A 72,089-nucleotide genomic window follows, 5' to 3' on the forward strand; every position below is an offset into this window, starting at 1 on the left:
ATGAAACTATGCCAAAGAACTTGGGCAAACTAAGAGAAATACAAGAGAATTATGTATCCTTGGAGGAACTCCAAGACGGAACTTACGACAAAATGGCAAAAGGAACTAATAGAGGAGCAAATGTGGTAAAGCCACAGAACCCACAGGCACCAGCCCAAGGAGCGGGGCGATCCAACAACCAATCCACCCAGTTCGACAAGCATCGGAATGGAGGGTGGAAAGGGAGAGACCAGGCCCAACAAAAGAAGAGAAAGTTTGTAGACCCAGTCTACACGAAGCTAAACACCCCCATATCCGAGATCCTCAAAAAGATTGATGGACAACATAAAATAACTTACCCATAGAACATAGGTCAGTAGACAAAGCGAACTAAACATAAAACTGACTTCTGCGAGTTCCATCAATTCCACAGCCACACGACAGACTCGTGCAGATACCTGAAGAAAATGGTGCAAAAAATGATCAATGAAGGGAAACTCCAAGAATACATCGTGCAACCAAAAACTCCACCTACCACTGGGGCACCCATACATCGTGTAGACATCCCCCGCGAGGCACAATACTTAGGGTGTAATACTATATCGCACTCGGCGATTACCACACCTACACGAGAAGGAAACATTACTGGACGAATTCACAAACGAAACTTCCAAGGCGACGAAGTTTTCAGTGTTTCCAGAGAACCCCGTATTGAGGGATGGATGAAATTACCCATTAGCTTTTCAGCCTCGGAGGCCCCTGATGGAGGACGAAGCCATAAAGATCCACTGGTGGTCACAATGGCCATTGCACTCCCCGAGCACGAAGGCGAAGGAGGAAAACCTAAAGTGCTACCATGGGAAATGCCCAAAATCTTAATTGTTGGAGGTAGTCCGATTGAGATTTTATTCTATGACACATTCAAACAAATGGGTCTTAGGGACGAGTGCCTCATACCCTCCACTTATAACATATTTGGCTTCAACGGGTCATCAACCCGCCTAAGGGGCGAGGTGACATTAGAAATACGGGTGGGAGAAATCCTCACCCTAACCACTTTCTGTGTGGTAGATGTACTATCACCATTCACATCCATTTTCGGGCGATCCTGGGTCCACGGGATCAAAGGGGTGGCCTCGACTAACCATCAAAGGCTCAGATTCCCTACGTATGATGGAGTGGCAAAGATCGTTGGAGACTCGGGCGAGGCGAAATATTTTTTACAAAATGGAGGTTGAGAATGGTGAGAGCAAAGTAAACTCCACCAGAGCAAAAACAAAGAGAGCTAAGAATGCCAAGAACCAGGCAGAGATCGATGCCTATATAGCTAGCACCAACGAGGCAAGACGCTCAATCGATGAACCCATAATGGAGGAAAATCCCCATCGGACTCGCCCAGGGGACCCATACAGAATCTTTTCGACATAGGAGAACTCAAATCGAACTTCTCAACCTCAGAGCCGACCAAAGAGGTAAATATCCGAACACCCGAAAATCCGGGTATGGTAAAAGTAGGAACACTCCTCAGCAATGAAGAGAAAGAGAAGCTAATACAAGTGCTGAAGGAATATTCCGATGTCTTTGCATGGCACATGGAAGACATGCGAGGAATAGACCCAGAAGTATGCTGTCATCACCTCAAAATTGACCCAAAGCACAAGCCCATGTGGTAAAAGATGCGCAAGGTGGCATCAAAATACCACGAAGCTATCCAAATGGAGCTAAAGAAGATGGAAGCCTCAGGGGTAATACGTGAAGTACAATATCCGGCATGGATATCTAACACGGTAATAGTACCCAAAAAGAATGGGGGAGTAAGAATTTGTATCGACTTTAGCGATCTTAATAAGGCCTGTCCCAAGGACAGCTTCCCACTCCCTAACATTGACCAACTCGTAGAGGCAACCTCTGGATACAGATTGCTATCTCTCATGGACGGATACTCTAGCTATAACCAGATCCCCCTCGCCGAGAAAGATCAAGAGCATACTTCCTTTTTCACTCCTCGTGGTTTATACTGCTACACTAAAATGTCGTACGGGTTAAAAAAACGCAGGTGCCACGTATCAAAGAATGGTGGAAAAAATGTTTGACGGCTGGATACATAAAACCCTGGAGGTATATGCAGACGACATGCTTGTCAAAAGTAAGCTCCCACAAGATCATGCAAGCAATCTTAAGGAAATCTTTGCACAAATGAGGAAATTTAACATGGAAATCAATCCTGCAAAATGTGCTTTCGGAGTAACCTAAGGAAAATTCTTGGGATATTTGGTCACCAAAGAGGAATCGAGGTTGACCCCGAGAAGGTGTGAGCCATACTAGAGATGCCCTCCCCAGCAATGGTCAAAGACGTGCAAAGACTAAATGGTCGACTAGCAGCCTTGGGAAGGTTCATCGCTAGATCGTCCGACAAATGTAGGGACTTCTTTAATACCTTAAGAAAGGGTGAGAAATTTTCATGGACCAGTGACTGTGAAGACGCTTTTCAAAAAATCAAAGAACATTTGGCAACCTTGCCAATCCTTCAGAAGCAAGACCCAGGAGAAAATCCCTATATCCATCTATCCGCGACCAATACTTCAATCAGTGCAGTACTCACTCGCATAGACAAAGAAGTAGAAAAACCAATTTACTTCATCAGTAAAACTCTGACGTCAGCAGAAAGGAACTATTATAAAATCGAAAAGATCGTGTTGTCTCTGGTCTACGCGACACAGAAGTTGCGCACTTATTTCTATGCGCACACTGTGACAGTCATCACGAAGGCCCCAATAGAATTTGTACTCGATCATGCCGACAGAGCAGGAAATATCTCTAAATGGGGAGCCCAAATCAAGCAATTTGGTGTGAAGTATCAAGCTCAAACGGCATAAAACACAAGCAGTCACGGATTTCCTGGCCGATTTCCCATTAGATAACACCGACGAGATCGAGGAAATCCCCGTAATGGAGGACGAGCTTGAAGACCCACCCGAGATGCTTCGCTCAGAAGATCCAAGCCTATGGGAAGTCTTTGTAAACGGGTCATGTAATTCGGAAGGATCTGGCATTGGAATGGTTTTTACAACCCCAACCGGCCGAAGAATCGTCTACAGCTTGAGCCTCGAATTCCCCACTACAAATAATATAACCGAGTACGAGGCGGTGATACACGCCCTCCGAGTCATCATCGCATTAGGGATCAGTGACGTTCGACTCAAAAGTGACTCGCAACTCATCATCTTCCAGATAGATGGAGCGTACCAAGCCCCAGACCCATGTTTGCAGCGATACCTCAAACTATCCAGACATTACATCCAGCAAATACCGAACATCACGTTGTACCATCTAAACAGAACCAGTAACATATATGATGATGCCTTAGCATTCATATCCTCCATGGCAAGAGATCCCGAGGACACAAATGTCAGAATCGAAAAGGTTCTCCTTCCTTCTATCCCCATAGAAGGAAACATGGACATCCTCGTTGTCGACTCAGTAGCACAAGAAGAGAGTCTACCCGAGGATGACTGGAGGACACCAATCATCAAATACCTAACTAATGGGCATCTCCCCAGCGACCAACTCGTTGCACATAAGATAATAGCAAGGTCAGTGAATTACCAGCTCCGAGATGGTGTTATACAAACAATCCTACTTAGGACCCCTTATTCGGTGTCTCTCATTCACAGAAGGCCACATCATACTGAAAGAAATACACTATGGATACGTAGGCAACCATAGTGGAGGACGATATCTCGCTCACAAAGCAAGACTCCAAGGATACTTCTGGCCTCGTATGAACGAAGATTCAAAATAAATGGCAAAAACATGCATCGAATGCCAAAAAATTGGCAAGAGAAGGCATGTACCTTCAATGGACTTAAAGTCTGTCTTAATCCCTTGGCCATTCGCCAAGTGGGGGGTCGACATTGTTGGACCCTTGAGAGACGGTACCAGACAAAGAAAATATTTAATTGTGGCCCCGAATTACTTCACCAAGTGGGTAGAATCATCCGTTTTAAGACACATCAGAGATCACTATGTCTTTAAATTCCTATTTGAGCATATAATATGCCGCTTCGGTATCCCAGCCGCCATTGTATCAGACAATGAGGCCCAACTCCGCTGGAAAAACATTGATCTTCTCTTCAATTGTTTCAAAATTAGAAAAAATAAATCTACACCCATCTATCTTGAAAGCAATGGCCAGGCAGAGGCCACAAATAAGACCATTGCCGACATACTCAGAAAGAAACTGGATGGATATGGAGCAAGCTGGTGTGAAAAATTACACAATGTCCTCTGGGCCTATCGGATCACCAGGAGGGAAGCGACAGGGATGTCTCCCTTCGCCCCCACATACGGCACGGAGGCGATCATACAAACAGAAGCCATGATCCCCACCACCAATACTGAGGCATGTGAGAAAAATATGACCTCGGACATGATACTCGCTAAGTTGGACGATTTGGAAGAAAATTGAGAAATCGCTCTCCAAACAATAGAAAACTACCACAGAAGGTTGGCTCAGGAATACAAAAAGCGTGTTCACCAAAGACGATTCAGGCCAGGCGATAAATTCTGGCGCGAGATCCCTCCCTACCAATGCGAGTCAGGAAAATTTGCACCCGTGTGGGAAGGCCCACTAACCGTCCTAGCTAAGGAAGGAGATGGATCATACAAATTGCTCAAAGCCGATGGCGAAGAACTTGAACGTCCACGGAACATCAAATACCTAAAATCTTACAATGCTTAACAGGAATACTAAGTCCTAGAATAGGGCGCGACCCCTGATTGCACGCAGGTCATAGAACCTTGCTAGACTGTACCAAGAGTTTATCAAACTCTCTTTTGAAGATAATAAAATTCCTCTTTTTTTGTTATTTTTTCTTTCTTCCGTTTCTTTTATTGTTATATCGTATTTCTTTGGTTTTCTATTATTTTGGCTTCACTATAGTTTCTTTTTGTATGTTTTTATTTTTCTTTGTATGCGCATATAGATTAAACATATCATAAAAGTCTGTAAACAACTGTGGCACGGTGCTAGCCACACCTTCCATTCTCTCTAAGAATGATGCCGGTCATCTACCTAAGCTACCTGACACGGACAAAGACCTAAGGTAATGCCATCACGATCATGAAATCGGGTGATGTCCTATACAGTAAGAGATGCCCAGAATCGGGATACTCGCCTATGGCCGGGGAAAAGTATCACTCGACCGAGGTATCACCCCTTACACACACATAAAATATACTCAGGAAGTATAGCCCACGAGTTACCAGAACTCAGACACAACAATATCATAAAAACAAACACACAATTATTTATTATAGCAAAGCAATCACAGCTACATAGCAATATAACACCATCCTTCGGACAGGAGAATCGCACCCACACCTCGCTGGGAACGGCGGAAGCGCCAACCATCAGTTCCTCGCTCGAAGAAAAACCGTCAGCTGGGGCACGCACGAACCCCACTAAACACACACCTTGTACCGGAGCAAACCACCGGATTGTTTCGTTCAACTAAATCACCATCCCTCGCTTAACCCTCGCTTACATCACCAGCCTCCAGTGCTAAACCACTGGAGAATCGCTTACATCACCAGCCTCCAGTTCAACTAAACCAGCCTCAACTAAATCACCATCATTCGGACAAGAGAATCGCACCCACACCTCGCTGGGAACGGCGGAAGCACCAACCATCAGTTCCCCGCTCGAAGAAAAAACCATCAACTGGGGCACGAACGAACCCCTCTAAACACACACCTTGGACCGGAGCAAACCACCGGATTGTTCCGTTCAACTAAATCACCATCCCTCGCTTACATCACCAGCCTCCAGTGCTACGGCATAAAACAGGGGCAAGGTATATATATATATATATATATATATATATATATATATATATATATATATATATATACGTTTGAATACAACAACAGTATTTTAAACGTGTACAACATAAAGTGTTCCCAAGGCCAATCGTCAGAAGGGACACAATACATAAAGTGTTTCCAAGCTTGCCGATAAAAGGAAAAACAGTGATAAATACGAGATCCTATAACATGAAGTTCAGTCACTAGACGAACAGACGAGGCTAAATACGTTACGCGAAAAGATAGATCTTTCCAAGAAGACGTTGGTGATGATCTAGAATCAGGAGAAAGAAAACCAGAAGCAACACATAAATGAGAGGACATACCATCATTATGAAGAAAACATGAACAAACACCTCGCCACCACGGGGGACGAGGAGGAAAAGGGCCCACGAACATAGGATCCTTCTATAAAAACGACCTGAAGGAAAAAAAGGGAGCAAAATGAAAGCTCATACCCATATCATAAAAGAACTCTTCTTAAATAGAGGAGGATATCCTTGAAAAACTAACGGTTTCTTTGAACCGAAGAAGGTCAAAGGCACGACAAACTAGACGATAAGAATCCTAGAGGACGAGTACAAAAGGGAAGATATTCTGCCCCCGGAGAAACTAAGAAAAACACAACAGGAATCTTAGAGCTATATAACAAATATACACGTGGAAAGAAATGTGGGACAAATACATAGTTTTCTTCCCATCATGCCCTCGAAAAGTTGCAAATAAAAGGGGAAAAATGTGTGGGTAAAATACCCAACAGCCACGTGTCATCATCTCAAGGGATGAATACGTGACAGGATGATAAGGTAGGAGAATCAAATCATCCTCTAAAAAGGAGAAATTGTCTCAGTCGAGGCAATTACACGAGCGTCACATGAATGACGCGTGTAAGTAAAGGTCTAATCTTCTCAGACGGTCAAGTCCAAAAAGCAGGACCACATTTAATGAAGGGCAAGAACAAGACGTGGGGATACATGCATCGTGACGGAAGACTCGGACGATGTATACTACTACCCAGAGGTGATAGAGCACGAGGTTCTCCATACAAGAGCAGCACGAGGCGAAGGAGAACGAGACTACTCGGAGGAAGAACCGAACTAGCCATCACGAGGGATAGTAAAGAGCCATTCCGAGGAAGCCAGGACGATGGAAGATAGCTCATCGAACTCGGACGATCATACCAACACAAGTTTATTTTGCCTATAAATACCGATCCATGTAGAAGGAGATGGACAACTTATGTAATCCTAAATGGTCTTTCTACAGAAAATTCCTGAGAGAGATTTAGATGGAGATAAAGTGAAAAATCTAGAAGAGATTTGTAACCCTTTCAAGGGTAAGACCTTATAATCAATAAGAAAACATCTTCTTTCCCGTGGACGTAGGTCTTCATGGACGAACCACGTTATATGCTTGTGTCAATTTTTACATTTCATGCTCTTTACATCTTGTTCATAGTTGAATCTTGTATGTTTTAGTAGTTTTTAGTATTTCATTTCACTTGGATGTAGTCATCAGAAAAGATGCAACTACAGTATGCTTTAAAAAAATCAAACATGGAAATATCTTTGATGGTCTGGGTCAAAGATTTGATTCTCTTACAAGGATTTTCTATGCCGATATTCATGATGTTGATTACAACAAGATGGAATTCAAATCCATGATTGGTATATAAAGGTTTCTTGTTGATAGAAAATTAATTTCAAGGATTACCAAAATCCCGTTGGGAACGTACGGCTTCCTAGACCAAGTGATGAACGTCCATCATGTGATGATATCTCGGTTGGGCTTTGTGACAAGAAGGTCATTTGGAGTCAAGGAAAGTTCCCTACTAATGATCTTAGTATTGCTTTGATGGATTTTGGAAAAATTGGTATCCCCAATCTTTGTCCCTCCACAATTGAAAATTCTTGGTGGAGTCACGAGTTTGCGGAATTGGTCTATTTCCTTGATTCGGGAATTTATAGTCTCGATATTTGTGGGTTCATTATCTCTCAAATAATTTTGATGACTTCACCCGTCAAGATGTTGGGTTACCCATGATTGAATAGTCAAATTTTCCGTGATCATGGGTGTGATTCAATTGACAACTCTCTCGGGATCCCCAAACCGGTTCGTCCGTGTACCTTTAGGCGCATAAGGTAAAATGCTTGCAAACGACAAAGAATCGCTTCTCTTGATTTTAGTGACCCTACTACCATGAGCCTTCTTCAAAAAATTCATAAAGGTGTGTGTAAGGTTGATTCAAGAGTGAAATGTGTTCAAGAACAATTGTCTTTGGTTGCAACGAAGTTTTCTGAGATCGAGGAAGAATTGAACAAAATTAAAGCATCTTGGAGCATCTCCGATGAGGAAGAAGATGAGTAACATGTGTTTTTGTTGCCTAGTATGTCTTCCTTTTGGCTTAGTTAAAAGAATAACTAGTGCTTTGAATAGCGATGATTGTGGCTACACATAGCTATTATTTTCATCTTCATGTTTTTAGGTTTTTTGGTTTAAAATTCTAAAACTTTTTGGAGGATGATGCTTTGCAGTATTTAATCTTTATGATTTGTTATATTGCAACTTGTTATGGGATATTGGTGTTTACGTCCGTGAACTATGTTGTTCCATATTTTGTCAAAAGTAAAGTCGTTCATGATCGATATTCATGTATTGATTTAAGGATGAATAGACTTTTGACAATTACAAAAGTTAAGCCTATATTGTCAAGTTTTGATGGAAGATAGGTTAAAATCTTTTGTATACAAGGATTATTGTTATTGTATATCCTTGTGCAACTGAATGAATCCTTGTGCTTTCCACAATATTGATCTTCATTGATCCATATTTTATGTAATATTGTGAGGCTCCGTAATGTGTCTTATGTTGAGCACGATACAACTAAGTTGATTAATTTTTGATTAGCTTGGTTGGTTGTTCCGTAAGGTACTTTATGTTGAGAATTTAGAACTAAATTAATCATCTTGTTTGGTTATTTAGTTATTACTCCATAAGTTCTCTTGTGTTGAGTATATGAACTATTAAGCCAATCACTCTCTTGTATGGTTAACTTAGTCGTTGCTCCGTAAGTTTAATTATGTTGATCACAATCAATTAAATTGATCACTTTTTGTGTTTAATTTGATTGCGTATTCCAATTCATGGGTTTACTTGTGATTAATTTGATTGAGTTTTTGGATATAAAAATCATTCATATGGTTTTGGTGTCCAATAAAAATCCTTCTTTTCTCTTGAAATTAAGGTCGCTCGTTGTTGTTCTTTCGGGAATGACATCAAATGGGGGAGAGTTCTTTTGAATTTGTGCTTAATGGTCATATTTTGAGGGGTGTGCGGCTGTGGAATTTTAGAGGGGTTATCTTGTATCTTTAAACTCCTTGATGAATGTTGTTAGCTTCGGCTATATGATTGCATATAAATAAGATGATGTGCGTCTCTTTTTCTTAAGTCATGAAATGTCTCTTACGGAAATTTCATTATGACCCCGTTCTTGTACCTTTGCCAAAACTATAAGTCTTGATTTCTAGTATAGTATAGCTAAGTCTCGGACTAGGATAGTAAGTGTAGTTGAGCTCAAGGACTCCATGGAGATTCATCATACAACACGAAGATCTACTCAAGGAACCGGTGGAACTTCTCGACAAAAAGGTATGTGGAGACTTGAACTTATATATCACTCAAAAGTCTATCTATTCTATCTCCTACTCTTTGAGACAAAAAGTCGTATGCTATATATATAGACTATGATTATACACATTTGGTATTTCGAGCTGAGTATACCTCGCCTATCTATATCTCGAAATATGTGTTGGTAAGATTTTCGCTTCGACCAAGTTTATCTTTACCTAGTGACGAAAGTCACGATATGTTTCAATAACTTTGAAAATTGCTTTGACGAAAAATGGTGTAAAAACTGTATAACGTCCTCTAAGAATGTTTTAATGATTGGAATGAGAGTTTAGATTACATAAACAATGGTGGACATAAACATTATTGTGGAAAAACATTTATGTATAATTCTTATTTCTTGAACCAAAGTTTGCGAATTTTGTTGATCAAGAGAAACCGGAAGAATGGCTTGTTGCCAAGTCTGCGAACCCAGTCCGCGAACTGCCGAACTTCTCATCCCGAGAAATTCTGCTGGGGTTGACAAACTAGTTGCATGTGTACTAGTCCGCGAACCCATTCCGCGAACTGGCGGAAAGTCTTTGCCGAGATTTTCTGCTGAAGTTTGTAAACTCTGCCTGGTTGCTTAAGTCCGCGAACCTAGTGTGCGAACTTGAGAAGTTTATATATCTAAAGATGATTTATGAACTTAAACTTAAAAATACTAAGGAATTCTATTTGCAAACCGTGGCTATAAAAGTTCATGAACCGATTCAAGTGAATCAAATCATCTTTGCTTTAATTGTGTCTTGTGTAGTTACATAAGATTTCCTTGCAATTGAAAAACTCTCTAACTAGTTCAATTGAGTCATTTGAACTAATTATGGTGAAGAAGAACATGGTTGATATGAAATGCTCATATGGATAATCTTTTGGTTAACTATTGTTGAACCAACAATGTACATGTTTGAGTACGGTTAAAAAACCTAGAAGCGCGCATTTCATTTGTGTATAACAAGCTAAGTTTTCGATCTAACGGTTGAGAAATATTATCTTGAATCTAAATCAGGTTTTCATCTAACGATGGATATTGATTGCTTTGTTACCAACGAAAAACCCTGATTTGAAAGACTATATAAGGGGTGAAAAACGTGGGTCTAACAACACCACCCAATATTTCACTTAGCAATCTGTATGGACTAAATCCGAAATACTTTGCTAGAGAATCAACTAGACAGTCAGACTCAATCTAGATTAAAGTATCTCAAGGAGTTAATATCTCTCTCTTGATTTGATTTTTACTCAAGCTAAAAATAATAGCGAGTCTTTATCAAATACAAGGAATAACTTGGATGGTACCAAAGACCAATATCCAAGGATCAATCAAAATCAATCAACAACCAAAGGTTGGATTTCCAATTGATGATCTTAACGCACAATATGTATTAATTCAATTATACAAAAAATATAATGCGGAAAAGAAATAACACAGATACCAGAAGTTTTGTTAACGAGGAAACCGCAAATGCAGAAAAAACCCGGGACCTAGTTCAGATTGAATACACACTGTATTAAGCCGCTACAGACACTAGCCTACTACAAGCTAACTTCGTACTGGACTATAGTTGAACCCCAATCAGTCTCCCACTGATTCAAGGTACAGTTGTACTCCTACGCCTCTGATCCCAGCAGGATACTGCGCACTTGTTTCCCTTAGATGATCTCACACACAACTAAGAAAAGACTTGATAATAAACAAATCTGTCTCACACAGAAAAGTCTATCAAAGGATAAATCTGTCTCCCACAGAAAAACCCTAGGTTTTTGTTCCGTCTTAAGATATAAAATCAAGGTGAACAGGAACCAATTGATAATCCGGTCTTATACTCCCGAAGAACATCCTAGATTAATCAATCACCTCTCAACAATCCTTCTTGACTACACAAGCGGTTTGTCGATGAATCACAAACAGTGAGACGAAGAGGTTTGTGACTTCTTTATCTTGCCTATCGGGGAACTCTCACGATCTCAAGTCAATCAATAGATTGTACTCGTACGATAGTAGATGCAAGATCAAATCACAAAACTACGATAAAAGTAGTATCGGTATGGCTTCACAATCCGAATGAAGTCTTTAAGTCGTTAACCTGGTTTTAGAGAAGAAAACCAAAGGTTAAAGGAGAATCGAATCTAGCGAGCGCACTAGTATCACACAAACGTGTGGGTATTAGTTTTGCACAATGCTAGATGTATCCTTTATATAGCCTTCAAATCAGGGTTTTGCCTTAGTTACAAAGCAATCCATATTCACCGTTAGATGAAAAACTGATTTAGATTCAAGCTAATATTTCTCAACCATTAGATCGAAAACTTAGCTTGTCACACACACTTGGATATACGTTTACTGGGTTTGTGAAAACCATGCCCAAACGTGTACGTGTATGTTGGTTCAACATAGTAACCCAGAAGGTTAACCATGTGAGCAATTTATATTAACCTAGTTCTTCTTCACCATAACTAGTTCAATCGACTCAAATGAACTAGTTAGAGAGTTGTTCAATTGCTATGAGATCTTATGTAACTACACAAGACACAATTGAAACAAAGATGATTCGATTCGATTGAATCGTCTTATGAACTTTATAGCCACGGTTTGCATAAAGCATTCCTTAGTAATTTAAGTTTCATGTTCAGAGCACATCTTTAGATCATAACCACTTAAGCTCACAAACAAGTTCGCGGACTTAAGGCAACTGGCAGAGTTTTCCAAACTCAGCATAAGATCTCGGCAAAGAGACTTCCGCCAGTTCGCGGACTGAGTTCGCAGACTTGAACTTCACGAACGAATTTGGAATCCCAGCAGAAATTCTCGTTACAAGAACTTCCGACAGTTCGCGGACTGAGTTCGCAAACTAGGTTCGCGGACTTGGAAAAGCTAATTCCTCCGGTTTCTCTCAATCAACATAGTTCGAAAACTTAGGATTAAGGAATACATGGTTATGTAATATAAACTCCCATTCCAATCATTGAGACATTCTCAGAGGACATTATATAGTCGTTATTCATATACCGTTTCACGTCAGAGCAATTCTCAAAGTAATTGAAACTTTTCATGACCTTCGTCACTAGGTGAAGATAAACTTGATCAAAGCGAAACGCTTTACCAACACACGATTTCGAGAAAAAGATAAGTAGTGAATACTCAGCTCGAAATGTCAAATGCGTATGATCCAGTCTATATAGCATACGACTTTTGTCTCATAAAAAGTAGGAGATAGAATAGATAGACTTTTGAGTGATAGATAAGTTCAAGTCTCCACATACCTTTTTGTTGATGAAGTTCCACGGTTCCTTGAGTATATCTTTGTCGTTGTATGATGAATCGCCATGCAGTCCTTGAGCTCAATTATACTTTTCTATCCTAGTCCGAGACTTAGGTATAATAGACTAGAAATCAAGACTCATAGTTTTGATCACTAACATCGAAAAACATGCTTGATATAGCAACACATGCGAGATCGACCGAGCTATGCTCTAACAAGGTAACATCTAGAAACTCTGCAAAACTAATCCCCACAACTTATGTGTGCTACTAGTTTGCGTGCTAGAGCCGGTTCTCCTTTAACCTTTGGTTTTCTTCTTCTAAAACCAGGTTAAATGACTTAAAGACTTCATTGGGATTGTGAAGCCAGACTGATACTACTTTTATCGTAGTTGTGTGATCTGATCTTGCATCTTCTATCGTACGAGTACAATCATATTGATTGGCTTGAGATTGTTTGATTTCTCCGATAGGCAAGATATAAAAAGTAATCACAAACATATTCGTCTCATTGTTTGTGATTCCGCAACATCTTGTTTCGCTACCATACGATTAAGATTGTTGTGAGGTGATTGATTAATCTAGGCTGTTCTTTGGGAATATAAGACCGGATTATCAATTGGTTCCTGTTCTCCTTGATCATTATCAAAAGACGGAACAAAAACTTTAGGGTTTTTCTTTGGGAGACAGATTGGTCCTTTGATAGACTTGTCTGTGTGAGACATATTTGTTTGTTGTCAAAGCCTGCGGTTTTGGGTCGTAACAACTCTTAGTTGTGGGTGAGATCAGCTAAGGGAATCAAGTGCGCAGTATCCTGCTGGGATCAGAGGCGTAGCGAGTATAACTGTACCTTGGATCAGTGGAGACTGATTGGGGTGCAACTATAGTCCAGTCCGAAGTTATGTTGGAGTAGGCTAGTGTCTGTAGCGGCTTAATACAGTGTGTATTTAATCTGGACTAGGTCCCTGGGTTTTTATGCATTTGCGGTTTCCTCGTTAACAAAGTTTCTGGTGTTTGTGTTATTTCAGTTTCCGCATTATATTGTTTTATCTTTATAATTGAAATGATACAGGTTGTGCGTTTAGATCATCAATTAGCATAATCCAACCTTTGGTTGTTGATTGTCATTGATTGATCCTTGGACATTGGTCTTTGATACCGTCCAAGTTATTCCTTGTGTTTGATTAAATAATCATTGATTTCTATTAGCTTGAGTAAATCAAAACAAGAGAGAGATATTAACTCCTTGAGATACTTTTACCTAGATTGAGTCTGAATGTTTAGTTGATTCTCTAGAAAGTGTTTCTGAGTTAGTCCATACAGATTGATAAGCGAAATATTGGGTGGTGTTGTTAGACCCCCGCTTTTTCAAGAAGAATAAGATTGGTTTATTAGCTGAGTTGCTGTTGGATCTGCAGTTTGTGAATTGAGTTTTTTGATTAAATAATGATGACTGAATTCCGGTAGGATCATGAAATTGGGATAAGCCATAATCGAGTATTAAGGAGTAAGGGTTTGTTAGTGGTATCTTTGAAGATGAGAAAAGACAAGAACGTGTTAACGTTTATCAATGGAGGAAGAGGAATAATAAATGAGAAAAGACAAGGACGTGCTGACGTCGATCAATGGAAGAAGTTCAGGAGTAGAAGAGGGTTACAAAATTCTCGTTGAATGATATCTTGGTTTAAGGGAGGATGTTGGAAGTTAAACCAAGATATGGTGATTTGGTTCGTGGATCAACATACGTTGTTGACACACTGTGCGATATTTGGAAGTTGGAGTTTACTTGAGAAGCAAGGTGTTTGAGAACTAGAGAGTTCTGGAAGAGTTCTATTAAGAGTTTGCTTTATGTTAGGAAAGTGTCTTTGTATAGAGTTTTATCTTTGTTAGGAAGGTTTGCTTTGAGTGATCGTCAAGTTTGTGAGATTATAAGTAGGATATTGAGCCATAAGAATTGTACACCAAATTTGATTATCAATGTAGTCGTTTATTGCTTCCGCGTTGTGCTATCCTCTCTCTAGCTCAATCCTACACGTCGCTTTAGACGTTAGGCTCGACATTGTGTTGCATTCTAAGCTTGGGTCAGAAGAAGCCCGATTTGAGATGCTGATTTGAGTTTTTAAACTTTATTTTCTACTCGAAACCAAGATTGGTTCGGAGGAGGATGGTTTCTTGATGACAAATTTCAAGTCTTCCACGACTAATTCTGAAGTAGCAACCTCCGCTGCCTCCTCTTGAAACACATGGAATCTATTACAAGTTTCAAAACTAGATGGAACGGATGGATCATAGGAAGTGGAACTTGCTCCTCTGGAATGATCAACATTCTCAACCACGGGAGCTTCTTCTATTCTCCTCGAATGCTTCCTTTTTCTCAAAGAAGCTACCCAATCCTATTCTGCTGGTTGAGTGATCCCTTCAAGAACTGCAACTTCTTCTCCCACAATATGTGCTTTTCCTTGCTTGTTTGATAACGAACTCAAAATCTCAATATTTACAGCTTCTTGCAAGCCAAAGTGGAACCTGGACAGGTTTTATGTTACATGCCATTCACAAATCACGTCTTTTCTTGTCCTATCTATAATACAAAACAGAATGGGTTTTTGAGCTTGGACGGACGAATAACATTTTGAGAGACAAACGTTGCATCCGACCATCCCAGTCTCATCCCAGCGAAAGACATCCGACGGTCGTCGTTTCTGTAACCCCTCTCATTATGAATCAAAATTTATTAATCTTTAATTATTGCATAAACTCTTAACTCAAGATATTCAAAGAAACATTAAATGAAATCATAATATATCAAACATGCAGTAATTAGATTTAGTGGTGACATGATGAATCTAATGGGAAATGAGATTTATTTGTTCATCTCTATTCATAACTCATAAGTGAGATATGCATACACACTATTACTTAAATGATTTTGTGTTCGTTTTTGGATAATGTGTATGAATAATTTTACAATGTATTTATAGACATTATTTTCGCTTAAAAAAATAGAAAACCATATTGCAAAAGGAACACGATTTAAAGTCCGGAAAAAAATAAAAATTACACCAGTCAAATATCATATTAAAGCAGTGTCGTTACGGCACAAGCTATCTCTAGATATTTATTAAAACTCTCTGTTAACCTCATGTCGTGCCATTACGGCACGGGTTATTTCTAGTGAACTTAACAAAAAGAAAACAAAATGGTGAGCGACTGGCTAAAATTCAATGTAGTAGATAAACTATTCGGTACATCTACTACCTGGGGCTGGGGTTGCAGTGCGCCCTCTTTGAATTGTTGGATTACTTTGATCCATGACATCAAAGTAATCGACCACTCGCAAGGATATACACATCGACTCAGTTTGTGTTTCCGAACACAGTCGTATAAAAATTTTGGGTCAAAACTCATGAAATTTTTTTGGCATCGTAGAGCTTGGCTGTCAAACCGTCCTTTTCCCAAACCGTGCCACATTATTCTGGATATTTCTACGGGATAATTGTGCCAGATGGTAAAATCGTAGTTTATTCTACGCATTAGTCACCCCATAGCCACATCATAGAATGTTGTTTAACGGGCTGTTGGGCTAGGTAATTTAGGCATACCAAGTCCACACAACCACATGTCTGTCTTTCTTTTTTTCGAAAACGTAACTTTCCGGGGCTTTTCCGTTTTTCCCAACGAAAACAACTACCAAAAACACCGATCCTTCCAAATTCTAACTGGCTTTGGGTTTCTCATAGCTTATATATATATACTTATATTTCTTTCAGCTTTGTTAATTCGACTGATCATCATGTCTACTTCAGAGACCATAACCTTAAGGAGTAGTGATGGAGAAGATTTTGTGGTCGAAGAAGATATTGCTCTTCAATATGAATATGTTAAGAAATATATGCGAGACAAATGTGTTATCGACAACACAATACCAATACCCCTCACATCAAGCAAGGTTTTGGCTAAAGTTGTCGAATACTGCAAGAAACATGCTGAAAGTCCTCGAGGGGACGATGGTAAAACTGAGGAAGAGCTACTGAAGACTTGGGATGCTGAATTTGTTAACGTCGACTTGTATACATTCTTAGAAATTATGTTTGCTGCAAAATTGTTGGGTATTAAAAACTTAGAGGATTTTGTTGATCAGAAAGCTGCCACAATGATCATGACAATGTTGGATAAAGTTAAAAAGATATTCGGGGTGATCGGGGAAATTTTCCAGATGTTCGGTAAAGTTTATAATTTTTTGAAAGCGAGACCTTCTGGTAGTATATTATGGGACAACGTCTGGTTTCTTTTCAAGTGTTCAGCAGGGTTTATTATTTTGTTACTTTTGATAGAGATGTTTAAGGGTTTCTTTTATATCTCCTTCGTCTGCTTTATTTTCTTTTATTATTTTGGTAGAATGTTTTTTAAAAGGGAAACCGCAATGGTAGAACAGGGCATTGGGGCATTTCCACAATCTGATTCTTAGCAGTACATTGTATTTCTTGTTTTACTTCAGAGATTATTGTGTGACTACTGATTAATAGTATGATTTGTTGATTTCTTAATTTGCAATAACTTGGAGTGGAAATTAAAAACTAAAAAAGCTAAACCAGAAGACTTATGTTTTGTATTGGAAAACAAATTCACTACTATCATACGTCATTGCAAGGAATTGCAGTTCCAGACGCACTACATGCATTAAGATCTTTTTCTCTTAACGTGTGAATGTGCTTGGATTACCCCGATACATACTGCGATTTTTTGTTTTCCATTAAAAAAAAAAAAAAAACCTTTGAAAATCAGATTTTTTTTGGCAGATAAAAGTGCGGAACTGCGTTTAGCGAAAAAGGGGATATGTAGCTAAATGAGCCGATTTTTCCAGACATGTTCTCCCACGAAAAGTGCACAAGTCTAGCTTAAATTTAAAATCTCTTTCGAAGGCACAACTCCATGCCAAACACTTACTTGGAAGTGAGAGAGAGATTTTTGCTGAAAAAATCTTCTATTTCGCTCGGTCCAAATCGGCCATAGAACTGCAGCCCGAACCATATCCCAGATTTTCTTAGCCAGTCTTTTAATGCCATTGGTAAGATGAAGGACCATACTTGTCTAGAGAACTTGCAACTCAGAAGCTAAGTGTTGTCACGATTCGCATTCGGACAAGCAGAATAGGAAACGACTTGCAAGATTGAAACTTCTTTGTTGTAGAGAATCTTGAGTGGATATCTTATCAAATGCAGCAGTCCAGAAGAAGAAACAGACCTTTGGGGTAACATGAGGATTCCATATGTTCTTGTGTGGGAGGGGCTGGTGGTGTTGACGGATCGAGAGGAATATCTGTGAGTAACTTGTAGGTAGATTTGACTCAGAATGTACCTGAGCTTGAGGGAGGCCAAGTTCTGGAATCAGTAAGGTTTAACAAAGTTGGCGCAGTGTGACCATTGAGCAACAATAAAGGCATCAGTTGGAGTGTTGGACAATCAGCATCTTTGAGAACTCTTTTAAAGGACATGTTTCCTGCTCTCTTCAAAGTAGCAGGCCTCAAACAAGGCTCAATCAGCAAGCACAAATCAAGCGACAATTGTGGTTGTTTCACAGAAAGGAAAAACAAAAAAAAACATAACTCGAAATTTGCTGTTGGAAACCCACGACTATGTTGCACTTCTGTCGTTCAAGCGTGAATTTTTCTTTACATTTTTTTCTCTTTTGACTATGACTGTTCACAAACACAAATTATGTTCTAAACCGAGCAGCAGATGCTTCAGCCTCTTTTTTTAAGTTAGACGCACCAGAAAAATTCAGTTGCACTATATACACTGATATATTTTTTCTGTATTCTTGAAATATAATTTGCACTAGGTTGCTTGTTAAAGGTGTAAATAGTATTCCCTCATTTCCATTTTACTTGATGTTTTAGGGTTTTTTTTATGTTCCAAAATAGATGATAGTTTTAGTATTTTTCTCATATTCTCACTGATTTGCCCTTACTTTGGAATCATACAATATCATTAGTTTTTATTGTAATCAATACTCTAATTTTAAATATACTCTAGTTTGGTAGTATATCTCAAGTAAATTACTAGGAAATTGATAACTTTCTCTAAAATCTAGAAACTAAAAACAAGTGATTTAAAATTTTAAGAAGAATTAATATGGATAGAATTGGAAATATTTTATTCTCTATGGTATTTCTTAATCTCCGTGAAAAATTCTACAACGTCTAGTAAATCGGAACGGAGGGAGTATAAAGTAGTTAATCTCAATTCAACGTAATAAAATCTCTAATCTTTAACGGGACAAGATTAAAATTTGTAATTAAACTTAAAACACTGGTTTCTCTGCCAATCATTAAAAACAAAACCGTCTGGATTACTCAAAAACATAAATTAAACCATAAACTAACTCACATAATAAAAAGAAAAGTAAATCCCAGATAGATGATAATCTGGTTTGTTTAGCTTTCAAATCATTCAAAAGCCCACTGGTTCTCCCTTCGGACCTCCTCTTCTTCCTCTGGGGTGAAGTCATTCTTGATGTTGAATGTCTTGCGGATCTCCTCTGGTGTCTTGCCCTTGATCATATCAGCATCTGTTTGGCAAGTCAAATCCAACAACTCTTTGATATTCAGATAATTTGCAGCCAAAATAAGATCGAACAGCGTAGCTTGGTCGACCTTAACAAACTCAGCATCCCAGTTTTTAACCTCATCTTTCTGATCTTTCTCATCAGCAACACCGTCATGTTTCCTGCAATATTCAATAACTTTCGCCAAAATCTGGCTTGTTACATTGGGTAAAGGTATTCCGTTATCAGCACAATCATCTTCGATCATATGCTTAATGGTTTGTGATTGAAGAGCGACAGATTCTTCAACATAAAAAGTTTCTCCATCAGAACTCTTCAACGTTACCATCTTTGAAGTCGACATATCTTATCAATCAAAGGTTGCAAAGAAAAAACTAATTGAGAAAAAGGTCTGATGAGCAGAGAAAGAAAAGCGAAGAGATTGTACGTGAGAACCAACACCTTCGTTCACAGATATATATAGACTTTATGAGAAGACTCTAGAATCATGAAGGATCGCGATTTGGAAGTTGTCTTCGTTTGGGAAACGGAATATTATGGTAAGAGTGAAAAGACGCGTCTTTAGTGTAGTTGTGAGTTGTGACTCGTTGGATATTGGGACTTGGACTAGAAGCCTGATTTGCCGAACACCCAAACCATGTTACGTGAAACCAACTAGTTCGAAACAATGTACTGGATGGTAAAGTAAACCTTTCGTGTCTCTTACGAGATATTACACCCCATAGCCACAACACAGAATGTCGTTTAGCAGGGTGTTGGGCGCGCGACTTGCTCCTAAAGACCGTCGTCTCCCTCTTTCTTTCCGAACATAACCGTGTTTCCCAAACGAAGACAAACTACCAGAAATATATAGTAAATCCGCCTCCGTCTACTTTTATTTTTGTGCAAATCAAATTTTCTTTAGTTTTTCTTCAACCTTTGTTCAATGGGGTTGAACTTGTCAAAGACAGTAACCTTGAGGAGTTCTGATGGGAAAGATTTTAAAGTTAAAAAAGCTGTTGCTCTTCAATCACTAACCCTTAAGCGTATGATCGAAGACGACGATTGTGGAGATGACGACGTAATACATTTACCCAAGGTAACAAGCAGGATTTTGGCTAAAGTTATTGAATACTGCAAGAAACATGTTGAAACTACTATTCCTAGAGGGCAGGACGGTAAAATTTAGGGGACGATGGTAGAAAGAACGAAGTATTACTTCTGATGTGGGATGGCGATTTTATTAACGTCGATCGAGCCACGTTGTTCGAACTTATCTTAGCGGCAAACTACTTGAATATTGACGACTTATTGGATTTGAGTCCCGGCGCAGTTGGGGTTACTTTCAAGGGAAAGAGAGCGAAGGATATTCGCAAGAAGTTCAATAGTTTAAAGATTGCAGGGTTTCTTTTGAATTGTTTTGCAGGTTTGCTGTTATAATCCTTATGATAGGTATTGAAAATTTGTGTTATTTTATTGCGTTTTGACTTTTGGGTGTTTTTCTCCTTGTGGACGGAGAATCAAAAAAATTCTTTTTCTCTTTTTTGATGGAATATTAAATATATAGGATTTCCAATGATAGAACAGGCGTTGATTGGTCTCCATAACATGCCGCTAGGCCTGTTAGCTAGTTATTGTTTTCTTCTTTACGTCGAGATTATTATATGTGGCTACTGATTTTAACATAATACAATTTGCTTTCTTAATTAACTCAGCGTTTTGGAATTCATTGCATGTTCTTTCTCTTGTTTGGTAACCAACTCAGAATCCCAATATTTACAGCTTCTTGCAATTGACCATGCACCTATATTTAAAAGATGACCATTAGTAATATGCTGGATTACTTGAGTCCATGACTGTCAAGACGTCATAGTCATATCATGAATTATCTACACTTAAAAGATGATGAATGAAGCCGAGTAAAATGAAAGTGAATATGCTTGTATGAACCCAAATCTAAATATTCTCTAGTTAAACGTCAAAAGAAATATAACTGCGTAGTTATAAATAGTTAGAAAATGTAACCCAAGATTTGTTTTGTTATTTATCAAATAAAAACATCCAGATTCGAAAGGTCCTTGCACCTGCCCCTTTGAACTCGAGTGACTCCAAATTAGGTGCTGTTTTGAGGAAAGCAATCAGTGGTTGTTTTCTGAGTCAGGTTCAACCTTGAACAAATAATGGTATGTCTGCAAATTCCTTAAGAAACCGTCAGCGACGCAGAAAGTCTATTCAAAGCAAGTAGCAAGCAGGCATGCCTGTAGGGTTCAATCAGAAGACGGTAGATACTTTACAAGTGAAAGCATCAGAGGAACTTACGCACAGCTGCAACTTGACAGCACAATCTCTAAAACTATTTTCATTTTATTGCCGATATGAATTTTCAAGACTTTTCAATGTGCGATTTGGAATACAGAAACTCCTCTCATTAATCCAATTGCAGAATCCAATCCGCAGATCTTCAAGGACATCGAAATTGGAAAAGTTGCTCCAGCTACGATTGGTAAATTTAAATCCATAAAGATGAAGGCGCTCGAGTAGCAGACTTTAGGGGTTATTTCTACTGTCAACAACATGAATGATGCACAATTATAAAGAGACAATGGAATAGAGAATGGCTTTTCTTGATCTAAGAATAGACTAGCTCTTGAACCTTAAGTCTATTCCAGAGTAAAGACAATTACTGTTTGTTCGACATATCATGACGACGCAGTGCTCCATCCAGAAATTCAATGAAAGAATATAATGGTTTTCAAAGAAGAGGGAAACCAGTGTTTAAAATCAAGAGTGGGGATATAGGTCCAAATGTAATTCCATTCGTTTAGATTAGGCGTTATTAAACGCGACATACTTGATTTCATGGAAGGAAAGGATGTGGTGAAGAAGTGAGTCAGGTTAGTCGTTGATGAAATCTTTTGCCCGCAGTCATGCTGTCCTGTCCCTTCAACAGCTTATGTTTACTAAAATCCAAGATTACAACGTTTCTGCTAAAGAAGAAGATAAACAAATGGGAATTCGAGATAAGCACAGTGAAAAGCTTATCAATATATCTCCAAAATTTATTTCACTGCCATCAGCATGGACATATAATGCTTCAAAATAAAAAATAAAATAAAAACATGGACATATACTGCGAATATAGTCGTGTTTTAAGGGTGATAACTCGCCCAACCACATATAAAAGATCATGCACAGAACATAATTTGGCTGATCGATAGAACATAATTTAGACGGTGAAGTATTCAGCTCAAAATAAGGCATCAAGAGAGAAAATAAATCGTTTTGATGATACATCAAAAAGAACAGTGTGAGTTTTAGGTGTATTAGCATCAAGTTATCACTTAAAGAGCCTTTTACAAAATAGCTCTACTTTAAGCTAGCAGACCCTACAAATCGGCATTGACTTGGATGTGCGCACTTCTTGTGTTCTTGATTCTTAACCCAACTACAATTACACCATTCTTGATGATCCCTCAAACTTTCAGTATTGGTGAATCAGATTCTTCGTTTATAGGATTAAAGGAGATGTATCATCGTGTGCGATCGGTAACGCTAAACATGTGAAAAAGAAAAACTTGACTAATACTACATCCAATATTCCCCTGCAAACTGAAGCTTGGAGAATACAGTAAAGTTTGAAAAAGAAAAACTTGACACAACAAGAACTACAAAAAATACTATGAAGAAGAAGCAGAAACTTCAGAAGTAGTATCAGTTGGTGAAGATCCTAACAGCTGCAACATCAATCTTGAGAAAGTTGGATGACAGAATCCCTTTGTGAATAAATTTTCCAACTGATCTTTAGAAGCAACATGATGTAACTGAATAAAACCATCCTGAACAAGCTCTCTGACAGAGTGATACTGTAGTTTTATATGTTTTTTCCTGGCATGGAAAATTGGATTAGAAGCTAGAGCAAGAGCACTGGTGTTATCACAAAAAAGTTTAGCAGAACACTGTAAAGGAAAATGTAACTCAATCAATAGAGAAGAAAGACACTTAAGCTCAGGTGAAGCAACAGACAAACACTTATACTCAGCTTCAGCTGAGGATTTTGAAACAGTTGGCTGTTTCTTAGAAGACCAAGATATCAAACTAGAACCAAGAAAAACTGCATATCCTGATGTAGATCTCCTTGTATCCGGACAACCTTCCCAATCTGAGTATGTATAATACCTTTTCTCAATATAATACCTTTTCTCAATGTAATACCTAAACCAATGGTTCCCTTTAAGTATCTCAAAATTCTTTTATCCAGCTGTAAATGTACATGCATAAACTGGGATACATAGTTAACAGCAAAGCAGATAACATGCATAAATACTGTAATGCACCTACAATATACCTATACTCAGAGAAATCTACTAGTAATGCACCATCATGAATAGATGCTCTTGAAGCTTTAACAACTGGGGTATCACATGGCTTACAATCCAACATTTTAGCTTTATCCAATAACTCCAATGTATATTTCTTTTGTGTAAGAACAATTGTATCAGAATTTCTAACAACTTCAATTCCTAGAAAAATCCGAAGTTACTCTAGTCTTTCATAACAAATTCAGTCTTCAAAGAAGTAATAAAAGAATCTATCAAAGATGGAGAACTACCAGTCAAAAGGGTATCATCAACATAGAGCAATAATATAACTATATCCTTGGCATTATGAAAGACAAACATTGAATTGTCAAAAATTGATTTTTGAAATCCAGAATTCAGTAGAAACGAACTAAATCTATGAAACCAAGCTCTGGGTGCTTGTTTCAGTCCATACAAACTTTTCTTAAGGTGATAAACATACTCAGGATGATCTGGATCAACAAATCCAGGTGGCTGGATCATATAAACATCTTGATTAATAAGTCCATGTAAAAAAAACGTTACTAACATCCAATTGTCTAACCTGCTAGTTGAAATTCAAAGCCAAACAAAGAACAACACCGACAGTGGTACACTTGACAACTGGACTAAAAGTCTCACTAAAATCAACTCCATCTTGCTGATTTAAACCCTTTGCAACTAATCTAGACTTGAGTCTGTCTATAGTACCATCATCTTTTTTTTTAACCTTATAAACCCATTTACAACCTAATATATTCATATGAGGTTCTGGTGGCACTTGTGTCCAAGTTCCATTCAATTCTAAAGCATCATGTTCTTCCTTCATGGACACTTGCCATTTAGGATCCTTAATTGCTTCCTTAAAAGTCTTAGGCTCAGAAATAGTAGTTAACAATGTAGTATGAGAATGAGACAAAGGATGCTTGACAGTAGAAACCAAAACATGATCTGGAAATTGCTTTGCCTTGACAATCCCAGTTTTTGACCTAGTAATAACAGAACTAGTAGCATCAGACTCAGAAATAGAAGGAATTTCAGAAACAACACAAGAATCATAAAGAGATGAAGTAGAAAATTCAGAAGAAGAAGAACCAAAATAAAACTGAGTTTCATCAAAAACGACATTTCGTGAAATATGTAACTTCTTGGTGAGAGGATTGTAGCACTTAAAACCTTTATGAAAAATGGTATAACCAATGAAAATGCATTTAACAGATTTGGGAGATAATTTGTCATCTCTTGAATGAGCTAAACAAGGATAGCAAACAACTCTAAAAGTCTTAAGAAAACTATAATCAGGAGAAAAACCAAATAAAACTTCAAAAGGAGACTTATAATTAAAAAAAATTGTAGGAGTTCTGTTTATTAGATAAGAAGGAGTGGGAAAGGCATCATACCAGTATTCTTTAGGACACAAAGCATGAAACAAAAGAGAATTACACATTTCAGTAATGTGCCTATGCTTTCTCTCAGCAAGGTCATTCTTCTCTGGAGTATGAGGGCAAGAAATACGAATTTGAATACCACTAGACTCAAGTAAAACCTTAAAGGCCCTTTAACTAACTCAGAAGCTCCATCAACTTGAAAAACTTTGATTTTGATGGAAAATTGATTCTCAGTTAAAGTTTTAAAATGTGAAAAACATTGAACAACATCAGACTTTAATTCCATTGGATAAATCCAATTAAAACGATTAAAATCATCAATAAAAACTACCTAGTATTTGAAACCATTTAAAGAAGTGATTGTAGGACCCCACACATCACAATGAATGAGTGACAATGGTGAATCAGCATGTGATGGGGACAATTTAAAGGTAAATTTATTGCTCTTAGCAAGTTGACAAGGATGACATAAAGAGAAAGAAGAATTTGAAGTTAAATCAATCTTATTTTGAGAAGACAATTTATGAAGAATATGCTGAGAAGGATGACCTAGTCTATTATGCCATGTAGAAGAAGAAGCAGTTACATTAGAAACAAAGGAAAAATTGGTAGGCCATAACATAACTAATAAGATAAAGATTGTTAACCATCTTTCCCTGAGCCAGTAAACTATCTGTTGCTAAATCTCTTATCTCATAACAAAAAGGATAAAACTTGAAATAACAAGAATTATCATGTGTGAACTTAGCAACAGAAATTAAATTATGCTTCATTGTTGGAACTAATAAGACATTGTTGATCTTAAAAGTATTGTTTGAAGATTGAATAACAGAACTGGCAGTAGAAACTATGGGAAGAGACTTACCATTGCCAATTTGCACCTGATCCTTGCCTTTGTAATTAGAAGAATGTTTAAGTAAAGTATCATCCCCAGTCATGTGAGTTGTTGCTCCTGAATCAGAAATCCACTTTGGAGTAGAAGTGCTAGCAGAAAAACCAGCAAATTCCTGTAACCCAAAAGAACTAGAAGCCACTTGTTGTTCTGCATTTCCCACAGTAGATATATGACCAGAAGTAGAAAAAGTAGGAGTTGGAGTTGGAGGATGATACCTAAAGTGACATATACTTGCATAATGACCCTTTTTCCTACAAATATGACTCAACTTGAGAATAATATCTTTTGACATAACCATTAGCTCCACCAGAAGACCCATCTTGACTTGTACCACCTTTTGCATTCGTAGAATTCTTGAAATTTCTTGAACCTTTGAACTTATTCTTATTATTCCCAGAAAAATTACCACCACCATTATTATTCTTGCTATAGAAAGCAGATGAGGTTTGACTATCAAATATACTCTGAGTGTCATGACGTTGAGCAATAAGCCATTGCTCATGATTCAGTAACCTTGGCTTTAGTTCAGCAAAAGTAAAAAGATTTTCTCTATTTTGAACAACAATTACAAAACTATCAAATTCCCTGCCTAAACCATTCAAAACATGCATCACCAAATCTGATTCAGGAACCTTTTCACCTATAGCATCTAGGTTATCAACTATAGTCTTGATATTTTGTAGATAAACTTGAATAGTAAGATTCCATTTCTTGAAATTATGTAACTGATTCCTAAACAAAGTTTTTCTAGCCATGAACTGATGTCTAAAGATGGTTTCAAGAAATACCCCAATTTCCCTTGCAGAAGAAAGACCCAAAACATCTCTAGATATAGAAGGAGTAAAGGTTGCTTTTAAACAACTAACAACAAAACAATCTAGCTTTCTGCATAAAACCCACTCAGGATTAATTGTATTCACACCATTAACAAAAATTTCGCTAAGTGGCTCTTGGTCATCATCAGTAACATGACTATATAAATTAGTTGTAATCAAGATTGACTCAAACTGATCCTTCCAGACAAGATAATTTGAAGAATCCAATTTGGATGAAACAAAATTTGCTATATTTGAAAAAGGTAATGAAAAAGGTAAAGAATTACCAGTCTGAGCAGCGGAAGACATCTTGTTTCTTCTTGTGTAAACAATTACGGACATGAATAGCCGTCAATTAAGAAAATTTTGTGAACTAAAGTTCAAGAAAATATCTTGAACAAATATGAATCGAAAAAGTATTGAACCTAAAATAGGTTTTCGAAAAGATAATGATTCACAGACAAATTCATCCTGAAAAAGATGATGAAAAATAGTTGCAGGTAAGAGTGTATTGATTGATTTAAAAAGTTGATGAAAAATTTCTCCTAAGATCGAACTTTAAGCTGATACCATGAGAAATAGTTCAGATGAATATTATTGAAAAAGATAATAGACTTAGAGAGAGGGCTCTGCTATAAGTACAAAGGAGTGTGTTGTACAGACAGCCAGATAACAGACACAGCTGTAATAACAACAATTACAAAATAACAGAAAACTAATACTGAGGTCAAGTCAACTTGACTAATATTACATCCAATACTAACTAATGGAGACTGTTGGATTTACGCTAGAAGAAATTAAAAAAAAATATTCTTGGAAAAGTGGTTCCTTGTGAGTTTTAGGATTTCAAGTGCAGTTATCTTAACTGAAACTCCTGAAAGTATATCCACAGAATTGAAGGAATCATAGTTCAAGACAAAGGAGTAGATAATGCAGAATTTGAATTGGACAACAGAAATGATGCAGGAAAAGTTGCTAATAATGAGAATAAGGACACAACTGAATTAATATGTCTTGTTTGCCACTGAGGAACATGCAAATTTTGAGGAACAAAGGTGAGAAATTGAAGTTTCTAGTTTCCTCACATGTGCTTTTGGGCCATTTAGTTTGTTTATAAGGGAAATTAGGGGGAGACCCAAAAAATATAATATTCTCGTTCTCAGGCCCACAATTAATTTTGTATACCGTGACACCCATAATTATATGAAATTATTATATGAATCAATACATAACTGGTTATGCATACTATCTTTTCAGGCATAACTCGTTATGCATACTATCTTTTTCAGGGATATAATTGGCAGCGAACTTGGACATAACATATCTAAAAATCCGCGCCTTAGAATTTCACACAAATTTTATATCGTTGGAAATCTTTTTAAAAGAGCTACGCAACGAGTACAAACAAGAATATCAAATTTTTGTTTTTAACGAAAAAATCATAGGTGATCCTCATTTTATGGAAATTTTTTGAAAACTTGATACTTAACCATTATGCAGTCACCAAAAACGATGCATAACACATTTTGCAGACGCATAACGAATTATGCAACCATTTTTCGACTGCATAACAAGTTATGCATCTATAACAAGTTATGTAACCATTGTTTTGGTTGATTTTAGCCGTACATATAAAAAATTGATGCATAATGCAGTATGCATCCATATTTACGGATGCATATCAGTTTATGCATCTATTTTCTCGATGCATAATGCATTATGTAGCCATATTTTCGGACGCATAATAGGTTATGCAGGTTTTCTGGACTGCATAACAAGTTATGCAACAAATTTTGTAGATGCATAACAGGTTATGCATCCATTTTCACGAATGCATAACATGTTATGCAGACAGTTTCTCGACTGAATGACATGTTATGCAGTCATAACCACATCATCATCTTCTTTCATGTTTCATTAAATCCCACGCAAACCATTATCTTTCAGTTATTCGGGGGCTCTTGGTCAAAATCATGTATTTAGACCATCATTTTCTTTCATGTATTTACACCATCATCTTTAATTAAACCTGCATAACAGGTTATGCAGGTTTTCTGGACTGCATAACAAGTTATGCAACAAATTTTGTAGATGCATAACAGGTTATGCATCCATTTTCACGAATGCATAACATGTTATGCAGACAGTTTCTCGACTAAATGACATGTTATGCAGTCATAACCACATCATCATCTTCTTTCATGTTTCATTAACTCCCACGCAAACCATTATCTTTCAGTTATTCGGGGGCTCTTGGTCAAAATCATGTATTTAAACCATCATATTCTTTCATGCATTTACACCATCATCTGCAATTAAACCTGGATAACAGGTTATGCAGGTTTTCTGGACTGCATAACAAGTTATGTAACAAATTTTGTAGATGCATAACAGGCATCCATTTTCGCGACTGCATAACATATTATGCAGATATTATTGTAGGTGCATGACAAGTTATGCAGTCTTTCTTTTTGTTAGTTTTAATAGTGACAAAAATGTTGCTGCATAACGTGTTGCGCAACCGTTTTCTGGACTGCATAACAAGTTATGCAACAAATTTTGTAGATGCATAATAGGTTATGCATCCATTTTTATAAATGCATAACATATTATATAGCTATTTTTATGAATGCATAACATAACCATATCAAGAAACACCTTATACGCTCTTAGTATCTTATTGTTTTCAATCAAAAACTCAATAAAACCTTTAAAACACAAATTAGACAGGATTACACCTTTACTGCACAACCAATTATATGTCGAAACTGAATGTTCTAAGTCTCTAGTTCTAACATACCCTTCAATCAACTCACTGGAGATGCCATGACAACCTGATAAAGATCCTAAGGGATCCATAATCTTAAGAACAGACTCACCTTCTTTAAGCAACCCAACCCTGATAAGCAATGAAGCCATGATATTATAGGATTCTGGTAAATGCTCAAAATCCTGAGAAGCAAGATTAAACAATTCCCATAAAGATCCCACCTTTTTCTTTTCATTTGAAAAATTCCCAGAAGCAAAATTGAAACCCAATAAAATTTGATGAACATCATGAGGTTTCAAACTCCAAGTCCTCCAAAAGCTACGTATAGGTTCAGGTGATATATAAGAAAGTTTTAGAAGAATTTCTTTCAGAGAATAAATTTGAACAAAGTTCTCATTTTTCTGATTCACCCAGAGATATGAAATCTTGCAAGCAAGAGATTCTACGATTACAGAAGGATTAATCAGAGTGTGGGTTTTGTTAATTAGGTCTGGAGATTCAGTATATGAGTTGCAAATCTACAATCATCTGTAGCTTTCAGATGGATAAATGTAGGCGATGTAATGGTGAGATCGAGAAGAGGTTGACTGGGTTCGATGGGAATCTGAAGATTAAGGAATTGGGGGAGTTTAAAGAAGAAATTTAAGCTCTGTATTGGGTGACTGATGATTGTTTGTTGCTAATGGAAGAATCGGTGATGAATAATGGAGAAACTAGGGTTTAACTCAAGTATGAAAGTCCAGTAAGATGGTTCGATGTTTGAGAAGAATTAACAGGTTAGTAGATTTGAGTGATGGGTCAGATTCAGATTGAGAATGATTGACGCTAGGATTTTTGACAAGAATTCATGGGATTTTATATTTGTTGTTGAGTTGAAGAACGAGAAGATACATAAGGGTTTTGGCTGGATTTGGTTTTGATAACGAGAAATTAGTGAGGAATGAATGGAATTGTTGTGTCGTTTTGATTCGAATCAACAAAAAATAATATTAGGAAAGAAGAATAAAAGAAGTAATGAAAGAAAAACGAGGAGGAATAAGGAAGAAACAATTTTAGAAATTTTGAGTGTGGGAGAAATTTTCATCGAGAAAATGGGTGCGCGCCTCCAGTTTTTTGTCGGTGAGTTTGACTGTGGGAGAAATCTGAAAAATGGATGTGACTGTAGTTTTCACTTGTTTATACTGGTGCGCTTGCGAGGCCCATGTGTTTTTTTCCCATTTTCTTCATTGATTCAATCATCATACGAAATGTCCCTGAAAAGACATGAATGCTTTCGGCCACTGTTTTCACTCTTAATTCTACGCTATTGACTTGTCTGTTTACTAGATCTTTGTAAGCTTCTGTACACCAACAAAATTCTACGTGGAAGTCCTCGAGACAGACTGATCAAACGTCTTGCACCCTTGTCAAACACAAACAACATCGGAGCCACCTCCCATTATTTGAAATGCAAATACTATAATGGCCACCTCTCCAATTACTTTGTATTAACCTGCTGCCCCTAAGAAATTATGGAAAACAAACCTGGTGTAGAATCAACAAGTTGGCTATTGATCAAAAGCTTTATCTGTTTTATTTGAACATCAGGCAGTGATGGGCCCTTCCGTAGCTGCACCTGTGCTCCAAGTTAGTAAGTTGGCGAATGATTCGCGAATTATTTTCGAATTTTTACGTATCACGAATTTTACCGTCTTATTCGCGAACGTTTACAACTCCGAATCCAAGTCGCGTATTATGTGGCATTTCCGAATTATTCGCGAATCGTTCACGAATTTTATGTATCTCGAATGATACGTACGCTTAATTTTCCATAAATTCTTTAGCTTTTACGTTTTCAAAGACCCTATTTTTGGGCTTTACTGCCTCCCGAACATACACGACCCAATAATAGACGTGTTGTAATTTTTATGAAACAAAAATGACTGAAGAGATTTGAAGGTGAAGGTGAAGGTGAGAGAGATCTCAAACTCACTAACCAAGCATCTAAACCACCATATGACGTCCTCTTGGATGACTAATGTTGTATATATAATTAATATCATCATATTAAGTTTATTTTTTCTTTAAATAACTCACACATATGCATAAAATTGGTCTATGACCTTATAAATACAAATTATTTGTTATATATGGATACCGAATTTTCAGAGCCGAACTCACATTTATAAATCGAATTATACACGTACGCATGCCGTTCCGAATTACTGACGAATCACGTCCCGTTGATCGAATTTTTGAGCGAATCTAGATTTTACAAAACCGTATAATACTCGTACGTTCGCCGTTCCGTACGTTTGTCGAATCCCGAATTGCTAACTAGGCCTGTGCTAAACATACAATAAAATTCCCACCTCGAGTCATTGCCTAAAGAAAGGTAGAAGACTAATGATCACAAGCCATAAAGAAGTATAAATGCATTAATCCTAGCTTAAAAAGTATCAATGTGAACAGAGCATTTAGAAATAACGCATATGTGATAGAATGATAAAGACACAGAATCCATCACAAACAAAATGAAGAAAGAATTCAGAGTTATATGATACTAAGGGTTCATATATCAAATCAGGCTAATCAGCAGTTTCCATTGAGGTGTATTCGTTATAGTTGTCTTTTGGTCAGTGAAACTCTTGCTTTACTGGCATTTTAAGGACATAACCTACCTCGGTAAACTATACTCTTGGTACTTTGATGTCTACTACAAGTCTGAAGTTTCGTAACAAGATCGGAATATTATGTAATGTAGAGAATACCCTTTCAAGAAAAAACGTAAGAGGATAGAAAATAACTTCTCATCTTTCCTAAATGTCTCCATTGAAAGTGGAGCTTCAAAGAATTTGTTCCAATTTGTATGTTTGATCTTCAAGGTAAAGTATTGTAGTAAAACAAGAGAAAATTGGGATATGTCCCAAAATCGACTGTCATCTTGGGGATATGTCCCAGGATTCCAGTTTCGGGAATATGCCCAAAGTAACGGTTTCTGTCAAGGAACCGTTAAATAGTCAATTTGTCGTAAATGTGTTTGGATTTTTCACTAATTTCTTTGAGGTTTTTTCTTCCTGAATATGTTCCTCAACCTTGTAAAGGTGTTAGTATATAGTATATTTATCTTTTAATTCGCATATGTAATCCTAAGTGTGTGCGAATGTTGACTACTTAACGGTTTTGGATGGGATTTTGGACGGCTGAGACATATTCTCGAAAACTGGAATCCTTGGACATATCCCCAAGATGACGGTCGATTTTGGGGCATATCCCCAATTTTCCTTAAAACGAAGCTGGGATAGCAATTATGCGTCATATGACTGAAACACAGAGGTAACCGAAGAACTTTGGCAACTTTGCACCAGTTTGCCAGAAATCGCAAATATAAAAGACTAAGAATGTGACAACTTTGGGTCCTAATTTTATGGCCAGTGTTACGTTTGGATTCTAGAAAGTTGTGAATTAGAGTTTGGGTCATAGGACGACAGTTCACGGTCTATTTTAGACAGTTATAAAATTGAATTAAATTTGGAAATGACCAACTAAATATGGATTTTTAATTTATTTCTAACTTTGCCATCGTTAGACACATGTATAACGAATCTGTCGATGGATTATCCACGACTAAAGGGACCAAAACCAAAACACGGTCCATCGACTCCATTTTACCGGACTTATGAAATAGAGAAATTCACCCCCTGAACCATAAAAGAGGTGATGAACATGGTAATCTTCTCTGTAATATTTCCTTCATCAATCCCATCCGTAACTAAACCACCCCTACATTTCTCACTACACCCCTAATCCCTGTCCCTGTTTGCATCGGAACCCAATTTGAAATCCTAGAATCCAAAAATATTGGTTTTGCAGAAGGGATCAATGGGTTGAACTCAATTGGGAAGAAAATGACGATACTGGCAAAGAAGATAAAAACCCGTTTTCCAATATATCCAAATTCGTAGAACTTGCTGCTCTTAAGTGTTGCTTTATTGCCTCTCTTTTTAGTTTCATCGTCACTACTCTTTTGCCAATGCAAGTTCCATATTATTTTATTATCACTACTCTTTTGTGAATGCAAGTTCCATTTTTCAGAAATTGTTGATATATTCCTGTTTAATTCTATTAATTTTGTTCTACATGAAAATCTTAATTTTGATTATCTAGATTCAGAAATATTTGAAATATCTATATACTTTAAGAATTTGGGAAATTTGATCATTTTGATTGAATCACCTGATATTGATGGGTTGTGAATTTTAGGGCTGTTGTTTTTCCATCAAACCAGCTTTACGGTGTAGGCCTCCATTAATGGAACTGAAGGAATGAGTTTTGGAAAAACATCCAGGTCGATAATTAGCATTAGTGTGGGAGTGAAATTATTCATCAATGCTCTAATTTTAGCAAAACATGAAAAACAACCCATTATCTGGCATCTTCGGATATGGGCACCTAACTTGCGGCAATTAGATATAAAAACAAAGATGATTCTAAATTTATATATTTCAAATTACGAACTGTGAAAAACAACTGACCTGTTAACCCTGCTTAGGGGAGAACTTGAATACACAACTTGCTGACGCTCTAGGAAGACTCGAAATATCTTCCATTAGATTTTCACTTTTCATGTACGAAATGAGATCACGAGAAAAAGTCATTGTTGTCAAAGCTTTTGCATTCTTCAAAATCAGTTTCAACCACCTCATCCCCTTGCCTTGCCAGTAAAGTTATTGAACCTAACTAATTTCAGGTGTAAAAATGAACATCTAGTAGCCACCATATCAAGCGCCCAAGCATCGTCTTCATTGCCATTGTTATCTTCACCTTCCGCACCGTCATTGTAGAGAAAATTTGGGGGCGATTTTGGATGGGGGCATGAGGACCTGTAGGAAACTACCATTTGTCAATAAATTTTTTAATTAATTATTCTTCCATTTTTATAATAAGGGTGTTTAGGGAAATATAGGTGGTTGGTTTCCTTTTTCTTATCTTTCTATTCTAAGAAATACGAAGGAAGAAAACCTCCATTCATCTCCATGACATTGAACTAGCGAAGATTAAAAGATTAGATTTTTATAATGAACCATGATTGGTCTTTCTTTTTCTTTACTGATATTGGATCTTGTTTGAATTAGGGAAAACTGTAACGTAAGATTAAAAGATTAGATTTTTATTTTCATAATTTTGGATCTTGAGTTTAATCCTATAAATCTTATAATGCCAGCAAAGTCTCGACAGTCATTAAATCTTATAGCACCGTTTTGAGTAAGTTAGGTCCTAGTAACCAGAAACGGGAACGATATCGGGAGAGGGAGCGAGGACGGAAGCGGGGAACGCAACATTTTCAAAAAATGAGATACCGAAAGCGAGTTGGGAGCGTGAATTACATTTTTCCAGAATATTAGTTATACTACCAATTTTCCAATATTGTAATCAAGAAATAAAACAAGTACATAAATATATAGAAAATGTGACTTAAGTGCAGAAATAAAACAAGTACATAAATATTTAGAAAATCTGAGTTGTACTAGCATTCAGTAATGCAAGTTTTGTTACTTTGGCACTATCACCGAACAGGACTCTTGCATCAACTTCTTTTTTCTTAAATTTCTCTCATCTCTTTTGAAACTTTAGAACACAGGTTTATACCTTGAGGTTTGAAGCTCGGTAAAATACCAATAAAGTGTTGACGCACCTTTGTAAAAGATCCCATTCAGGGTTTCACTTGGCACTCGAAATTGCATATGAATTTCTTCCCACCACCACCTCCTCCTTTATCTCCAGTTTTCTTATCAATCTTTTCAACGTACTTCCAAAGAGGAGTTGAGGTTGATTCTTCAGCTTGGTCACCATCATCCTCTTCTAAATTTATTATTGGTCACAATCAAGCTTGTTTTCACTAGCATGATACCACGCGAGAGAACCAAAGATATGAATTGAGTCATAATCATAAGTTGGTTTACCAAATCACTTCTCCATAGGAGTTTTACCTTCTAATGCAGATGATGGCAACCTATTAATGACGAAGCACGCATATATAACTGCCTCAGCCCAATACGCCTTACCTAATCCAGCATTAGATAACATACATCGTACCTTCTCCAGCAAAGTACGATTCATGCGTCCTACTACCCCATTTTGTTGCGATGTATTCTTAACGGTGAAGTGTCTTTTTATCCCCTCATCCTGACATACTTGCAAGAATGGATAACTCTTGTACTCTCCAGCATTGTCCAAACGTAGTACTTTGATCTTTCTGCCAGTTTGAGTCTCAGTTGCCTTTTTCCACCTCACAAAGACTTCTAGGACTTCATCCTTATGCCTTATGGTGTACACCCATACACGCCTAGAATAGTCATCAATGAACGACACAAACCAATGGTTCCCTCCCAATGATGCATTCTTTGAAGGACCCCAAACATCTGAGTGAACATAGTCAAGAACTCCACTAGTATTGTGGATAGTTGTGCCAAAGCTTGTTCTTGTTTTCTTGCCCTTAACACAATGTTCACAAAATGCTAACTTGCAGGCGATACCACCTTTCAACAAGTCTTGTTGAATCAACCTATGCAACGACTTCTCACCTAGATATGCAAGTCGCATGTTCCATAGCTTTGTCTTCTCGGTAGCTGCACTCTCGATGTGTTCATAAATAAACACATCCCCTGTTGTTGTACTACCAATCTAGTAGTACAAGTTATGATGATGTATGCCCTTCATAGATCCAGAGGTTACCTTTAGAACACCATATTCAGCGACTAACTTGTATCCCTTAGCTTCCAAAGTTCCGAGCAAAATCAGATTCTTCTTTATGGCAGGTACAAACCTTACCTCCTTCAGCTCTCTAACCATACCATCATGCATCTTGATACGAACACTACCAATCCCAATCACCCTGAAGGTATGATTGTTTTCCATACGTACTTCTCCATTAAACTCTTCAAAAATTGAGAACCAGTCCCAATATGGACATATATGATACGTTGCTCCAGTATCTAATACCCATGTACCATCTACAATAGTACAAGATGATGGTGTCACAATTAGTGAGAAATCAGAAGCATCATCTGATTATTCATTACTTTTATCAATGTTCACCTCGGTATTACTATTATCTCCTTCTGTTGCCTTACGCTTGGTACAACCTTTAGCCCAATGACCAAAGTCATGGAACCAAGCACACTCATCTTTCTGCAGTCGCCTTCTACTCTTAGAACGTCCTCTACCTTTACCATAACAACCATTCTTCTTTCTCCTGTCTGTTGAACGACCTCTTATAAGAAGTAAGTCATTATTAGCTTCACTTGCAAGGTCTTCACGATCCATCTTCCTAAACTCCTCACTACGCAATGCAGTAATGACCTCAGCGTATATCATCTTATCCTTGCCGTGCATTAATGCTTTAATCACGGGTTTATACTTTTCAGGAAGAGAGTTTATCAGAGACAAAGCTTGTTCCTCGTCTTTGATCTTCTCATCGTAGTTAACCAACTCAGCAAGGAGTTTATTATATGAATTTGAAAAGGCGAGGGTACCCAAATATACCTCAAGCTAAAACTTTTCCTACCTATAAGTCCTTTCTCCGAAAGTGATTGTCTATGGACTGAGTCGACACAATGCCACTAATCGGTTCACACTTCGTGTAATCGTCTATGGATACAAGATCAAGACAATACAGCAACGAAGTATGTTTACTCGATAAAAAGGTTCGGACTTAACCAAACACAATAGGATTGCTTATCAAGTAATAGGAATTAACTTTTGTGTAATTTACTTTAATTATAATAAAACAATTATAATGCGGAGAATAAAAGTAAATGACACAGCAAGATTTTGTTAACGAGGAAACCGCAAATGCAGAAAAACCCCGGGACCTTGTCCAGAATTGAATACTCTCAGGATTAAGCCGCTACACAAAATTAAACCAACTTCATATAGTTGAGACCAAGCAACTAAACCTATAGTTCACCTAGTTCCTTCTGTATTCCCATGCCTCCAACTTATGAATAAGTCACGTACTTGGAACAATTTCTTTGGTTCGTATTCCAAACAGTTAAGGAACAACAAATATGTTTGGTATCAACTCTCTTCAACCAAGTGATGTGAGTTTGACAAAGGCTCTTCTGTTTATCTCAATTAAAAACCACAAAATGAAACTCTCAAAGTTATAATGGTGTAGTTAACACTATTAAAACTAAAAATATGAAACAGTCAACTTAATTATAACAAAAATTAATTTCTTTCAATAAAGGCTATAAAAAACATATTGATTGGGAATAAATTTATGTTTTGAAAATATATTCCCAACATAAACTATTCGGTACATCTACTACCTGGGGCTGGGTTGCAGTGCACCCTCTTTGAATTGCTGGATTACTTTGATCCATGACATCAAAGTAATCCACCACTTTCAAGGATATATACATACACATCGACTCAGTTTGTGTTTCCGAATACAGTCGCATACAAATTTTGGGTCAAAACTCAGGATAAAAATTTGGCATCCTAGAGCTTGGCTGTCAAACCATCCTTTTCCCAAATGAGAAAACTCACGCCACATTATTCTAACAGGTCCACACCATATTTCTTCTGGATCGTAATGTTGTTGATAATTGTGCCAGAAGATAATAAAATCGTAGTTTATTATACGCGCAACCCATAGCCACATCATAGAATGTTGTTTAACGGACGATTGGGCTAGGTAATTAGGCATACCAAGTCCACAACCACATGCCTGTCTTTCTTTTTTGAGGACTTTCTTGTTTAGTCCAGTAAACCCGACCCGGATTAATGGCTAGTCCAGCTGGAAAACATATTTAGTCGCTAGTCCAAAAAAGTTTTGAAAAGAGTAAAATTACTCTACTAATCCTAACATATAATATTATGTATATTAATACATATGTTACTACATATGTAGTATATAGTATACTAGTAGTAACTAGTATACTAGTAGTAATATGTAATATGTAGTAATAACATATGTAGCTAGTAGTATACTAGTAGCAACTAGTATACTGGTAGTAATATGTAGTATACTAGTAGTAACTAGTACTAGTAGTAATATGTTGTATATTGATACTACATACTAATATGTAGTATGTTATATATTGATACTACATATCAATATGTAGTATCAATATGTTATGTTCAATACTGTTATGTTATGTATTGATACTACACATTGATATGTAGTATGTTATATATTGATACTACATATCAATATGTAGTATGTTATATATTTATATGTAGTATGTTTGGTATGTAGTATGTTATTTATTGATCCTACATATTGATATGTAGTATGTTATGTATTGATACTACATATCAAAAAAATTTATGTATTGATACTACATGGTACTACTAGTACTAGTTGCTAGTATACTATATACTAGTTACTATACTAGCATATACTATACTAGTATAGTAAAGTAGTTACCTAATTTACTAGTAACAAATTAGTAACATATTTTTGTTACTACTAGTATAGTACATATTAATATGTAGTATCACCGTATTGATATTACTAGTATGTAGTAACATACTACTAGTAACATTTACATGTGTTGATACTAATTAGATTTGGAAGAGTGTTTTAAGCATTTAAAAAATACACTTTATAATCTCCACGAAGTTTTTGGACTAGAGAGTAAATAATCTAGTCTAAAAACATGTTTTTGGACTAAGAAGTAAATGTTTTTCACGGATGGACTAGCCATTAACTGGGTCATGAAAAATTGGACTAAACAGTAATTCTTACTTCATTTTTTCGAAAACGTAACTTTCTATGGATTTTCCATTTTTTCCGAACGAAAACAACTACCAAAAACACCGATCCTTCCACATTCTAACTGGCTTTGGGTTTCTCATAGCTTATATATATATAAATATACTTAGTTTTCTTTAAGCTTTGTTAATTCGACTGATCATCATGCCTACTTCAGAGACCATAACCTTAAGTAGTGATGGAGAAGATTTTGTGGTCGAAGAAGATATTTCTCTTCAATCTGAATTTGTTAAGAAATATATGCGAATACCAATACCCCTCATATCAAGCAAGGTTTTGGCTAAAGTTGTCGAATACTGCAAGAAACATGATGAAAGTCCTCGAGGGGACGATGGTAAAACTGAGGAAGAGGGACTGAAGACTTGGGATGCTGAATTTTTTAACGTCGACTTGTATACATTCTTAGAAATTATGTTTGCTGCAAAATTGTTGGGTATTAAAAACTTAGAGGATTTTGTTGATCAAAAAACTGCCACAATGATCATGACAATGTTCGATAACGTTAAAAAGATATTCGGGGTCATCAGGGAAATTTTCCAGATGTTCGGTAAAGTTTATAATTTTTTGAAAGCGAGACCTTCTGGTAGTATATTATGGGACAGCGTTTGGTTTCTTTTCAAGTGTCTGCTTTATTTTCTTTTATTATTTTGGTAGAATGTTTTTTAAAAGGGAAACCGCAATGGTAGAACAGGGCATTGGGGCATTTCCACAATCTGATTCTTAGCAGTACATTGTATTTCTTGTTTTACTTCAGAGATTATTGTGTGACTACTGATTAATAGTATGATTTGTTGATTTCTTAATTTGCAATAACTTGGAGTGGAAATTAAAAACTAAAAAAGCTAAACCAGAAGACTTATGTTTTGTATTGGAAAACAAATTCACTACTATCATACGTCATTGCAAGGAATTGCAGTTCCAGACGCACTACATGCATTAAGATCTTTTTCTCTTAACGTGTGAATGTGCTTGGATTACCCCGATACATACTGCGATTTTTTGTTTTCCATTAAAAAAAAAAAAAAAAACCTTTGAAAATCAGATTTTTTTTGGCAGATAAAAGTGCGGAACTGCGTTTAGCGAAAAAGGGGATATGTAGCTAAATGAGCCGATTTTTCCAGACATGTTCTCCCACGAAAAGTGCACAAGTCTAGCTTAAATTAAAAATCTCTTTTGAAGGCACAACTCCATGCCAAACACTTACTTGGAAGTGAGAGAGAGATTTTTGCTGAAAAAATCTTCTATTTCGCTCGGTCCAAATTGGCCATAGAACTACAGCCGGAACCATATCCCAGATTTTCTTAGCCGGTCTTTTAATGCCATTGGTAAGATGAAGGACCATACTTGTCTAGAGAACTTGCAACTCAGAAGCTAAGTGTTGTCACGATTCGCATTCGGGCAAGCAGAATAGCAAACGACTTGCAAGATTGAAACTTCTTTGTTGTAGAGAATCTTGAGTGGATATCTTATCAAATGCAGCAGTCCAGAAGAAGAAACAGACCTTTGGGGGAACATGAGGATTCCATATGTTCTTGTGTGGGAGGGGCTGGTGGTGTTGACGGATCGAGAGGAATATCTGTGAGTAACTTGTAGGTAGATTTGACTCAGAATGTACCTGAGCTTGAGGGAGACCAAGTTCTGGAATCAGTAAGGTTTAACAAAGTTTGCGCAGTGTGACCGTTGAGCAACAATAAAGGCATCAGTTGGAGTGTTGGACAATCAGCGTCTTTGAGAACTCTTTTAAAGGACATGTTTCCTGCTCTCTTCAAAGTAGCAGGCCTCAAACAAGGCTCAATCAGCAAGCACAAATCAAGCGACAATTGTGGTTGTTTCGCAGAAAGGAAAAAAAAAACATAACTCGAAATTTGCTGTTGGAAACCCACGACTATGTTGCACTTCTGTCGTTCAAGCGTGAATTTTTCTTTTCATTTTTTTCTCTTTTGACTATGACGGTTCACAAACACAAATTATGTTCTAAACCGAGCAGCAGATGCTTCAGCCTCTTTTTTTAAGTACGCACCAGAAAAATTCAGTTGCACTATATACACTGATATATTTTTTTTGTATTCTTGAAATATAATTTGCACTAGGTTGCTTGTTAGGGTTGATCCTAGCAAGTAAAAGATGCAAATAGTAGTATAAAGTAGTTAATCTCAATTCAACATAATAAAATCTCTAATCTTTAACGGGACAAGATTAAATTTTGCAATTAAACTTAAAACACTGGTTTCTCTACCAATCATTAAAAAAAAAACCGTCTGGATTACTCAAAAACATAAATTAAACCATAAACTAACTCACATAATAAAAAGAAAAGTAAATCCCAAATAGATGATAATCTGGTTTGTTTAGCTTTCAAATCATTCAAAAGCCCACTGGTTCTCCCTTCGGACCTCCTCTTCTTCCTCTGGGGTGAAGTCATTCTTGATGTTGAATGTCTTGCGGATCTCCTCTGGTGTCTTGCCCTTGATCATATCAGCAACTGTTTGGCAAGTCAAATCCAACAACTCTTTGATATTCAGATAATTTGCAGCCAAAATAAGATTGAACAGCGTAGCTTGGTCGACCTTAACAAACTCAGCATCCCAGTTTCTAACCTCATCTTTCTGATCTTTCTCATCAGCAACACCGTCATGTTTCCTGCAATATTCAATAACTTTCGCCAAAATCTGGCTTGTTACATTGGGTAAAGGTATTCCGTTATCAGCACAATCATCTTCGATCATATGCTTAATGGTTTGTGATTGAAGAGCGACAGATTCTTCAACATCAAAAGTTTCTCCATCAGAACTCTTCAACGTTACCATCTTTGAAGTCGACATATCTTATCAATCAAAGGTTGCAAAGAAAAAACTAATTGAGAAAAAGGTCTGATGAGCAGAGAAAGAAAAGCGAAGAGATCGTACGTGAGAACCAACACCTTCGTTCACAGATATATATAGACTTTATGAGAAGACTCTAGAATCGTGAAGGATCGCAATTTGGAAGTTGTCTTCGTTTGGGAAACGGAATATTATTGTAAGAGTGAAAAGACGCGTCTTTAGTGTAGTTGTGAGTTGTGACTCGTTGGATATTGGGACTAGAAGCCTGATTTGCCGAACACCCATACCATGTTACGTGAAACCAACTAGTTCGAAACAATGTACTGGATGGTAAAGTAAACCTTTCGTGTCTCTTACGAGATATTCCACCCCATAGCCACAACACAGAATCGTTTAGCGGGGTGTTGGGCGCGCGACTTGCTCCTAAAGTCCGTCGTCTCCCTCTTTCTTTCCGAACATAACCGTGTTTCCCAAACGAAGACAAACTACCAGAAATATATAGTAAATCCGCCTCCGTCTGCTTTTATTTTTGTGCAAATCAAATTTTCTTTAGTTTTTCTTCAACCTTTGTTCAATGGGGTTGAACTTGTCAAAGACAGTAACCTTGAGGAGTTCTGATGGGAAAGATTTTAAAGTTAAAAAAGCTGTTGCTCTTCAATCACTAACCCTTAAGCGTATAATCGAAGACGACGATTGTGGAGATGACGACGTAATACATTTACCCAAGGTAACAAGCAGGATTTTGGCTAAAGTTATTGAATACTGCAAGAAACATGTTGAAACTACTATTCCTAGAGGGCAGGACGGTAAAATTTAGGGGACGATGGTAGAAAGAACGAAGTATTACTTCTGATGTGGGATGGCGATTTTATTAACGTCGATCGAGCCACGTTGTTCGACGCAGAAAGTCTATTCAAAGTAAGTAGAAAGCAGGCATGCCTGTAGGGTTCAATCAGAAGACGGTAGATACTTTACAAGTGAAAGCATCAGAGGAACTTACGCACAGCTGAAACTTGACAGCACAATCTCTAAAACTATTTTCCTTTTGTTGCCGATATAAATTTTCAAGACTTTTCAGTGTGCGATTTGGAATACAGAAACTCCTCTCATTAATCCAATTGCAGAATCCAATCCGCAGATCTTCAAGGACATCGAAATTGGAAAAGTTGCTCCAGCTACGATTGGTAAATTTAAATCCATAAAGATGAAGGCGCTCGAGTAGCAGACTTTAGGGGTTATTTCTACTGTCAACAACATGAATGATGCACAATTATAAAGAGACAATGGAATAGAGAATGGCTTTTCTTGATCTAAGAATAGACTAGCTCTTGAACCTTAAGTCTATTCCAGAGTAAAGACAATTACTGTTTGTTCGACATATCATGACGACGCAGTGCTCCATCCAGAAATTCAATGAAAGAATATAATGGTTTTCAAAGAAGAGGGAAACCAGTGTTTAAAATCAAGAGTGGGGATATAGGCCCAAATGTAATTCCATTCGTTTAGATTAGGCGTTATTAAACGCGACATACTTGATTTCATGGAAGGAAAGGATGTGGTGAAGAAGTGAGTCAGGTTAGTCGTTGATGAAATCTTTTGCCCGCAATCATGCTGTCCTGTCCCTTCAACAGCTTATGTTCGCTTATCAACAGATTACAACGTTTCTGCTAAAGAAGAAGATAAACAAATGGGAATTCGAGATAAGCACAGTGAAAAGCTTATCAATATATCTCCAAAATTTATTTCACTGCCATCAGCATGGACATATAATGCTTCAAAATAAAAAAATAAAATAAAAACATGGACATATACTGCGAATATAGTCGTGTTTTAAGGGTGATAACTCTCCCAACCACATATAAAAGATCATGCACAGAACATAATTTGGCTGATTGATAGAACATAATTTAGACGGTGAAGTATTCAGCTCAAAATAAGGCATCAAGAGAGAAAATAAATCGTTTTGATGATACATTAAAAAGAACAGTGTGAGTTTTAGGTGTATTAGCATCAAGTTATCACTTAAAGACCCTTTTACAAAATAGCTCTACTTTAAGCTAGCAGACCCTACAAATCGGCAATGACTTGGATGTGCGCACTTCTTGTGTTCTTGATTCTTAACCCAACTACAATTACACCATTCTTGATGATCCCTCAAACTTTCAGTATTGGTGAATCAGATTCTTCGTTTATAGGATTAAAGGAGATGTATCATCGTGTGCGATCGGTAACGCTAAACATGTGAAAGTCAAACAATATGCATAAAAAGAAGATGACCTCGGGTAATAATCATGGTCATGTTTTTCTTTCAAACTTCCGTTCGCCTCCACCGTGCAACGATCTAATCGATTAATCAGTTGCGCCCATGTGCACAATTTTGGCTTTAAAATCTTAGTTGGCTAAGGATGGATATTCGTTGATGGACTGCAGCAACGGCGCACTGAATATGGAACCAGGCCAAAGAAAATATGTGATGAATAAGGTAGTTGGAGATTTGATAATTCAAAACACAGCAAACAAATTTATTACACTAAAGATCCCAATACATGTGTTGGATTTGTATTGCATCATAATGCAGAAACATCAAAACAAAAAGGAAATGAAATTCCATTAGTGAACATATCTGTGATTTGCAGAAATAAACATAATTGAAACTCAAAATAAAAATCAAATAACAGTTTGGTGAATGAGGGGATGTCAGGTACATACGTTACAAACGATGTAATACTGAATGAATGCGGTTAGCCAGGAACGTGGTGTTTTTAGAGGGGACAGTAGAAAAATCTTTGAGATAAGCACTAAGATTTTTAGTAATAAGGAGCAACGTAAGCTTGTGGTGGTGGAGATGGGTAGGCATATTTAGGAGTATACTTTGGTGCTTCGTATTTGGGAGCGACGTAAGCTGGTGGTGGTGGAGATGCGTAGACGTATTTATGAGTGTACACTGGTGCTTCGTACTTGGGGGCGACGTAAGCCGGTGGTGGTGGAGATGCGTAGACGTACTTAGGGGTGTACACTGGTGCTTCGTACTTGGGGGCGACGTAAGCCGGTGGTGGTGGAGATGCGTAGACGTACTTAGGGGTGTACACTGGTGCTTCGTACTTGGGGGCGACGTAAGCCGGTGGTGGTGGAGATGCGTAGACGTACTTAGGGGTGTACACTGGTGCTTCGTACTTGGGGGCGACGTAAGCCGGTGGTGGTGGAGATGCGTAGACGTACTTAGGGGTGTACACTGGTGCTTCGTACTTGGGGGCGACGTAAGCCGGTGGTGGTGGAGATGCGTAGACGTACTTAGGGGTGTACACTGGTGCTTCGTACTTGGGGGCGACGTAAGCCGGTGGTGGTGGAGATGCGTAGACGTACTTAGGGGTGTACACTGGTGCTTCGTACTTGGGGGCGACGTAAGCCGGTGGTGGTGGAGATGCGTATACGTACTTAGGGGTGTACTGTGGTGCTTCGTACTTGGGAGTGACGTAAGCCGGTGGTGGTGAAGATGCGTAGACGTATTTAGGAGTATATTTTGGTGCTTCGTATTTGGGAGTGTACTTTGGTGCTTCGTACTTGGGTGATTTGTATTTTGGTGCTTCGTACTTGGGTGCTTCGTATTTAGGAGTATGCTTTTGTGCTTCGTACTTGGGGGCTTCGTATTTAGGAGTATACTTTGGTGCTTCGTACTTGGGAGCGACGTAAGCTGGTGGTGGTGGAGATGCGTAAACGTATTTAGGAGTATACTTTGGTGCTTCGGACTTGGGAGCAACGTAAGCTGGTGGTGGTGGAGATGCATACACGTATTTTGGAGCTTCGTATTTTGGAAGATATGCTTCTACAGTAAGATCTACAACTGGTTTCTTGTATGGAGTTTCCTTGTTGGGCGTGTAAGGCTCGTATTCAGCTAGTGCAACATGGATTAGAGCGAATAAGGTTAAAGCATGAACCAGACATGCTGAGATCCTTGCCATGTTGATTGATAGGTGAAGGCAAGGAAGAAAGAAAGGAAGAATACCTAACAAGTTGTTGTTCGTAGAGATTATGATGAAGAGAGAGGCTTCTGAACCCAATTATATAGTGCAACACTTGGTTACGTTTTCTTCTCTTAATAATGCACAATTAATTGAATAATATCCACTTGGGAGGCATGTTAGTCAGTTGTGTACCTCTACCTCAATGTATAACCCAAGTCGAGGCACGCACGGTCTTTGGTTTATCAATTATTGAATATGGACGCATTCTTGTACGCCTTGGGAATGTTTGTCAACTATAGATCGTGCAGACTTGCAAATACTGTAGTGTCTCTTAGTGGCCATGCATCTTCTGTTTTTGTTGCGTAATTTAACTTGCCAAAACAAATTGATGGAAGAAAGGATTAGTAAGTTTTCCCAAGTTTTGGTGGTGGGGGAAAGATCAAAATGTTTTAAACTTTACCAAGCCCAATACATTTGAATTTGTAAAAATTTGGACCAAAAAAATCTGTTTCGTAAGAAAATTTTAAACTTGTTTAATATGATCATCAAACAACCCTATTACATGCTGCTTATAGACACCACTGTGATTAAGCATCACCATGGTGGGTAACGAGAAAAATGCAGGGCATACCCACAAACCTAGTCCGTACAAGGTCAATTTGGACACATTGTCAGCATAAACTCCTCGTAGTTTTGGCGTCCATTCCTGATGCTTTTCAAATATGTCCAGAACAGAAAAAGGGTGGTTAGAATGTGATTATCAAGTAATGCAGTAAGTTCCTTTAAAAAATGATCAAAAAAAAAGTCATCCTATATTCACCATGAATAAAAACAATTTCTTTCCGGTTTTACTCCGTTATACCTTTTGACATAAACTTTCTTGGGATCTAAGCTGCAGAACAATGCTAACTGAGAAATAGTTCAGATAAATATTATTGAAAAAGATAATAGACAGAGAGAGAGGGCTCTGCTATAAGTACAAAGGAGTGTGATGTACAAACAGCCAGATAACAGACACAGCTGTAATAACAACAATTACAAAATAACATAAAACTAATACTGAGGTCAAGTCACCTAAAGTTGACTTGACTAATACTGCATCCAATATTCCCCTGCAAACTGAAGCTAGGAGAATACAACAAAGTTTGAAAAAGAAAAACTTGACACAACAAGAACTACAAAAACTACTATGAAGAAGAAGCAGAAACTTCAGAAGTAGTATCAGTTGGTGAAGATCCTAACAGCTGCAACATCAATCTTGAGAAAGTTGGATGACACAATCCCTTTGTGAATAAATTTGCCAACTGATCTTCAGAAGCAACATGATGTAACTGAATAAAACCATCCTCAACAAGCTCTCTGACAGAGTGATACTGTAGTTCTATATGTTTTCTCCTGGCATGGAAAATTGGATTAGAAGCTAGAGCAAGAGCACTGGTGTTATCACAAAAAAGTTTAGCAGAACACTGTAAAGGAAAATGTAACTCAATCAATAGAGAAGAAAGCCACTTAAGCCCAGCTGAAGCAACAGACAAACACTTATACTCAGCTTCAACTAAGGATTTTGAAACAGTTGGCTGTTTCTTAGAAGACCAAGATATCAAACTAGAACCAAGAAAAACTGCATATCCTGATGTAAATATCCTTGTATCAGGACAACCTGCCCAATCTGAGTATGTATAATACCTTTTCTCAATATAATACCTTTTTCTCAATGTAATACCTAAGTCAATGGTTCCCTTTAAGTATCTCAAAATTATGTTATCCAGCTGTAAATGTACATGCATAAACTGGGATACATAGTTAACAGCAAAGCAGATAACATGCATAAATACTGTAATGCACCTATAATAGACCTATACTCAGAGACATCTACTAGTAATTCACCATCATGAATAGATGCTCTTGAAGCTTTAACAACTGGGGTATCACATGGCTTACAATCCAACATTTTAGCTTTATCCAATAACTCCAATGTATATTTCTTTTGTGTAAGAACAATTGTATCATAATTTCTAACAACTTCAATTCCTAAAAAAAATCCCAAGTTACCCTAGTTTTTCATAACAAATTCAGTCTTCAAAGAAGTAATAAAAGAATCTATCAAAGATGGAGAACTACCAGTCAAAAGGGTATCATCAACATAGAGCAATAATATAACTATATCCTTGGCATTATGAAAGACAAACATTGAATTGTCAAAAATTGATTTTTGAAATCCAGAATTGAGTAGAAATGAACTAAATATATGAAACCAAGATCTGGGTGCTTGTTTCAGTCCATACAAACTTTTCTTAAGGTGACAAACATACTGAGGATGATCTGGATCAACAAATCCAGGTGGCTGGATCATATAAACATCTTGATTAATAAATCCATGTAAAAAAACGTTACTAACATCCAATTGTCTAACCTGCTAGTTGAAATTCAAAGCCAAACAAAGAAAAACTCCGACAGTGGTACACTTGACAACTGGACTAAAAGTCTCATTAAAATCAACTCCATCTTGCTGATTAAAACCCTTTGCAACTAATCTAGACTTGAATCTGTCTATAGTAACATCAGCTTTTTGTTTAACCTTATAAACCCATTTACAACCTAATATATTCATATGAGGTTCTGGTGGCACTTGTGTCCAAGTTCCATTCAATTCTAAAGCATCATGTTCTTCTTTCATGGACACTTGCCATTTAGGATCCTTAATTGCTTCCTTAAAAGTCTTAGGCTCAGAAATAGTAGTTAACAATGCAGTATGAGAATGAGACAACGGATGCTTGAAATACCAAGAATTATCATTTGTGAACTTAGCAACAGAAAGTAAATTATGCTTCATTGTTGGAACTAATAAGACATTGTTGATCTTAAAAGTAGTGTTTGAAGATTGAATAACAGAACTGGCAGTAGAAACTATGGGAAGAGACTTACCATTGCCAATTTGCACCTGATCCTTGCCTTTTTAATTAGAAGAATGTTGAAGTAAAGTATCATCCCCAGTCATGTGATCTGTTGCTCCTGAATCAGAAATCCACTTTGGAGTAGAAGTGCTAGCAGAAAAACTAGCAAATTCCTGTAACCCAAAAGAACTAGAAGCCACTTGTTGTTCTGCATTTCCCACAGTAGCTATATGACCAGAAGTAGAAAAAGCAGGAGTTGGAGTTGGAGGATGATACCTAAAGTGACATCTACTTGCATAATGACCCTTTTTCCTACAAATCTGACACTCAACTTGAGAATAATATCTTTTGACATAACCATTAGCTCCACCAGAAGACCCATCTTGACTTGTACCACCTTTTGCATTCGTAGAATTCTTGAAATTTCTTGAACCTTTGAACTTATTCTTATTGTTCCCAGAAAAATTACCACCACCATTATTATTCTTGCTATAGAAAGCAGATGAGGTTTGACTATCAAATATACTCTGAGTGTCATGACGTTGAGCAATAAGCCATTGCTCATGATTCAGTAACCTTGGCTTTAGTTCAGCAATCTATTTTGAACAACAATGACAAAACTATCAAATTCCCTGCCTAAACCATTCAAAACATGCATCACCAAATCTGATTCAGGAACCTTTTCACCTATAACAGCTAGGTTATCAGCTATAGTCTTGATATTTTGTAGATAAACTTGAATAGTAAGATTCCATTTCTTGAAATTATGTAACTGATTCCTAAACAAAGTTTTTCTAGCCATGAATTGATGTCTAAAGCTGGTTTCAAGAAATACCCAAATTTCCCTTGCAGAAGAAACACCCAAAACATCTCCAGATATAGAAGGAGTAAAGGTTGCTTTTAAACAACTAACAACAAAACAATCTAGCTTTCTCCATAAAACCCACTCAGGATTAATTGTATTCACACCATTAACAAAAATTTCGCTAAGTGGCTCTCGGTCATCATTAGTAACATGACTATATAAATTAGTTGTAATCAAGATTGACTCAAACTGATCCTTCCAGACAAGATAATTTGAAGAATCCAATTTGGATGAAATAAAATTTGCTATATTCGAAAAAGGTAATGAAAAAGGTAAAGAATTACCAGTCTGAGCAGCGGAAGACATCTTGTTTCTTTTTGTGTAAACAATTACGGACATGAATAGCCGTCAATTAAGAAAATTTTGTGAATTAAAGTTCAAGAAAATATCTTGAATAGATCTGAATCGAAAAAGTATTGAACCTAAAATAGGTTTTGGAAAAGATAATGATTCACAGACAAATTCATCCTGAAAAAGATGATGAAAATTAGTTGCAGGTAAGAGTGTATTGATTGATTTGAAAAGTTGATGAAAAATTTCTCCTACGATCGAACTTTAAGCTGATACCATGAGAAATAGTTCAGATGAATATTATTGAAAAAGATAATAGACATAGAGAGAGGGCTCTGCTATAAGTACAAAGGAGTGTGTTGTACAGACAGCCAGATAACAGACACAGCTGTAATAACAACAATTACAAAATAACAGAAAACTAATACTGAGGTCAAGTCAACTTGACTAATATTACATCCAATACTAACTAATGGAGACTGTTGGATTTACGCTAGAAGAAATTAAAAAAAAATATTCTTGGAAAAGTGGTTCCTTGTGAGTTTCAGGATTTCAAGTGCAGTTATCTTAACTGAAACTCCTGAAAGTATATCCACAGAATTGAAGGAATCATAGTTCAAGACAAAGGAGTAGATAATGCAGAATTTGAATTGGACAACAGAAATGATGCAGGAAAAGTTGCTAATAATGAGAATAAGGACACAACTGAATTAATATGTCTTGTTTGCCACTGAGGAACAGGCAAATTTTGAGGAACAAAGGTAAGAAATTGAAGTTTCTAGTTTCCTCACATGTGCTTTTGGGCCATTTAGTTTGTTTATAGGGGAAATTAGGGGGAGACCCAAAAAAATAATATTCTCGTTCTCAGGCCCACAATTAATTTTGTATACCGTGACACCCATAATTATATGAAATTATTATATGAATCAATACATAACCGGTTATGCATACTATCTTTTCAGACATAACTCGTTATGCATAATATCTTTTTCAGGGGTATAATTGGCAGCGAACTTGGACATAACATATCTAAAAATCCGCGCCTTAGAATTTTACAAATTTTATATAGTTGAAAATCTTTTTAAAAGAGCTACGCAACGAGTACAAACAAGAATATCAAATTTTTGTTTTTAACGAAAAAATCAGAGGTGATCCTCATTTTAGGGAAATTTTTTGAAAACTTGATACTTAACCATTATGCAGTCACCAAAAACGATGCATAACACATTCTGCAGACGCGTAACGAATTATGCAACCATTTTTCGACTGCATAACAAGTTATGCATCTATAACAAGTTATGTAACCATTGTTTTGGTTGATTTTACCCGTACATATAAAAAATTGATGCATAATGCAGTATGCATCCATATTTACGGATCCATATCAGGTTATGCATCTATTTTCTCGATGCATAATGCATTATGTAGCCATATTTTCGGACGCATAACAGGTTATGCAGGTTTTCTGGACTGCATAACAAGTTATGCAACAAATTTTGTAGATGCATAACAGGTTATGCATCCATTTTCACGAATGCATAACATGTTATGCAGACAGTTTCTCGACTGAATGACATGTTATGCAGTCATAACCACATCATCATCTTCTTTCATGTTTCATTAACTCCCACGCAAACCATTATCTTTCAGTTATTCGGGGGCTCTTGGTCAAAATCATGTATTTACACCATCATCTTCTTTCATGTATTTACACCATCATCTGCAATTAAACTTGTTATGCAGATGATGGTGCAAACCTGTTATGCAGGTTTTCTGGACTGCATAACAAGTTATGTAACAAATTTTGTAAATGCATAACAGGTTATGCATCCATTTTCGCGACTGCATAACATATTATGCAGATATTATTGTAAGTGCATGACAAGTTATGCAGTCTCTCTTTTTGTTAGTTTTAATAGTGACAAAAATGTTGTTGCATAACGTGTTACGCAACCGTTTTCTGGACTGCATAACAAGTTATGCAAAAAAATTTGTAGATGCATAATAGGTTATGCATCCATTTTTATAAATGCATAACATAACCATATCAAGAAACACCTTATACGCTCTTAGTATCTTATTGTTTTCAATCAAAAGCTCAATAAAACCTTTAAAACACAAATTAGACAGGATTACACCTTTACTGCTCAACCAATTATATGTCGAAACTGGATGTTCTAAGTCTCTAGTTCTAACATACCCTTCGATCAACTCACTGGAGATGCCATGACAACCTGATAAAGATCCTAAGGGCTCCATAATCTTAAGAACAGACTCACCTTCTTTAAGCAACCCAACCCTGATAAGCAATGAATCCATGATATTACAGGATTCTGGTAAATGCTCAAAACCTGAGAAGCAAGATTAAACAATTCCCATAAAGATCCCACCTTTTTCTTTTTATTTGCAAAATTCCCAGAAGCAAAATTGAAACCCAATAAAATTTGATGAACATCATGAGGTTTCAAACTCCAAATCCTCCAAAACATACGTATAGGTTCAGGTGATATATAAGAAAGTTTTAGAAGAATTTCTTTTAGAGAATAAATTTGAACAAAGTTCTCATTTTTCTGATTCACCCAGAGATATGAAATCTTGCAAGCAAGAGATTCTACGATTATAGAAGGATTAATCAGAGTGTGGGTTTTGTTAATTAGGTATGGAGATTCAGTATATGAGATGCAAATCTACAATCATCTGTAGCTTTCAGATGGATAAATGTAGGCGATGTAATGGTGAGATCGAGAAGAGGTTGAGTGGGTTCGATGGGAATCTGAAGATTAAGGAATTGAGGGAGTTTAAAGAAGAAATTTAAGCTCTGTATTGGGTGACTGATGATTGTTTGTTGCTAACGGAAGAATCGGTGATGAATAATGGAGAAACTAGGGTTTAACTCAAGTATGAAATTCCAGTAAGATGGTTCGATGTTTTAGAAGAATTAACAGGTTAGTAGATTTGAGTGATGGGTCAGATTCAGATTGAGAATGATTGACGCTAGGGTTTTTGACAAGAATTCATGGGATTTGATATTTGCTGTTGAGTTGAAGAACGAGAAGATACATAAGGGTTTTCGCTGGATTTGGTTTTGATAACGAGAAATTAGTGAGGAATGAATGGAATTGTTGTGTCGTTTTGATTCGAATCAACAAAAAATAATATTAGGAAAGAAGAATAAAAGAATTAATGAAAGAAAAACGAGGAAGAATAAGGAAGAAACAATTTTAGAAATTTTGGGTGTGGGAGAAATTTTCACCAAGGAAATGGGTGCGCGCCTCCAGTTTATTGTCGATGGATCTGACAGTGGGAGAAATCTGAAAAATGAGTGTGACTGTAGTTTTCACTTGTTTATACTGATGCGCTTGCGACGCACATGTGTTTTTTTCCCATTTTCTTCATTGATTCAATCATCATACGAAATGTCCCTGAAAAGACATGAATGCTTTCGGCCACTGTTTTCACTCTTAATTCTACGCTATTGACTTGTCTGTTTACTAGATCTTTGTAAACTTCTGTACACCAACAAAGTTCTACGTGGAAGTCCTCGAGACAGACTGATCAAACGTCTTGCACCCTTGTCAAACACAAACAACATCGGAGCCACCTCCCATTATTTGAAATGCAAATACTATAATGGCCACCTCTCCAATTACTTTGTATTAACCTGCTGCCCCTAAGAAATTATGGAAAACAAACCTGGTGTAGAATCAACAAGTTGGCTATTGATCAAAAGCTTTATCTGTTTTATTTGAACATCAGGTAGTGATGGGCCCTTCCGTAGGTGCTCCTAGTTAGTAAGTTCGCGAATGATTCGCGAATCATTTGCGAATTTTTACGTATCATGAATTTTATCTTCTTATTCGCGAACGTTTGCAACTCCGAATTCAAGTCGCGTATTATGTGGTATTCCGAATTATTCGTTAATCGTTCACGAATTTTATGTATCTCGAATGATACGTCCGCTTAATTTTCCATAAATTCTTTAGTTTTTACGTTTTCAAAAACCCTATTTTTTGGGCTTTACTGCCTCCCGAGCATACACAACCCAATAATAGACGTGTTATAATTTTTATGAAACAAAAATGACTGAAGAGATTTGAAGGTGAAGGTGAGAGAGATCTCAAACTCACTAACCAAGCATCTAAACCACCATATGACGTCCTCTTGGATGACTAATCTTGTATATATAATTAATATCATCATATTAAGTTTATTTTTTCTTTAAATAACTCATACATATGCATAAAATTGGTCTATGACCTTATAAATACAAATTATTTGTTATATATAGATACCGAATTTTCAGAGCCGAACTCACATTTATAAATCGAATTATACACGTACGTATGTCGTTCCGAATTACTGACAAATCACGTCCCGTTGATCGAATTTTAGAGCGAATCTGGATTTTACAAAACCGTATAATACTCGTACGTTTGCCGTTCCGTACGTTTGTCGAATCCCGAATTACTAACTAGGCCTGTGCTAAACATACAATAAAATTCCCACCTCGAGTCATTGCCTAAAGAAAGGTAGAAGACTAATGATCACAAGCCATAAAGAAGTATAAATGCATTAATCCTAGCTTAAAAAGTATCAATGTGAACAGAGCATTTAGAAATAACGCATATGTGATAGAATGATAAAGACACAGAATCCATCACAAACAAAATGAAGAAAGAATTCAGAGTTATATGATACTAAGGGTTCATATATCAAATCAGGCTAATCAGCAGTTTCCATTGAGGTGTATTCGTTATAGTTGTCTTTTGGTCAGTGAAACTCTTGCTTTACTGGCATTTTAAGGACATAACCTACCTCGGTAAACTATACTCTTGGTACTTTGATGTCTACTACAAGTCTGAAGTTTCGTAACAAGATCGGAATATTATGTAATGTAGAGAATACCCTTTCAAGAAAAAACGTAAGAGGATAGAAAATAACTTCTCATCTTTCCTAAATGTCTCCATTGAAAGTGGAGCTTCAAAGAATTTGTTCCAATTTGTATGTTTGATCTTCAAGGTAAAGTATTGTAGTAAAACAAGAGAAAATTGGGATATGTCCCAAAATCGACTGTCATCTTGGGGATATGTCCCAGGATTCCAGTTTCGGGAATATGCCCAAAGTAACGGTTTCTGTCAAGGAACCGTTAAATAGTCAATTTGTCGTAAATGTGTTTGGATTTTTCACTAATTTCTTTGAGGTTTTTTCTTCCTGAATATGTTCCTCAACCTTGTAAAGGTGTTAGTATATAGTATATTTATCTTTTAATTCGCATATGTAATCCTAAGTGTGTGCGAATGTTGACTACTTAACGGTTTTGGATGGGATTTTGGACGGCTGAGACATATTCTCGAAAACTGGAATCCTTGGACATATCCCCAAGATGACGGTCGATTTTGGGGCATATCCCCAATTTTCCTTAAAACGAAGCTGGGATAGCAATTATGCGTCATATGACTGAAACACAGAGGTAACCGAAGAACTTTGGCAACTTTGCACCAGTTTGCCAGAAATCGCAAATATAAAAGACTAAGAATGTGACAACTTTGGGTCCTAATTTTATGGCCAGTGTTACGTTTGGATTCTAGAAAGTTGTGAATTAGAGTTTGGGTCATAGGACGACAGTTCACGGTCTATTTTAGACAGTTATAAAATTGAATTAAATTTGGAAATGACCAACTAAATATGGATTTTTAATTTATTTCTAACTTTGCCATCGTTAGACACATGTATAACGAATCTGTCGATGGATTATCCACGACTAAAGGGACCAAAACCAAAACACGGTCCATCGACTCCATTTTACCGGACTTATGAAATAGAGAAATTCACCCCCTGAACCATAAAAGAGGTGATGAACATGGTAATCTTCTCTGTAATATTTCCTTCATCAATCCCATCCGTAACTAAACCACCCCTACATTTCTCACTACACCCCTAATCCCTGTCCCTGTTTGCATCGGAACCCAATTTGAAATCCTAGAATCCAAAAATATTGGTTTTGCAGAAGGGATCAATGGGTTGAACTCAATTGGGAAGAAAATGACGATACTGGCAAAGAAGATAAAAACCCGTTTTCCAATATATCCAAATTCGTAGAACTTGCTGCTCTTAAGTGTTGCTTTATTGCCTCTCTTTTTAGTTTCATCGTCACTACTCTTTTGCCAATGCAAGTTCCATATTATTTTATTATCACTACTCTTTTGTGAATGCAAGTTCCATTTTTCAGAAATTGTTGATATATTCCTGTTTAATTCTATTAATTTTGTTCTACATGAAAATCTTAATTTTGATTATCTAGATTCAGAAATATTTGAAATATCTATATACTTTAAGAATTTGGGAAATTTGATCATTTTGATTGAATCACCTGATATTGATGGGTTGTGAATTTTAGGGCTGTTGTTTTTCCATCAAACCAGCTTTACGGTGTAGGCCTCCATTAATGGAACTGAAGGAATGAGTTTTGGAAAAACATCCAGGTCGATAATTAGCATTAGTGTGGGAGTGAAATTATTCATCAATGCTCTAATTTTAGCAAAACATGAAAAACAACCCATTATCTGGCATCTTCGGATATGGGCACCTAACTTGCGGCAATTAGATATAAAAACAAAGATGATTCTAAATTTATATATTTCAAATTACGAACTGTGAAAAACAACTGACCTGTTAACCCTGCTTAGGGGAGAACTTGAATACACAACTTGCTGACGCTCTAGGAAGACTCGAAATATCTTCCATTAGATTTTCACTTTTCATGTACGAAATGAGATCACGAGAAAAAGTCATTGTTGTCAAAGCTTTTGCATTCTTCAAAATCAGTTTCAACCACCTCATCCCCTTGCCTTGCCAGTAAAGTTATTGAACCTAACTAATTTCAGGTGTAAAAATGAACATCTAGTAGCCACCATATCAAGCGCCCAAGCATCGTCTTCATTGCCATTGTTATCTTCACCTTCCGCACAGTCATTGTAGAGAAAATTTGGGGGCGATTTTGGATGGGGGCATGGGGACCAGTAGGAAACTACCATTTGTCAATAAATTTTCTAACTAATTTTTATTCCATTTTTATAATAAGGGTGTTTAGGGAAATATAGGTGGTTGGTTTCCTTTTTCTTATCTTTCTATTCTAAGAATACGAAGAAAGAAAACCTCCGTTCATCTCCATGACATTGAACTGGCGAAGATTAAAAGATTAGATTTTTATACCGAACCATGATTGGTCTTTCTTTTAATCTAAAGATTAGATTTTTCTTTACTAATATTGGATCTTGTTTGAATTAGGGAAAACTGTAACGTAAGATTAAAAGATTAGATTTTTATTTTCATAATTTTGGATCTTGAGTTTGATCCTACAAATCTTATAATGCCAGCAAAGTCTCGACAGTCATTAAATCTTATAGCACCGTATTGAGTAAGTTAGGTCCTAGTAGCCAGAAACGGGAACGATATCGGGAGCGGGAGCGGGGAACGCAACATTTTCAAAAAATGAGATACCGGAAGCGAGTTGGGAGCGTGAATTACATTTTTCCAGAAATATTAGTTATACTACCAATTTTCCAATATTGTAATCAAGAAATAAAACAAGTACATAAATATTTAGAAAATCTGACTTGTACTAGTATTTAGTAATGCAAGTTTTTTTACTTTGGCACTATCACCGAACAGGACTCTTGCATCAACTTTTTTTTTTTAAATTTCTCTCATCTCTTTTGAAACTTTAGAACACAGGTTTATACCTTGAGGTTTGAAGCTCGGTAAAATACCAATAAAGTGTTGACGCACCTTTATATAAGATCCCATTCAGGGTTTCACTTGGCACCCGAAATTGCATAGAATTTCTTCCCACCACCACCTCCTCCTTTATCTCCAGTTTTCTTATCAATCTTTTCAACGTACTTCCAAAGAGGAGTTGAGGTTGATTCTTCATCTTGGTCACCATCATCCTCTTCTAAATTTATTATTGGGTTTGAAGATGTATCCATGGAAGAAGAAAGGATAAAGAAGAAAAAGGATTTGATGATTTGTGTTTGTTGTTAAAGGTATGGAATTGAAGGCCTTATAAATACTTATCACGTAGCTTTAGTTTCTAGGTATGGAAATAGGTGAGATTTTTGTTTCATGTTGGAATTAGGCATGAGAATTAAATTTCACGGCTGATTACAAGACTTAATTGTTGGAAACAGGTGAGAATTAAGTTTCATGTCGGGATTTAGGTATGGGAATTAAGAATTGAACGGAAATTGAAATCACACGGTTCTTAATGTTGGGAACGCGTTTTATGCATGCTAGGAATGCGCTCCTAACACGTTTCTCACTTGGGAACGTAGATACGCGGATCTCACGGAGATACCAGATTTCCTTTGATGTTCCTGGCTACTAAGAGTTAGGTTTAATAAGTTGGAAAATGTAGTCCAGGTGTTTAAAAAAATTGGTCGATTCATCAATCCTTCTAACTTCCTATTGGAAGATGTCACAGTTATAAGAAACTCAATGCCAATACATAATTTTTTATTGTACACCCGTCAGCTTTGATTGGCTGGAAAGATTGAAGCATTTGTTTATTTTACTTCTTCATCAATGGTGATTATCATCTTAAGGTGTCTATCGCAGGAGCAATATCAGCGCCCGTAATGTAATTTTCTCAATTTTATCGAGGTCTGTGATCGTTAATCAAATTAGAAAATCTTTAACCGTTTTTTGGTGGTAATTTAATCACTGTCGAAGAATTACAATTTTAAGATTGTAATACTTTTCTGATCCTAATTTGTCTCATATTACTCTCTAGATTTCCAGCAAAATATATGGAGATTAGTTAGCGGTATATTCCTAAGATACCCTTCTTAAATAATTAACCAACTAAAATCAGTTACTTAAGATTGACAAATGAAAATATTCTACTGGTCCCCATGTCCCCATCAAAAAATTTCTCGTCATTGTAGCGGTTGTCTACACCCCCATCATCACCTGCATTGTCATCGTCATCTTCTTCTTCTTCATTAGGGAAAGGGGGCGCAAACTGAATTTGAAATTTAAAAAAAAAAGAGAGAAAAAAAAAACATAAATATAACTGGTTAAAATAAATAATCCCAAAACTTGTTTTTCTATCAACAAAATCCATAAATTTGTCGGTTTGAGAGGATTTCTGGCACTGAAATCGAAGGATGGGGATAGATCTCCAAACGTATTTCATGTTGCGTCAAAGCCTGCGGAAGCGTTAGATTGCACTGCTACAAAGGTACCTCGGTATCGCCAAGAACAGAATCACACACACACAAGAAGAACAAGTATTTAACGAGGTTGAATCCTCGGGAAGAAATAAGCAATTTTATATATCACCGTATAGGTTGGAATATACAAAGCTCAAGCAAAGAAGAGGAGAGCTCTTACTAGTTCTGGTGCATTTTCTCTAGTTCTCTCTATGGATATTTATACACATCAATAGGACTGGACACATTCATTAACAAGGATTACTTTCCTACAAGTATAGGGTTTCCTAACTTAGCTCTAAGAGACAAACCTCTTCAGCTATACTTAGGACATAAGCACATGGTTTCCTTAACCAACTAGATTTCCTAATCTAAACCTTGACCGACCTACCAACAATTCTCCACCTAGGATCATGCATTCATGCATGAGACGATCAATAGATAAAATCACCTCCATCTTCCAACGTCGATTAAACCATCATTGGATGCATGCGTATCCTCAATAGGAATCAAACCCGACCGTAGTTCTCTGAAATGGCCTTGCTAGAAGGCCTTCACCAGGTTCATAAGAACCTCTACCCAAAAAAAGAGACTTTTACCAAACACGAAGGGTGTTGATTAATTTCAAACAATGTCTAAACTTGATCCCAGATACTACTTTAGTCAACATATCAACTGGATTGTCTTTGGTATCGATCTTCACAAGTAGAATGTCTTCTTCTTCAAGAATTTCTCTCACAAAGTGAAATCGTACGTCTATATGTTTGGTTCTAGCATGATGCACTTTATTCTTAGCCAAATAAATTGAACTTAGACTATCACAATGCACGGGCAGTTGGTCTTGCACAACTCCTAAGTCATCTAGCAAACCTTGTAACCATATATCCTCTTTAAATGACTCTGTCACTGTCATATACTTTGCCTCCGTAGTTGAAAGCGCCACAGTAGACTGCAATATTGATCTCCAACTAACTGGTGCCACTGATATGGTAAATACACACCCTGTAGTTGAACGTCTCTTGTCCAAATCACCAGCATAGTCAGAATCCACATACCCAACACACAACTGATTTTTACTTCTATCCTTTACAAACTCTAAGCTAACATCAACCGTACCGCAAATATACCTAAAAATCCATTTCACAGCTTTCCAATGTTCCTTAACAGGACAATGCATATAACGACTGACCATACTAATAGCATGTGAAATATCCGGCCTTGTACATACCATCGTATACATCAAGCTACCAACAACCTCAGCATATGAGACTTGGGCCATATATTTTCGCTCTTCTTCAGTAGTGGGAGACATACGTGCATTTAACTTAAAATGAGCAGCAAGGGGAGTACTTACATATTTAGTTCCTTCGTAGACACCAAACTTCTGTAACACTTTCTTCAAATATGCCTTCTGAGACAAATAAACCTTACCTTTCTCTCTGTCACGTTGAATCTCCATACCAAGAATCTTCTTAGCCTCTCCAAGATCTTTCATCTCAAACTCAGATGACAACTTCTGCTTAAAATTATCAATCTCTTTCTTGTTATTCGATGCAATAAGCATATCATAGACATACAAAAGCAAATATATGAAAGACCCATCATGTAGCTTCTTAAAGTATACACAATGGTCATAGTGACTTGTTGTGTATGTTTGGCCTATTATAAGTTGGTCAAATCGCTTGTACCATTGTCTTGGACACTGATTCAACCCGTAAAACCATCTCTTAAGTTTACATACACAATCTTCTTTTCCAGCGACCTTGAACCCACTCGGCTGAGTCATATAGATCTCCTCTGCTAGATCACCATGTAAGAATTTTTTCTTAACATCTCGCTGAACTACATCTAAATCATATTGTGCTACCAAGGCCAACAAAATACGGATTGATGAGTGTTTTACCACCGGAGAGAACACCTCATTGTAGTCAATCCCTTCTCTTTGGGCATAACCTTTTGCAACTAACCTTGCCTTGTTGCGTACTTGATTCACCGAAGATCCTTCTTTCTTAGCATATACCCACTTGTTCCCTATGGCCTTCTTATCGTTCGGAAGCTTCATAAGAATCCAGTTGCCATTCTTGTAAAGAGACTCCATCTCATTTTGGATTGCACCTTCCCGTTCTTTACACTCGGCACTACGTACAACTTCTAAAGAGGAAGTAGGAGTACCATCTTCAACAACTGGTAATGCATAAGCAATGTAATCATTCATCCGACCAGGCTTCATGGTTGATCTTCTTGGTTTGCTGGTTGCTATGGTCTTCGTGACCGTAGCTTCTGTATCTTCTATTGAATCATGTTCCTCTTCATTAAGATCGTCACTATCATTTGGAACTTCAGTAGTTACCTCTCTTGCAGACCCAATGTTTTCAGAAGTATTCTGAACAGATACAAACTTAACTGGAATTGGTGGAGTTTCATCAATCTCCACCTGCTGCAAAGGCTCACTAGTACTGGTGCTTCTGTTCTCCAACTGCCGGGAACCCAAAGACATCTCATCAAATGTGACATCTCTACTCATGACTATCTTCTTCTCAATTGGATTCCAAATCTTGAACTCTTTTACTCTACTCTTCATACCCACAAAGATTCTTTTCATAGCACGACAATCAAGCTTGTTTTCACTAACATGATACCACGCGGGACAACCAAAGATATGAATTGAGTCATAATCATAAGTTGGTTTACCAAACCACTTCTCCAAAGGAGTTTTACCTTCTAATGCAGATGATGGCAACCTATTAATGAGGAAGCACGCATACATAACTTCCTCAGCCCAATACGCCTTACCTAATCTAGCATTAGATAACATACATCGTACCTTCTCCAGCAAAGTACGATTCATGCGTTCTGCTACCCCATTTTGTTGCGATGTCTTCTTAACTGTGAAGTGTCTTTTTATCCCCTCATCCTGACATACTTGCAAGAATGGATCACTCTTGTACTCTCCAGCATTGTCCAAACGTAGTACTTTGATCTTTCTGCCAGTTTGAGTCTCAGTTGCCTTTTTCCACCTCACAAAGACTTCTAGGACTTCATCCTTATGCCTTATGGTGTACACCCATACACGCCTAAAATAGTCACCAATGAAAGACGCAAACCAATGCTTCCCTCCCAATGATGCATTCTTGGAAGGATCCCAAACATCTGAGTGAACATAGTCAACAACTCCGCTAGTATTGTGGATAGTTGTGCCAAAGATTGTTCTTGTTTTCTTTCCCTTAACATAATGTTCACAAAATGCTAACTTGGAGGCGACAACACCTTTCAACAAGTCTTGTTGAATCAACCTATGCAACGACTTCTCACCTAGATATGCAAGTCGCATGTGACATAGCTTTGTCTTCTCAGTAGCTGCACTCTCGATGTGTTCAGAAATAGATACATCCTCTGTTGTTGTACTACCAATTAAGTTGTACAAGTTATGATGACATATGCCCTACATAGATCCAGATATTACCTTGTGAACACCTTATTCAGCGACTAACTTGTATCCCTTAGCTTCCAAAGTTCCGAGCGAAATCAGATTCTTCTTTATGGCAGGTACAAATCTTACCTCCTTCAGCTCTCTAACCATACCATCATGCATATTGATACGAACACTACCAATCCCAATCACCTTGTAGGTATGATTGTTTCCCATACGTACTTCTCCATCAAGCTCTTCAAAACTTGAGAACCAGTCCCGATATGGACATATATGATACGTTGCTCCAGTATCTAATACCCATGTACCATCTGTAATAGTACAAGCTGATGGTGTCACAGTTAGTGAGAAATCAGAAGCATCATCTGATTATTCATTACCTTTAGCAATGTTCACCTCGGTATTACTATTATCTCCTTCTCTTTCCTTACGCTTGGTACAATCCTTAGTCCAATGACCAAAGTCATGGCACCAACTACACTCATCTTTCTGCAGTCGCGTTCTACTCTTAGAACGTCCTCTACCTTTTCCATAACCACCATTCTTTTTTCTCCTATCTGTTGAACGACCTCTTATAAGAAGTAAGTCATTATTAGATTCACTTACAAGGTTTTCACGATCCATCCTCCTAAACTCCTCACTACGCAATGCTGTAGTGACCTCAGCGTATGTCATCTTATCCTTGCCGTGCATTAATGCTTTAATCACGGGTTTATACTTTTCAGGAAGAGAGTTTATCAGACACAAATCTTGTTCCTCGTCTTTGATCTTCTCATCGTAGTTAACCAACTCAGCAAGGAGTTTATTATATGAATCTGAAAAGGCGAGGGTACCCAAATATACCTCGAGATAAAACTTTTCCTACCCATAAGTCCTTTCTCCGAAAGTGATTGTCTATGGACTGAGTCGACACAATGCAACTAATCGGTTCACACTTCGTGTGATCGTCTATGGATACGAGATCGAGACAATACAGCAACGAAGTATGTTTACTTGATAAAAAGGTTCGGACTTAACCAACACAATAGGATTGCTTATCAAGTAATAGGAATTAACGTTTGTGTAATTTACTTTAATTATAATAAAAAAATTATAATGCGTAAAATAAAAGTAAATGACACAGCAAGATTTTGTTAACGAGGAAACCGCAAATGTAGAAAAACCCCGGGACCTTGTCCATAATTGAATACTCTTAGGATTAAGCCGCTACACAAAATTAAACCAACTTCGTATAGTTGAGACCAAGCAACTAAACCTATAGTTCACCTAGTTCCATCTTTATTCCCACGCCTCCAACTTATGAATAAGTCACGTTCTTGGAACAATTCCTTTGGTTCGTATTCCAAACAGTAAAGGAATAAAAAATCGGTTTGGTATCAACTCTCTTCAACCAAGTGATGTGAGTTCGACAAAGGTTCTTTTGTTTATCTCAATAAACTCCTTTGTCAGGTTCTTAGATCTATCTTATTCTTAACTACCGAAGTAATTGTTAAGATTTTGCAATCAATACTTTTAATCACAAAGAATTGTATTGATGGAGATCTACACAACTAATCAAACCAATCTACCACAAGGATAAACCGATTATAGTTGGACCCTCTTATACCGAAAAAGTATTGTTCACACCAAAGATTATGAACCCCAAATCAGAAATCTTCAATATCTTCTTCGTCTTCAAATATTCTTAGATATTCAATAAACACCTGCACACAACAACTTGAATCTCTTGTGATCAATCACGCACAGAACGGAGTCTGTTAACAATTGATTATCACAAGATCGTCTTTAGAACTAACAACAGTCTAAAGATCCATGTCGAAACTTCGATCTAGTTTGAGTGAATCTTATATCATAAAAGAATATTCTCAAGCATAAACAAACTAGGTGCAATCAAAGTTCAACCCCGTTAGTCAATCAAATCAATCGAAAACACATGATAAACCACAATTATCTAGTTTCCCTCCAACGGTACTCGTAGAGCTTCTCAATCCCAAAGAAGACTTTAAACTGAGCGGTCGTAAGAGATTTCGCCTAATTAGTAACAACACAACCGAGGAAGTTTGTTGTCACAAAGGATTAGTTTGCTAGAAATGCAAACATCAAGTATCTATAGACAATGAAGTTTGGACACCAAGGAATTTCCAAAACCGAAAATATTCTCAAGATATGCAATATAATTCCAAATTCGGTTTCCATAATTCTTTGAAATGTTGTGTCCAAAATAATGACCGAAAATCTCTTTGGAAAATTCAATTAGTAAATGCATATTACTAATTCTCATTTTCCTAAATAAAATTAAGACCTTAATTAAAATATTCTTAACTTATTTATGTTTTGATCCTGGGATTTTCTTCCTGTAGCTATTAAGGAATAACTTTGAACAATAACAGATAAACATTACTGCATGTTGTTGTATTACTACAACAAATTAACAAACAGAAATGGAAGGATTGGTGTAAACACCTCCTGAATCAATGAATCAGGCCAATATCTGGCTTTAGGAAGCGCATCCAACGAATTTTATTTCATTAAAAGCATAAAAAAGAAGATAATACTCTCTTACAGCTTATAAAAACCAATGATTAACTCTAAGGTTTCATCAATGGATGACTGACACGTTGCACAATATCAATGGACGAAAACAAAATACTAACGGCACCCTACTCTTAGCTTGAGGCATCCAATATATCTCATGGATAAATAGACTAAGGAGAGTGTTGTTGCGCAACAGGATGCAACATTGCCTTCCCTTGAAGAAAATCCTTGTCCTCAAGGATAAATCTTGGATAGTGAGCCTTTATGTTGGAATTGCTTCCCAAGTAGCCTCCCCAGGTGAAGAATTTCTCCATTGGATTAAAACCTGTGACACCAGCTGTTTTCCGATGAGGATAGTTCTTGTTTGCAACACTTTCTCATGCAACATAATGACAGTTCCAGTTGGATCGACAACAGGTAATATAGAAGAAGGAGTATGTTGTACACCAATGTGTTTCTTCAACTGGGAGACATGAAAAACAGGGTGGATACGAGAACTAGATGGAAGTTCCAATTTGTAGGATACATTACCAATCTTCTGGAGTACCTTGAAAGGGCCATAAAACTTTGCTGAAAGTTTAAAGTTTTTTCTGAGGGACACAGAGGCCTGTCTGTATGGTTGAAGCTTCAGATAGATAAGATCGCCTTCCACAAATGATCTTTCCACTCTGGAACTGTCAGCATATAGTTTCATACGTTCTTGAGCCTTTCTTAGTGATTCCTTTAGTAAGTCTAGCATAGTAGCTCTGTCCTGTAAGTATGATTCTACTGCAGCTACAGAAGTTGTTGCAGTAGTTGGAAAAGCCATGTGAGGAGGTACATACCCATATAAAGCTTGAAATGGTGACATTTTGAGGCCTCTATGAAAGCTGGTGTTGTACCACCATTCTGCTAATGCCAGTCATTGGATCCAGCTGCTTGGTTTGTGGCCACAGATACACCTCAAATAATTCTCCAGGCAGGCATTAACTCTCTCAGTTTCACTAGTACAATTATGGCTTTTTGTCACGGTTACCCTAGTCACGGTTGTAACTATAAACGTGACTAAAGTTTGGTTTGTCCCGGATAAATATGTGATCGTGACCATTTCTCTTATATGTGGACACGAGTGCGTTCAACGCGTGTCTGATAATCCTCAATCCGTATTTTCTTAACACGATTGAAGTTAAAACTACTTCGGTTTCTTAACCCACCTTCTATCTCCCACAACTTCCTACTGGATTTCAAGTTTCCACTTCCTTGTCATTCTTCCGAGCAATCTTTCCTCTTTACTTCTTTTTTTGTCATTCCAACTCAAATTCGGCTTTTTCTTATCTCTTTGTTTTGATTCTCTCTGAGTCTTCTTCAATCTGCGTTCTGATTTTTATTCATTTTTTTCCAGGTGATAGGAACTTAACTCCAAAATTGGGTTCTCTCGCTATTACATCTATTCTCACTTTCTCTTCACATATCTTTCTTCCGTTATTGGTTTATCTTTGTTTTTGATTAAAAAAAAGATTGATTTTTTTTTTGTAGTGGGTGATCATAAAAGAACCATGAGGTAATCAATTCTGTGTCATTGATAATTCAATTTAGTAAAATTCCGTTATTACTTCCATCTATCAGAGGTTAATTATCAGTTGATGTAAATTAGGGTGACTGGTTTTGTAAATTAAGGTTAATAGATTCTGAAAGTTATGGTTCATTAGTTGATGGTAATGCTTTTGTTCGTTCTACTTCACAGACGGGTTTAATTTCTTTTATGAATTGGTTGTTCAATTTTGTAAGTAAGGCTTAATTATAGGTATTAGCTTCTATATTATAAAACTTTATTCTTGAAACTTTTAAGATTTTTTAATTTTTTGTGCTTGAAGTGTTTGGTGAACAGCCTAATAAGTTTTGAGTTTGGTTAGTGATCTTGTCAGATGTGTGTATTATGTGAGAAGTGATGGGTTTTCAATGAGTTAGATTTTGTATTCAATATATTTGATCGAAGTGGCAAATTTAAGTAGCATGTTCTCTTATGTTCGATAATGACACATGGTTGACTAAATAATGCGGAATATAATTTGAATGGTAGTCATGTTTGTTAAAATATTACAATGTAGTTAAGTACATTTGAAATAAAACTAGAAGGAATACTCTTAATTGCATGGGAAATACTGTTGGAATTGGGAAATTGATATTGTGCTCATTGATTACGTGGATGGATATTTCATGATCAATAATGTTGCTTCTATGAGTTTGATATTTTGTTTAGTATCTTAGATTAAGAGGTATGTGTATTTTATGTATATTACTTGTTCGATCTGATTTCATTTTCCCACGGAGTATGAATCGAAGGTTCCAATCAGTCATTTTTTTCTTTTTTGTTTCTCTCTACATCTCTATTAAGTTTGAAATTTTTAATGGTTAAAATTAGAGGAAAACGTAATAAACAATGGGTCTTGCTCCTTTGATGTTTTGAAGCCATGGTAACGCTTTAAATATTTTGTGCATGGGGATCTACATAATTTTTATGATTGATGCTACTTTTTTTTGTTGTGTAATTAGGTTATCTCTGTAAAAATTGATTTTGTTTAGTAAAACGTGTGTTTTAAGGCACACAATTTGATTTTGTTCGATTAAGTTCAAGCGGATTGGGTATTTCTGGTAAGAGTTTGACGTCGTTATCAAGTTTTTCGACTCGTTTATAGATGTAATATTCGGCTCATGTATGAAAACATGGATTCGTTGTATTTTAGGAGTTTTTTTATTTGAAATCATAGTGAATTAATTCCCCCTAATTTTGATTGTGTTTGAAATTTAAAAATAGATACCCAAGATAAGCATTGCTGGAGTCGAAGGGATCCATGCCTTTTCTCTCAATGTTAATGGTAAGTTGGTTTCCTCCTATGAATCTTATTTTAAAGATGAATTGGCTTTCCATGTCGCTTTAGCAGTGAATCCAAAGATCATAATGACCATTAACCCAGTCGATCCATCTGTTCCAGACTTGGTTTGCATTTCTTTTTGTGCTATCTTAGGATTATTCTGTCATCAAATTGGTGACTCATACAAAGGTTATTTAGACGTTGGCTGTGGTGTTGCTAGATTTGATGGATACTTGTTGGACAAAAATGTTATTACTATGTCATATTGTCATTTTCCCCAAAGGATGAACACGAGGATCAAATACAATTTGCACTCGGGCGAGGAATTCCAGCTATTCTGCCAGTCATTAGGACACAAATGCTTACCTTTTTAGATAATTCTTTTTATTTGATCCATTGTGCACGATGCAGGGTGCATTAGGATGCAGATGGTAGGTCTCAATTATATCATGTTGTTTTTGACAGGGTTGAGTTCCATTTCTCAAATGTTGTTGAATTCATATATAAATCGATCCCGAAGATTTCTGGAGCTTATTTGTGTGGAATTGTTTTTTTCTGCAGCTGGGAAACCGTTAATGGAGCTTAACAGGGTTATAAGGCCAGGAGGGGTTTTCGTATGGTCTGCAACACCAGTTTATCGTGATGATAGTGACAGAGATCGGAATGTCGGGAAGGTTTTGTTGGCTTAACCCATTTTCCCACCTAAATCTAGTTATAGAATCTTGACTGGCTAACCATGTACCTAGGATGTGGCAGTTCATCAATTGAACTTCATCTTTTTATGTTCATTGCAGCCATGGTAGCTTTAACTGAATCCATTTGCTGGAAGGTAGTAGCGAAGACAGTTGATCCAACAGGAATTGGGCTTGTAATTTATCAAAAGCCTGTCTCTAGTGTGTGCTATAAAAAACGTAAAGTGAATGATCCTCCATTGTGTCATCCAATGGAGAAAATAAAACATTCCTGGTATTTATTACTAAGTTAAAACAGGCATATATTTTTCATGCTATTCAATTGACTTATTTCGTGTAATACGACTTATGTTGTTTTGTCTCTGAGGCAGGTATACACTCCTAGTAAGTTGTCTTCCCCAACTCCCAGTTGTTAACTCAGGTGGAGATAACAAATGCACTACCCCTTGGCACCAAAGGCTTAGTATAAGACCTGCTAGTCCGGAACCAAGTGCTGAGGAAATATTTTACAAGGACGCTAAACACTGGTCTGCACGTGTGTCGTAAGTGTACATGGGTGGCGTTTCTCTTAACTGGTCGCCTATCCGGAACGTAATGTATACAAATGCTGGTTATGGAGGGTAAGACACATTTAGAAACTAATTATGCAGGCTTATCTTGATTTACTTGAATGTGAATTAAATGGAACTTAACCACTGATAAACCAATTTAAATTTGTACAATAATTCCCTTGAAGTTCTATATTAGTTTAGCATCGTCATATGTTCTTGGAGCACATCTCTTTCTCGTTTTTTGTATAGTCCCTATCTTTCAATCTCTACAATGAAGGCTAGACTATACGAAGATCAATTCCTTGTCACATATAAGGATTAACAATTAGTTGAATTGTAAAACATTAAGCTATCTCTTTCGCGTTGTTGAACTTGATTTTGTGGTTAGTTCAATCGCCTGTAACAAGAGAGAACCAGAGACACCAAATTTACTGTCTATTATTTTCTTCATCCACACAAGTAAAATTCTCAATGTTCAGATTGTTTTTCCTTTTCTTCATTTTTAGTCAGTGCCCCTTGGATGCCACCAAAATACTGGATATGCTTAAGCAAAACCAGCTTGAGTAAAAATAAAAAATTCTTGTTCAAATTCAGTATAAGACTAGAAGTTGTATTTCTTATAGTTAAATACATAATCTTGTCTAACATCACTACAATTGAAATTGGTTAGTTAAATACATAATCTTGTTTTCTGAATGCTGATTACCTTCAAAAAATTGCAGTGTATTCAGGCTTACTTCCGGTGGGATCGATTCACGGATTACCATACTACAAGACTGGTGTTTTAGTGGCTGCAGCTTTCTGTTGAGTATCACATGCTAAGGTAATTTAAGGAAGTACTAATTAAGGTTAAACTTTTTAATCTATCATGCATCTAATCTTCACTGGTAACACAGCATATACCAAGCTGTGAGATCTTTGATAGATTAGCGAAGTCAGTTGCTTTGTTTGTAACCTACTTTTTCCTCCATTGTTAGTCTTTTTTACACTTTTTTTTATTTTTCTCTTTTGCATCCGAGCAACATCCTAGCTACAGAGTTTGGAGGAGCTCTTGCAGTGCGATTGGGCACAACCATATTGAGTAAATCAGACCTGGAGTAGGCATGCAATGTCAGTGGAATTATCCCTAGGAAAATCGGTTGGGGGCCACCCTTCCTTCTGTTCTATGGGAAAGTGTTTATATGTTTTGATACTTGATTATTATATTGAGATGTCCTTGTTATTAACTCTTGTTGAATCCATATATCAACATAAATGTAAACTACGTTGATTTTGCAAGATATTTACAGATTCAATGCCATGCTTAGTGATTTTAATCAGGATTATTTAACTGTTTTTCCAAAAAAAAAATCATAAGGAAGATAAATATGCCTAAACATCCAAATCTTACATATGTTCGATAGCTTAAAATTGGTCACGGTAGTAACAAGGAATTCGTCTCCAATGATTATGTTTGGTCACGGTATATTCCAGCATCCCATGACTAAAGAGAAAACTTGTCATGGTGTACCATGAAATCCCGGACTATCGAAGATGTGGTCATGGTGGATTTTAGAAATAGCCCCGCAATTCACTGTGACCAAATGTCAGACTTTTGGCCACGCAGGCTTTAGTCACGGTTCCTCAAAAATGAATCACCGTAACCATATACATTTGGACACGATAAATTACCGTGATTAAAGTTCATTTTTGTACTAGTGTTTGCCCATCAGATTGATGGTGATAGGCATTGCTCAAGTTCAGTTCAGTTCACAATGCTGTGAACAAATCCTGCCAAAAGTTGTTGGTGAACACTTTGTCTCTGTCTGACACAATGGAGGAAGGTAAACCATGTAGTTTTAACACATTATTGAGAAAAGCTTGTTCCACTGAAGCAGCAGTGTATGGGTGTTGCAGAGCAATAAAATGAGCATATTTTGTGAGTCTATCAACAATGACTAAAATGACAGTTTTCATGTTGCTGATAGGGAGGCCATCAATGAAGTCCATGGTGATGTGTTGCCATGCTTGATATGGGATGGGTAGAGGTTGTACTAACCCAACATTAGTTGTTTTGTCACTCTTATTCCTCTGGAAAATGTCACACTGGAATACCAATAGCAATATATCCTTGAGCATTCCTTGCCAGTAAAAATGGCTCTTAGCTCTAATATAGGTGGACTGCATACCAGAATGGCCACCCACAAAAGAAGCATGTAAGGAGTTTAAGAGGTTGTGTCTGACCTGACCACCAGTGCCAATGTAGAGCCTGTTATTTTACCTTAAGATGCCTTCCTTGTAGGTGAAGTGAGGAACACTATCATCTTGGAGAAGTAGCTGAGAAATAAGATGGGTTGCTTTATGATCTTGTTCATAACTGTGGAGGACATCCTGCACCCATGATGGTGTAGAAAGAGATATGGCATTGCAAGCAACTTCAGGCATTGGTCTTCTAGAAAGAGCATCAGCAACAATATTTGCAGTACCCTTCTTATATTGTATCTCATAATCAAATCCCAAAAGTTTAACGAGATATTTTTTTGTAGAGAAGTTGTAATTTTTTGGTTAAGGAAATACTGAATACTTTGATGATCTGTTCTGATGATAAACTTGTGGCCTTGTAAATATTGTCTCCACCTTTGGACAGCCAGAACAATGGATAAGAATTCCTTTTCATAAGTTGAGAGTGCTCTAGCTCTAGGTCCTAATGGTTTGCTGAAG

The 72,089-nt window shown here is 36.9% G+C and overlaps 6 protein-coding genes across 6 annotated transcripts in view; 4 read left to right on the forward strand and 2 right to left on the reverse strand.

The window, feature by feature from the left end:
• Positions 1 to 344, forward strand: part of LOC113343900 — a 690-nt gene extending 346 nt beyond the window's left edge. Inside the window, exon 1 of the mRNA XM_026587993.1 lies at positions 1 to 344. This exon is cut by the window's left edge and continues 346 nt beyond it. Within this exon, the coding sequence (XP_026443778.1) occupies positions 1 to 344 (344 nt within the window).
• A 16,218-nt stretch (positions 345 to 16,562) lies between these two features.
• On the forward strand, positions 16,563 to 17,237 carry LOC113343901 (SKP1-like protein 1A). Its single transcript, XM_026587994.1, has 2 exons — positions 16,563 to 17,053; positions 17,183 to 17,237. The coding sequence occupies exons 1-2, from the start codon at positions 16,563 to 16,565 to the stop codon at positions 17,235 to 17,237; spliced, it is 546 nt and encodes a 181-aa protein (XP_026443779.1).
• Positions 17,238 to 19,217: 1,980 nt separating this feature from the next.
• Positions 19,218 to 19,679, reverse strand: LOC113343923 (SKP1-like protein 1). The gene has a single exon (XM_026588015.1). The coding sequence runs from the start codon at positions 19,677 to 19,679 to the stop codon at positions 19,218 to 19,220; it is 462 nt and encodes a 153-aa protein (XP_026443800.1).
• A 19,748-nt stretch (positions 19,680 to 39,427) lies between these two features.
• On the forward strand, positions 39,428 to 40,007 carry LOC113343902 (SKP1-like protein 1A). Its single transcript, XM_026587995.1, has 2 exons — positions 39,428 to 39,825; positions 39,938 to 40,007. The coding sequence occupies exons 1-2, from the start codon at positions 39,428 to 39,430 to the stop codon at positions 40,005 to 40,007; spliced, it is 468 nt and encodes a 155-aa protein (XP_026443780.1).
• Positions 40,008 to 41,643: 1,636 nt separating this feature from the next.
• On the reverse strand, positions 41,644 to 46,086 carry LOC113343920 (SKP1-like protein 1). Its single transcript, XM_026588012.1, has 2 exons — positions 46,074 to 46,086; positions 41,644 to 42,107 (listed from the first exon to the last, which is right to left on the reverse strand). The coding sequence occupies exon 2, from the start codon at positions 42,103 to 42,105 to the stop codon at positions 41,644 to 41,646; it is 462 nt and encodes a 153-aa protein (XP_026443797.1). The 5' UTR covers positions 42,106 to 42,107; positions 46,074 to 46,086.
• Positions 42,680 to 43,888, forward strand: LOC113343903 (SKP1-like protein 4). Its single transcript, XM_026587996.1, has 3 exons — positions 42,680 to 42,911; positions 43,203 to 43,289; positions 43,737 to 43,888. Exons 1-3 carry the CDS (start codon positions 42,680 to 42,682, stop codon positions 43,886 to 43,888), a joined length of 471 nt encoding a protein of 156 aa, XP_026443781.1.
• Positions 46,087 to 72,089: the final 26,003 nt, after the last annotated feature.

Source organism: Papaver somniferum, unplaced genomic scaffold (genome assembly GCF_003573695.1).
Source record: "Papaver somniferum cultivar HN1 unplaced genomic scaffold, ASM357369v1 unplaced-scaffold_7, whole genome shotgun sequence".
NCBI classification, from domain to species: Eukaryota; Viridiplantae; Streptophyta; class Magnoliopsida; order Ranunculales; family Papaveraceae; genus Papaver; species Papaver somniferum.

What these genes read in the sequence shown, in the direction of transcription:
- LOC113343901 (XM_026587994.1), top strand. Translation starts at nt 16,563, where the DNA reads ATGTCTACTTCAGAGACCATAACCTTAAGGAGTAGTGATGGAGAAGAT. An exon ending in ATATTATGGGACAACGTCTG is followed by an intron (nt 17,054 to 17,182) that starts GTTTCTTTTCAA and finishes GTTTTTTAAAAG; the next exon opens with GGAAACCGCAATGGTAGAAC.
- LOC113343923 (XM_026588015.1), bottom strand. Translation starts at nt 19,679, where the DNA reads ATGTCGACTTCAAAGATGGTAACGTTGAAGAGTTCTGATGGAGAAACT.
- LOC113343902 (XM_026587995.1), top strand. Translation starts at nt 39,428, where the DNA reads ATGCCTACTTCAGAGACCATAACCTTAAGTAGTGATGGAGAAGATTTT. An exon ending in ATCAGGGAAATTTTCCAGAT is followed by an intron (nt 39,826 to 39,937) that starts GTTCGGTAAAGT and finishes TTATTTTGGTAG; the next exon opens with AATGTTTTTTAAAAGGGAAA.
- LOC113343920 (XM_026588012.1), bottom strand. Translation starts at nt 42,105, where the DNA reads ATGTCGACTTCAAAGATGGTAACGTTGAAGAGTTCTGATGGAGAAACT.
- LOC113343903 (XM_026587996.1), top strand. Translation starts at nt 42,680, where the DNA reads ATGGGGTTGAACTTGTCAAAGACAGTAACCTTGAGGAGTTCTGATGGG. An exon ending in TATTCCTAGAGGGCAGGACG is followed by an intron (nt 42,912 to 43,202) that starts GTAAAATTTAGG and finishes TTTGGAATACAG; the next exon opens with AAACTCCTCTCATTAATCCA. An exon ending in AGTTGCTCCAGCTACGATTG is followed by an intron (nt 43,290 to 43,736) that starts GTAAATTTAAAT and finishes TCCCTTCAACAG; the next exon opens with CTTATGTTCGCTTATCAACA.